The following is a 72,089-nucleotide window of genomic DNA, read 5'->3' as shown; positions in this document are numbered from 1 at the left end:
CAGCACTAAATGAAGGATAGGCAGCAAGAGAGCTGTCAGCATAGTCTGTAAGCTACAAGGGAGCCGTGCTAGTGATGTACGTCGTCAAGGAACAGCAGTGCAGAGACATATGCATGATAAAAAAATTTGTTTCATTTAGATTCGTTTCGGTAATCTAGTTATTTCGTTTCGTTAAATTTGGTTGATTCGTTCAAGTCATATTCGGGATTCGTATTCGGAATTTCTTTGATGGCTTTTTCTAATTTTCTTCGCATTTACCGTTTTTTTTTCTATTCGAAAGATTATTATCGAAATCTCGTTATTTATTGAAAGCGATACATTTTGAAAATACATAATTAAAAAAATAATAATAATAATGATAAAAATTGGTTTTACTAACCTTACTCCTTGCCCCATTACCTATGAAATATATAAAAAAAAAAAAAAAAAAAAACATAACAATAATAATAAATTTAAAAAAATAAATAAATAAAAAGTGGTTTTACTTACCTTGCCTCGTTACCTATGAAATATTTTTTTTTAAAACACATAATAATAAATATAAAAAAAATAATAATAAAAAGTGATTTTACTTACCTTACCCCTTGCCCCATTACCTATGAAATATATTTTTTAAAAGCAAATAATAATACAAAAATAATAATAATAATGATAAAAATTGGTTTTACTTACCTTACCCCTTGCCCCATTACCTATGAAATATATTTAAAAAAAAAAACATAACAATAATAATAAATTTTAAAAAAATAAAAAAATAAAAAGTGGTTTTACTTACCTTGCCTCGTTACCTATGAAATATTTTTTTTTAAAACACATAATAATAAATAGAAAAAAATAATAATAAAAAGTGATTTACTTACCTTACCCCTTGCCCCATTACCTATGAAATATATTTTTTAAAAACAAATAATAATACAAAAATAATAATAATAATGATAAAAAGTGGTTTTACTTACCTTACTCCTTGCTCATCCGACATCTAGTGTTCTCCTCTTCCTTCTAAAGCTCTGGGGTTGTAAGCGGGCCCTCACTTATAATAAGACCGTACAATAATAACTTACAAGACTTACAAGACTCCAGCATTGTCCATGATGATGTCAAAAGGCAACCGGCTGCATGGAAAGAAAGAAGCCTACAGGAGAAAGGGATAATATTAAAGCGGAGTTCCGGTCTCGGGGGTGAAATTTAGATAAAAATACCCCTGGGACAGTCAGGGCTAGTGCATTCCACCATGGATAGCCTCTGATCTGTCCCAGGTTGCACTTACCTTTTAGAAGAAATACTTACCTTGAAAATTTCTTCTCCAGCGCTGCCATCTCAGGTGTGGGCAGCTGAAGCCAGCGCATCCTCTTCTGCTTCCTCTTCCGTGTCCTCTTCTCCCAGAATGCGCCTCCATCGGCCCCGTTCGTCATTTCCGGTGCAGGCGCATCATCCCTCCACAGCTTCTGGGCATGCCCAGAAGCTGTTTAGCAGGGAATGAGGCGCCCGCACCGGAACTGATGAGCAGGTCCGATGCAGGCGCATTGATTCCTGGGAGCGATGACGTTCAGCTCCCAGGAATCAATGCAAAGAGGGAGTGACGCAGAGGGAGGAAGTAGAAGAAAGGTGAGTATATATTTTTCAATATCAAGGTAAGTAAACAAAAAAAAAAATCGTAAATATCCATTTTTTTTTTCAGGTGACCCAGAGCAAGCGGATGGCCCAAAATCGATTTTGTAAATTTTGAGGCCGGAACTCCGCTTTAAGTAAAATTGCATTTAAAGGCACCCTTGACAAAAATGAGCATTTGATTCTTGTAGTGGTAGGGAAGCCTCAATGTAAGGGTACTTTTACATTTTTCCTGGAGTTCATTTTTAAACCCCAATACCCAGAGGGGCTTTAAAAGAAGTCAAGGGAGTAAACCATAGCATCCAATCAGAGCCCACCAGATTAGACCACTACAAGATGGCTTCCATTTGGTTGCCATGAATGCATTTCACTCTTTGCAGTTTATTAGGTTGCTTATTAATGGGTTTATTCATAACCACAGATAAACCAAATCGATTAAAACAACAATCACCCGTGATCTACATCATTAGGGAGAAAGTAACATTGTGTTCCTCTAGGATCTGCGTCATCCTTACAAGCTTTCTGAAATACATCGGATTCTGGAGAACTAGGTCACATAATAATTAATATAGGCCGAGTCATAGGCTCACTGTCATCGATGAAAAATAATGAATATACATGCAGTCAGTCATTTTCTTTTCAAGGCTAAAGCACACCTGCAGACATCTTAAAGAAAAAAAACCCTTTAATGTATACAGAGGAGGTCCTGAGACTAGACAGAGGACCATTCAGTAGGACTGCAGTCTACATTCCAAGAGAAGAACTCATATAATGCTCAGAGCATATACTCTACAACTGCAGGTGACCCCCTCAATGTTCAAGGCCTACATCGCCACCTGCTGGACAAACACCTAACTTCTGACCTCTACCGATGTACTGAGCCTTGTTATATTACACATTTGCACCGGAAAACATATTTTACTATTATCAGCTAAACCTGTCTGTTAGAAAGTCAGGCCATATCAGGGTGTGTTACCTTGGTCCACCCTACCATTAATGACTCATTCCTTTATGTTCTACTCCATTTTATTTATATCTATATAAGCTACAGAAACATTCTGTCTACATATCTGTGCAACACCTATACAACATCTGCTGAGTAATCATTACAGTCACACCACAACCTTTTACATTGTACGTTAAAATGTATAAAATGCAAAGAAAGAGAGAAAGAAAGAAAGAAAGAAAGAAAGAAAGAAAGAAAGAGAGAAAGAAAGAAAGAAAGAAAGAAAGAAAGAAAGAAAGAAAGAAAGAAAGAAAGAAAGAAAGAAAGAAAGAAAGAAAGAAAGAGAGAAAGAGAAAGAAAGAGAGAAAGAGAAAGAAAGAAAGAAAGAAAGAAAGAAAGAAAGAAAGAAAGAAAGAAAGAAAGAAAGAAAGAAAGAAAGAAAGAAAGAAAGAAAGAAAGAAAGAAAGAGAGAAAGAGAAAGAAAGAAAGAAAGAGAGAAAGAGGGAGAGAAAGAGAGAAAGAGAGAAAGAGGGAGAGAAAGAGAGAAAGAGAGAAAGAGAGAAAGAAAGAAAGAAAGAAAGAAAGAAAGAAAGAAAGAAAGAAAGAAAGAAAGAAAGAGGGAGAGAAAGAGAGAAAGAGAGAAAGAAAGAAAGAAAGAAAGAAAGAAAGAAAGAAAGAAAGAAAGAAAGAAAGAAAGAAAGAAAGAAAGAAAGAGGGAGAGAAAGAGAGAAAGAAAGAAAGAAAGAAAGAAAGAAAGAAAGAAAGAAAGAAAGAAAGAAAGAAAGAAAGAAAGAAAGAAAGAAAGAAAGAAAGAAAGAAAGAGGGAAAGAAAGAAAGAGAGAAAGAGAAAGAAAGAAAGAAAGAAAGAAAGAAAGAAAGAAAGAAAGAAAGAAAGAGGGAGAGAAAGAGAGAAAGAGGTAGAGAAAGAGAGAAAGAAAGAAAGAGGGAGAGAAAGAGGGAAAGAAAGAGAGAGAGAGAGAGAAAGAAAGAGAGAAAGAAAGAGAGAAAGAAAGAAAGAAAGAAAGAAAGAAAGAAAGAAAGAAAGAAAGTGTAGCACTGCCCCCTAGGGAGCCGCTGAGAATTTCACTTCTTGGGTTCCCCTGGGTTACCATTAGCAACTGATAGCAGATACACAGCATTAACAGTTCTTGGCTCAGACAATGAACAGTCCAGGGGATTTGTGGGATACTCCAACTGATAACTATGCACAATCCTGAGGACAACTAACTGTAGTGTGCGGCAAGGCCGCTGCTTCACCTTGCCACTGAAGTGAAGATAAGGATATGAACTCTTGTTTAGATTACTCTTCAGGGTCTAACTTTCTTTCTCACTAACTGTGTGCTGATTCCCTGTCCGCTGACACTCTACCGGAGTGGTCCCATTCCAGGGCAGACCCCTGGCAAGCTCCCTGGTACTCAGGGACACTGTTTTTCCCTGGGTTGCTCTGCCTCCAACTCCCTTGTCAGCATCCACTGGACCTCCTGGTTCAGAACCACACATTTGGTCCACAAGGCCGACCGCCTGTGACCACCTTCCTCAGCAACAGGAGAGAGACAGCCATTACCCTCCTCCTGGGACCTGGCTTCCTGCCCAAAGACGCCCTGTCACATGTGCCCTTGGCTTATATAATGTATCCCAGGATGCACTACTGCCTGTGCCAATCCTCTGGGATGGACACAAAGCCTGTGTGTCACTGGCTGGGTTTCCTCCACTGTCCAACAGGCTCTGCTATTGGATACAGTGGGACACTTCCTCAGACCAAGTGAAACACACATGGACACACATAACAACTACCGATCAGGCTCCCTGATAAGCAGATGGAGCAAACTATAGTTTACCTACTAGCACCTACCTAGGAGGGTGGAAAGAAAGGAAGAAAAGGAAGGGAAGGGATATAAAGAGAAGGAAGGATAGAATGAAGGGAAGAAGCAGAAAAGAAAAGAAACACAAAGAAAGAAAATGGAAGGAAGGAAAGGACAGAATGAAAAGAAAGAAAGAAAGAAAGAAAACAAAAAAAGAAAGAAAGGAGGAAGGGAAAGAAAGGAGAAAGGGAAAGAAAGGAGAAGGGGAAAGACAGAAAGAAAGAAAGATGGAATGAAGGAAGGAACAAAGAAAAGGAAGGGAAGGGATATAGAGAAAAGGAAGGATAGAATTAAGAGAAGAAGCAGCAAAGAAAAGAAACACAAAGAAAGAAAGAGATGGAAGAAAGGGAAGGACAAAAGGAATGATGAAAAAGGAAGAGAAAGTAGGGAAAGAAAGAAAGAAAGAAAGAAAGAAAGAAAGAAAGAAAGAAAGAAAGAAAGAAAGAAAGAAAGAAAGAAAGAAAGAAGGGAAAGAAAGAAGGGAAAGAAAGAAAGACAGAAAGAAAGAAAGAAGGAAGGGAAAGAAAGAAAGAAACAAACAAAAGAAAGAAAGAAGGGAAAGAAAGAAAGGAAGAAAGAAGGGAAAGAAAGAAAGAAAGAAAGAAAGAAAGAAAGAAAGAAAGAAAGAAAGAAAGAAAGAAAGAAAGAAAGAAAGAAAGGAGGAAGGGAAAGAAAGATAGAAACAAAAGAAAGAAAGAAAGAAAGAAAGAAGGGAAAGAAAGAAAGAAGGGAAAGAAAGAAAGAAAGAAAGAAAGAAAGAAAGAAAGAAAGAAAGAAAGAAAGAAAGAAAGAAAGAAAGAAAGAAAGAAAGAAAGAAAGAAAGAAAAAAAAGAAAGATGTAGGTTTGTTGCCAGGGACCCGGCACATGCTAGTAATAGGGTCCTCCAAAGTATATGATAATATATGAGAAATCCAAAGATATCAGAGTGATGATGAATTTCCCATGAGCTGAGAATGGAAGGAATGGGAGAGAAAACAGGTGGGACAATGCTCAAGCCCAGAAGAAGAATATTTTCTGTTTAAATATCCAGATCTCATCGTTCTCATGACCTCCCGTTATCCTCCAAACCTCACTGCACACAGTATGGTGCTACATCAGCATTATGTAATATCATCCTATGATTTAATATCTTTCCTATGTAAACCCTAACTGGCAGATAATTATGGTGATACAGTTGGCGAGAGACAATTGGTACTCTCAAACAGGAAGTGCCTGCATAAAGACCTTCATGGCAGGATCACCAAGTATTATTTATTTTTATCAAAGCTGCGGATTTCAAAATAATAAAAATAACTTTTGAAATGACATAACAAATGTAAAAGTGTATTTTGATGTGATGAACCCAGGCAAAGTCACCTGAGTGGAAGTGAAGAACACCTCAGCTCTCACACCTTTATACTTCTAATGAATATTTTTAGTTTTTACATTTCCACTAAGGGTCTGCTTTTCCGAAAATAGCTTTCTCATTACTTCAGATAACAAAGTAATACATATATATATATATATTTTTTTTTTTTTGGGGGGGGGGGGCAAACTACAGGCATATATGTAATCATGTCTGTATGTAATCTACACAAAAATATACACAAAAAAAGCAAATTACGTATTTTTCTATTGTGACCCGTGTTGGACTTTTTTAAAGTTACAATTTATTCTATATATTGCTTTATTTATTTTTTTCCATATTAAAGTAGACTTATATGATGGTTCCGGTACAAAGCATGATAAAAAAGATTTGCAAACAATAAAGCTGTTTTTTGCTTTTTTTTTTTTTCAATTTTGCACAATTTATAATGCAACACTAAAAAAAAACTAACAAAATGAAAAAAATAAATAAATAAATAAATAATGATTTAACATTACAGTTATGGTAAAAAAAAAAAAAAAAAAATTGAAATGAAAAAATAATTTTTTTGCGCTATAAACAAAAAAAGAGCGACAATTCTGAAAAAAAAACCAAAAGCAATATTTTTCACATTCTGCTATACCCCCAAATGTAAAAATATAATTGTTTCATCCTTTTCGGCCAATTTGTATTCTGCTACATATTTTTGGTAAAAAAAAAAAAAAACGCAATAAGCGTATTTTGATTGGTTTGCGCAAAAGGTTATCGCGTCTACAAACTAGGGGAAAGATTTATGTCATTTTTATTTTTTTATTTATTTTTTTTACTAGTAAAGGCGGCGATCTGCGATTTTTAGGGTGACTGCGACATTGCGGCGGACAGCTCAAACCCCTAATTGGTATTTTTGACACTTTTGGGGGGGACCAGTCAGTGGTGTATTTTAGTTTTGTGCTGCCCTAGGCAAGACTAAAATCGGACGCCCCCCTCCCCTTCCTATGTAAATGTGCCCCACTCCTTCCTTTGTAATGGATGTGACTCTCTCCAAAATTAAAGGACTACAAGTCCCAGCATGAACCCCTGAGATCTCATGAGAGGGGGGTGAGAGGGGGGGGGTGAGAGGGGGTGGGAGAGAGGGGGGGGTGAGAAAGAGAGAGGGGGGGATGATAGAGAGAGAGAGGAGGGATGATAGAGAGAGAGAGAAGAGATGATAGAGAGAAAGAGAGGGGGATGAGGGGGGGGGTGAGAGAGAGGATGAGAGAGAGAGGAGGGTGAGAAAGAGTGAGGGTATGAGAGAGAGAGGGGAGATGAGAGAGAGAGGGGGGTGAGAGAGAAAGAGGGGGGGTGAGAGAGAGAGAAAGAGAGGGTACGTGAGAGAGAGAGAGAGAGAGAGAGAGAGAGGGGGGGTGAGAGAGACAGCTCTAGCAACTAGTGGCCAATAGAGTCTAAGGTGGAGGGGGGCTTTTTTGACGCCCCCTGCAAAGTGCCGCCCTAGGCTTGGGCCTTGTCGGCCTAGGCCAAAATACAACACTGGGACCAGTGACATTACCACAGTAATCAGTGCTAAAAATATGCACTGTTAATGTAATAATGACACTGGCAGGAAAGGGGTTAACCTGGGGGTGATCAAAGGGTTAATTGTGAGCCTAGGGGAGTGTTTTCTAACTGTATGGGGGATGGGCTTGTGAAATAACCATAGAGACCTGTGGTCCTATATAGAAGGATCACAGGCACTCTGTGATCATTTCAGGGAGAACGGTCAGCTGTGTTTACAATAGCTGACCATCTTTCTCTCTCATCGGGGAGTGTTCATGGGTGACCGGCAGCAATCACGGCCGCGAGCCCCGTGGATCGGCATCCCCGCTGCCTAGTGGGGGCAGGAGCACCCTGCGCGACCGACGTAGAAGCAGTTAAAAGGTCTTTTGCCTGATTCAGAAAGCCCTGCTGCCTGTTTTGGTAGCTTTACCAGCATTGCGCTTAATAGTGCTTATTTTATAATGTTACATTGTATCAATCTTTTTTTGGAACAGTGTTTATAAACACTGTGTCAGACGGTCTATTTATTGATAGCAGTAGCAACTCCTGGCTTTCATTTTGACAGTCAGGAATTGCCAGAAAATGAGGTAGAAGGACAGGCCATACTACATACGCCATGTGTACTTTGATTGTCAGGGCCACGAAAGAAAAAAATCGAGAAGTGGCCCCATGGGATTGTCACCCCGAACACCCATTTGTTTTATATATACATTTTACTTTTAATAGAGACCTATGATGATTGTTAACACCTTCCTGACCGCCCGCTGCACATTTATTGTGGCAGGCTGGCTCTCTGGAGCAAACCAATGTAGCCCTACGTCGGTTGCGCGCGTGGTGCTGGGGGGCGTGCTCCCACCCCCACTGGGCAGCAGGAAAGTCAATCCACGGGGCCGGCGACCGCAATTGCCGCCGGGCACCCTGCAATCACTCCCCGCTGAGAGAGAAGGACGGGCAGCTATTGTAAACACAGCCGACCGTTCTCCCTGAAATGATCACAGAGCGCCTGTGATCCTTCTATATAGGATCACAGGTCTCTATGATCATTTCACAAGCCCATCCCCCATACAGTTAGAAAACACCCCCTAGGCGTACACTTAACCCTTTGATCACCACTGTGTTAACCCCTTCCCTGCCAGTGTCATTATTACAGTAACAGTGCATATTTTTAGCACTGATTACTGTAGTAAAGTCACTGGTCCCCCCCAAAAATGTCAAAAATGTCAGTTAGGGGTCCGATCTGTCTGCCGCAATGTCGCAGTCACCCTAAAAATCGCAGATCGCCGCCTTTACTAGTAAAAATAAATAAATAAAAATGACATAAATCTTTCCCCTAGCTTATAGACGCGATAACTTTTGCACAAACCAATCAAAATACGCTTATTGGGATTTTTTTACGTAGCAGAATACAAATTGGCCTAAAATAATGAAAAATTTAGATTTTTTATTTTTTTGGTAATGTTATATAGAAGAATGTGAAAATTTTTTTTTTTTTTTTTTTTTTTCAGAATTGTCCCTTTTTTTGTTTATAGCGCAAAAAAAATAAATTGCACAGGTGATCAAACACCACCAAAAGAAAGCTCTATTTATGGGAAAAAAAGGACATCAATTGTATTTGGGTACAGCGTCGCCCGACCGCGCAATTGTCCGTTTAAGTAACGCAGTGCCGAATTGCAAAAAATGGCCTGGTCATTAAGGGGGCAAATCCTTCCGGTCCACAACTGGTTAAAGCGTAACTCCACTTTTGTTGGGAAAAAAACATTCCCCTCTGGGTGATCTCTGTACATTGCAGGAATTTTAACAGACTTTGTTGCATATTCCTTCCTTTTGTTATTCTGAAGAAATCATTGTTTGTTCCTCTGTGCTGAGTGGGTGTAATGGGAGTGGTTTCATATTTATCTATCAGCTGTGGCAGCTGCAGGGCTCTAATGAGGAAATCTGCTGGGCCTGCATCCCTTTAGACGTGTTCCTATTGGGAATATCTCACCAAAAATGAAATTTTTGTTGCAGGGGATGCCAGAAATCTAATTCTGATCACCGCCTCTCTTCCCCGATTGTCGGGGAAAGTGTGAGAAGATCCACTCACTTGTGTAAACAAAGCAGGCGGATCTTCTCTGTGACAGACAGGGACAGATTACAGGATTCAGCATAGTTGAACCTGCGATCTCTGTCTGTGTCGCAGAACCCCCTCCCCCCACACACACGTCAGTAAGCATGAGGCATACATTTAACCCCTTGATCACCAACAGTGTTAACCCCTTCCCTGCCAGTGTCATTATTACAGTAACAGTGCATATTTTTAGCACTGATTACTGTGGTAATGTCACTGGTTCCCCCAAAAAGTGTCAAAAAATGTCAGTTAGGGGTCCGATCTGTCCGCCGCAATGTCACAGTCCCGCTAAAAATCACAGGTCTCCGCCATTACTAGTAAAAAAATAAAAAACAATAAAAATGACAGAAATCTTTCCAGTAGTTAGTAGACGCGATAACTTTTGCGCAAACCAATCAAAATACGCTTATTGTGATTTTTTTTACCAAAAATATCTAGCAGAAAACAAGTTGGCCTAAAATGTTAAAAAATTTTGATTTATAATTTTTTTGGGGGGAATATTATATATCAGAATGTGAAAAATATTGTTTTTTTTTCAAAATTGTCGCTCTTTTTTTCAAAAATTAAAAACTGCAGAGGTGATCAAATACCACCAAAAGAAATCTCTATTTGTGGGAAAAAAAGGACGTAAACTTTGTTTGGGTACAGCGTCGCACGACCGCACAATTGTCCATTAAAATAACGCAGTGCCGAATCGCAAAATATGGCCTGGTCAGGAATGGGGTAAAATCTTCCGGTCTTAAAGTGGATAAAAATACGCTCATTGAGAATTTTTTTGTCAAAGACATGTAGCTAAATAAATTTTGGCCTCAATATATGACAAAAATTGAATATATTGGATATTTTTAACTGTCAATGTAGAAAATGTCAATTTTTCGCAAAATCTTCGCTCTTTTTTTATTAATATCGCAAAAAATTAACAGCGCAGAGGTGATCGATTACCACCAAAAGAAAGCTCTGTTAGTGGGAAAAAGAGGATGTAAATGTAGTTTGGGTACAGCGTTGCATGACTGCGCAATTGTCAGTTAAAGTCGCGGGGCTAAAGTAAAATCTTCCGGGGCTAAAGTGGTTAATAACATTTGATTACAATATGATTTGTGTCGCAATTGTATACGTTATATTGTTTTTTCTTTATTTGCTATTTTTTCCCCCCACGAAAGTGGAGTTATCCTCTAAGTACATTTCTATCTATGGCTGCTTTGCTGGTTCTTTCAGTTTTGTGTTTCAGGTGAGAAGCTGCCTGCTGTTGCTAGGAGGATTTACCTCAGCTGCTGAGCACTGGATTGGTGGCAAATCTTTAGGCGGGAAACATCTAGCCAATGAGTGTAACCTTTTACTTCTATCCTCTCCTGTCATTGGGCGGAGTCAGCATTTACCTCAGGTCTGTCAGCTGGACTCACCACTGGGATTCTCCTCAGACTTCCTTCTGGATATTGTGACCTTCTCTCAGCCCAGAATGGATATTCTACTTCATGAACTATGCCAAAGGACTAATTCCTCTGGAGGAAGGCTTGTCTCTGTCTTTTATTTTATTTTAATTCATTATTAATATATTTTTTTTCTTTTTTTATTGGTGACAGCTCTATCATCACTTATCTCTGTAGGCCCTGGGCCTGTATTGTGCCTCTCATCCCTGAAGTACCAGGGCTGCCCTGTATAGTGATGGTAATAGGTTACCTGAGGTCAGCCAGGGAACTTTTCATCTATCTGTAGGCTGACCAGGACCATTGGAGCATCACATCATCACCGGGACCGGAAGGCCATTGGGACTTGGCAGGGACCAGAAGAGGAGGACGGCTGACTGGAAGTGTCAGCAGAATGAATACGCAGGACGAGGAGGCCCGAGTCTTCTTCTGACACCCACAGAGACATGATCCTGCCACCATGAGACAGGTAGGCAGCGGGTCTGAAGCTTCTACCTAGGCCCGACAGCGTGATCAACACCTCTCCAACAGGACCTTCATCATCATCATCATCATCACAGGCTAGGGATGAGTGAAGGCGCTGAGGGCCGGGAATGTACACAGATTTCACTCTGTTCTGCTTCAGTCTTCTCTGTGTCTTCCCTGTCAGTGTGCTCTGTCTAGTCCCGGGTTCACATTATAGTGATGACAGACTCGGAGCGCACTGCTCTGAAAATCACATGCGATGTCTGTGCAATGGAAATTCAGCCATACAGATTGTAAGGCTTTAAACCACTTAAGCCCCGTAAGATTTTACCCCCTTCCTGACCAGGCCCTATTTTGCGATTCGGCACTGCGTGACTTTAACGGACAATTGCGCGGTTGTGCGACGCTGTACCCAAATGAAATTGACGTCCTTTTTTTCCCACAAACGGAGCTTTCTTTTGGTGGTATTTGATCACCTGTGCAATTTTTTGATCATGCGCTATAAACAAAAAAAGAGCGAAATTTTGCAAAAATAACAATATTTTTCACATTTTTTTATATGAAATTCCCCCAAAAAAATGTAAAAGTCTAATTTTTTTAAAATTTTTGGGCAATTTGTTTTCTGCTACCTATGTTTGGTAAAAAAAAATCACAATAAGCGTATTTTGATTGGTTTGCGTAAAAGTTATTGCGTTTACTAACTAAGGGAAAGATTTTTGTCATTTTTGTTGTTTTTTTTTTTTTTTTTTTAAACAAGTAATGGCGGCGATCTGCGATTTTTTTTGCGACATTGTGGCGGACAGATCGGACCCTTCACTGACATTTATGACACTTTTGGGGGTACCAGTGACATTACTACAGTAATCAGTGCTATAAATATGCACTATTACTGTAAAAATGACACTGGCAGGGAAGGGGTTAACTTTATTGGAGAGGGAGGGGTTAAGTGTGTCCCTAGGGGCGTGCTTCTAACTGTGCAGGGGATGTGTCTGTGTATGTAACAGCAGAGATCAACGGTCCTACATAACAGGACCGTTAGATCTGTGCTTTTACACAGGGGAGAATGACAGACGGCTTTGTTTACACTAGCCGCCTGCCTTTCTCCCTTCACGGCGGACGATCGCGAGTGACCGGCGGACATCGGGTCAGCCGGTCACATGCACGGAGGTATCCGTGAACGAGCCGAGGCGGGAGCGCGCCTCCGCCGGCGCGCGCCCGCCCGCTTTTGGCTCCCAGGCTAGTGACATACCGGTACGTCACTTTGCCTGGCCGGGGCTGACCGCCACAGTATATGTACTTGCAGTGGTCGGCAACCGGTTAAGTAAGTGTCTCTCTATTTTACAATAAAGTATATTTCTCTAGCGCTCATCGACAGACGTAGTCCTCGGTGATACACCACCTTCGGGTTATGTTACCTCCGCAGGAGCAGGACTAGACAGGAAATTAAAAAGCTCTGGCCACACCCTAGGGGCAGTCCCAGAGGGTATATCCTCTCTCTCTCTGCCTCAGCAAATCAGTTATTTTCTGTCTAGTTAGGAGTAAGGACCTAGATACCTTGCTGGGATCTTCGGTCCTGGCAAGATTTTTTTCTTAAAAAGATTTTTTAGACAGCTTTTTTCTCCAGTGTTCCTGTGAGATCTTCAAGCAAGAAAGCTGAACTGGGCGACGGGCTGGATGTTGAGATCCGGTGGTCACCCCAGTTCAGCCTACGAGCGCGTGCAGGCCATAGCTCCGCGCTGGGTCGGCCGCGACAAAGTCCCATTAAGGGACTGACCCCGCGAGTTAAACGTCTCGCTGAAACGCCAAAGACCATGAGTCACGGCGTCCGTATTGGTCGACAGCCCTCCCGCCCCGGTGGAGAGGGGTACTGTCAGGAGTTGGTGCCCGCCTGGTTCCGGTATGGTGAGTAGTATGTTCCCCCTTTTTCCCTGACGGGTTTTGTGGTGAACGCGGGCCCCTCTCTGTATGGTAAGAAAGAGTCTTTTCTATCCTATAACATGTCACAAATCCTCCTACTTTGAGTGTGATTTATGTGTGCAAAAGCCAGGAGGCTTGGCTTGGGAGCTAACAATCTATTGTATACATGTTTTAAAGATGTAATCTGTGGCATTCTGGGAATCTTATGGGTTAAGTATAAGCTACCTACCAGTCAGAAGCCACGGACATGTAGACTGCCTTCCAAATCAGATCTCCAGCTATTTAGCAGGCCTCCCGAACGGCCACGCGGTCCGCCAGGGCCGGTACCGCCAACCACGCCATATCCCCATGCAGAGAGAGTGTTGTGTGCCCTGCAGCACACCGCTATTCAGTTTAGGCCGCCGCCATTTTTTTTTTTTTTGCTGGATCGCACGAGCCGCCATTTTGGCGTAGCCTCGTGTCTCCAGCATGGGGGCGGCCATGTTTGAGGTGATTCTACACCTCGTGGAGCTTGGGGGAGGCGCCGGAAGGCGTGCAGAGGGGCGGAGCCGCCTCCTTTCTTCCTGGGCAGCCAGCCAAAAGACTTCCTGTTTGTCAAGACAGCGCTGTAAGCTGTTGCAGTTTAACTCTGAGCATCAAGTGGTGAGCCTGGGGGTCTATCTCTCTCTCTCTCTCGATCGATAGGGATCCCTAAGCAGGTAACACTAAGGGGCTTTTTTTGTGGCGCTGGGGGTCAGAAAAAAAAAAAAAAAAAAGTTTTTTTTCTTTACTTTTGAATTATATTATCCAGGAAGTAACTGGAGTTATTATGGACCCTGCCACACATATTCCCCCACCTGTTTCCCTCGAGGGGGCCTCGGGACCCGCCGGTGCACAGAGTATAGAGTCATTTACAGCAATTTTGGAGTCTATGGTGGCTCGGGTGGAGGCGGCCTGTCAGGGACGGGGGTCAAGGAAGCGACCCCCGCCTACCCCTATACCATCTGACACCTCTGACTCAGAGTCAGAGATGGTCACGGCAGTTGCAGGTTCCTCTGCAAGGGCTGTTATCCCAGGTAAAGCCCCCTCAGACAGTGAGGAGGACGCTTCTTCTCTTGCTATAATTCAGGAAGAAGCATTGGTGGACGCACTAGTTGTGGCAGTGCAAGAAACCTTAAAACTTGAGGCTTTACCGGCAGAGGCAACTGAAACAGAGAGGCCTTTTGGGACTAATAAGCCCATCAAGACGGCGAAGGCTTTTCCTGTACCTAAATGTTTTGGTAATCAGATTAAAGGAGAATGGGAGCATTCTAAACGTACCTTTACTATTTCCAAGCGTATTGCTAGACGCTATCCGTTTGAGGAATCCATCATTAAGAAATGGACGGTACCACCAGTCGTGGATCCGCCTATTTCCAGGCTGAATAAAGCCACGGTTATTCCAGTGGAGGACACTTCGTCCTTTAAGGACCCGGTGGATCGAAAGATAGAAGCAGAGTCCCGCACTATCTTTTCTCTGATAGGGTCAGCATTTAGACCAGTAATCGTTATTGGTCTAGTTTCCCAGACACTTACGGAATGGGCGAAAATGGTACGCCAAGATCTTAGGGGAAAAGATATTCCCCAGGAGACATCTGATTTGATGGAACAGATCATACAAGGGCTACGGTTTATCTGTGACGCAGCCTTGGACACTACTCCCCTATTAGGGCATGCATCTAAGTTAGCAGTGATCCTCAGACGTGTGCTGTGGTTAAAATGCTGGTCAGCTGACCTAGGTTCCAAAAAGACCTTGACCAATCTCCCCTTTCAGGGGAATCGTCTATTTGGAGCCAACCTAGATGAAATCATTAAGGATGCCACTGGGGGCAAGAGCACTTTTTTGCCACAGGCTACAAAAGCTAAGGGACCTCGCAACAAGCGAGGACCTTTCTTTACCGCCCATAAAGGGCGCCCGGCTGGTACTAGCGGGAAAGGCAATACTCCTCCAGGAGGGTTCAAGAAGGGGACCAACCCAGCCAAACCCGAAGCAAAGGAGTACACAGCCTGAAGGTGCGCCCCCACCCGGTTTCAGGGTGGGGGGACGTTTTCACCGGTATTCAGGACATTAGATCGAGCATCAACCACTACTACCGGTGCGATTCTTCCCTTCCAACATTTAAGTACCACAGGAAGCGGTAGTTACCGTTCCCTGAAAAGATCTTTTCCTTTACCTTTTCCTAAGATTAGTCCCGATACCTCACAGGAATCGGATCTGGTTGACCAGATAGGCCAAGTAGCCTCTAGTCGGGTGACTTCGGTCCCTGAGGTTCAACCAGAAAAGATCACCTTTCCTGATAACTATCAGGTATCTGATAAATGTGTGGGAACAGAAAACGACCAGACTTTCTCGGATGGTCGGGGCCAGATAGCTCTAGGGACGCCTGGTTCAGATCCAATCAGCGCCAGTGGTCCTAGAAATTCTAGGCTGGCCTCCTCAAGCCGGCCTGGCCGACTTGGACATGGTAGTCGCAGACGTTCCGTGGGAACTTCGTCTCAGGGAGTGTCTGTGGTCTCAAGGACCAATTTACCTTCGTGCTTTACAGTCGCTGGTTTTAATGGCCTGGCCATTGAGACCCAAGTACTGAAGGACAGAGGTTTGTCTACTTCAGTCATTCCTACCCTTATTAAAGCAAGGAAAGCGACTTCCAGCAAAGTCTATTATCACACATGGAAGACTTATATTGCGTGGTGCGAATCTTTAGGATTTCCTCCACGTACCTATTCGGTGACTCGAATATTGGCCTTTTTGCAACAAGGGGTTGAGCAGAAGCTAGCCTTGAGCACCATCAAGGGTCAAGTTTCAGCATTAGCAATCTTCTTTCAGAAGCCTTTAGCTACCAAATCCTTGGTGCGGAATTTCATCCAGGGGGTGCAGCACCTGGCTCCTCCAGTCCGCGCGCCCTTACCGCCCTGGGATCTTAATTTGGTTTTGTCGGTTCTACAGAAACCTCCCTTTGAAAACATCAGGGAGATTCCCTTGCTTACTCTATCCCAGAAGGTGGCCTTCTTGGTGGCTATTACTTCTGCTCGCAGGGTGTCAGAACTGGCTGCATTATCATGCCAGTCACCATACCTAGTGATTCATAGGGATAAGGTAGTACTTCATCCTAAGCCATCTTTTCTTCCCAAGGTGGTTTCAGATTTTCATCTGAATGAAGATATTGTACTACCTTCCTTGTGTCCTCAGCCCAAGCATCATCGGGAACATGCGTTGCATTCCTTAGATGTGGTTCGGGCAATCAGGGTATACCTGAAAGCTACGGAATCATTCCGTAAGACGGATTCACTTTTTGTGATCACGGATGGCCCCAGAAAGGGTTTGCCTGCATCTGCCGCGACCATTGCCAAATGGATTAGACAAACGGTGGTACAGGCTTATTCTATTAAGGGTCAGAGTCCTCCGTTCCCTGTTAGGGCGCACTCCACTCGAGCGCTCAGTACTTCCTGGGCCTTTCGCCATCAGGCGTCAGTGGTCCAGGTATGTAAGGCGGCCACCTGGTCGTCGGTACATACCTTTACAAAATTCTATAAAATTGATGTGACGGCATCGGCGGATGCCTCATTTGGCCGCAAGGTTTTGCAGGCCGCAATTTGAGGAGACCGGTGGTCTACCTCGAGGGTTTTTTTCTGTTTGAAAAAAAAAAAAAAAAAATTGTTTTCTCTTTTTTTGGTTGAGTCTCATCATTAAGGATGAGCATTGTAAACTTCTAGTTGGCACCGGTTGGGCCTTCTAGATTGGGATTTGATTTCCATTTTCCCACCCCTCAGTTGTGATACTGCTCTGGGACGTCCCGAAGGTGGTGTATCACCGAGGACTACGTCTGTCGATGAGCGCTAGAGAAAAATGGATTTTTGTAAAATCTTACCGTAAAATCCTTTTCTCTTAGCTCATCGACAGACGTAGTCCCCGCCCCTCTGTTTTGGAGTTGGGTTGGGTTAAATTCTCTAAGCACTGCTTTTTCACATAACTGATTTGCTGAGGCAGAGAGAGAGAGGATATACCCTCTGGGACTGCCCCTAGGGTGTGGCCAGAGCTTTTTAATTTCCTGTCTAGTCCTGCTCCTGCGGAGGTAACATAACCCGAAGGTGGTGTATCACCGAGGACTACGTCTGTCGATGAGCTAAGAGAAAAGGATTTTACGGTAAGATTTTACAAAAATCCATTTATTACGGTTTTACACTATGGAGCCTCTATTGCTTCTTTTTATGATGGCTGCCTACTGATCCATGGACCTTGAATGTGGGATAAGTGCTGCTGCAGAGGTGACACATACGGCCTCTGCTCCCCTCCAGTTGCTGATACCCCTCCAGGTTATTCTCGGCCATTTGAAGTCCTCCTGTCTGTGGACATCCATTTACCTTTGGTGGTTTTGTTGTCTCCATAAGGCCCCTTTCACACAGGCGGACCATTCAGATCCGCCTGTCCGTTTTTTTGGCGGATCTGAACGGTCCCCCCATGCATCCCTATGGGGCATCGGATGGCAGCGGAGACATGTCCGCTGACATCCGATCCGTCAAATCTGGACGGATGGAAACCCTATTTTTCCATCCGTCCAGCGGATCGGATCGGATGAGGACGGTCCGTTCCCATCCGATTTCCCCCATAGAGATGCATGGGGAACTGACAGCTGTGTCTCCGCCCACAGCGCAGAGACACACCTGTCATCCTCCTGCTCAGCCCGGGATCGGCGGATCGATCCCCCGCTGAGAAAAATGGACTCCGTCCGACGGATGGAGTGTGTGAAAGGGGCCTTAAGCCCCGTACACACGCACAGACTGTTGGCCAACCGATCGGCCAACTTTTGTCCAGTGTTGTTTGTTGGTTGAAATGTGCTCTAGACTTGCACTGGACTTTTTTTGGCCAACAAAAACCAACTTCAGAAGTGATGTCATGTGATGGTTGACTTTCAGTGTGTTTTTTCTTCTCTGAGCATGCCCAGTCTTGCTCATCTGATTTTTGTCTGCCGAAATCTGTACTGACTGAGGAACAATCGGCCGTTTTTTGTTGGCCAACAAAAGTTTTAGCCCCGGGTCACACTTATGCGATGCGGGAAGGCTGCGAATTCGCAGCCTGTTCCCGCATCGCAAACGCACCCCTGGCAGTTCACACTGCCATATGCGATACGCTGGGGGTGTCAATGTAATCTTAACAACACCCCCAGTTTGATCGCATATCGCAGTGCGATCTTGCAGTTCGCACAGGATCGGGTCGCACAAGTGTGAACCACTGTGCGATCCGATCCTGATGCGGCTGCAAAAAAGGGTCCTGTGCGTCTTTGCTGCGGGTGCAGTGCGAATTTAGCCATACAAAGTGTATGGCTAAACTCGCACCGCACAGCCGATCGCATGTAATGAAGGAGCAGTGCGCTCCGACATTACATGCGATCGCCGCAGCCGCACATGTGTGAACCGGCACTTATAGCATGCACACCAGATTTTTTTCGGCCGAAAATTCGCAGTTGGTTGTCAGAAGCATCATACTAACAAGCCTACAATCGGCAGATCGGATGTTGGCCAACAATTTACGGCCAACAATCTGTGCGTGTGTACGGGGCTTTACACATGCTTTCTGTTATGCAGACTTGCATGCGGTGGCGGATCAAAGCACTTGCAGTGGAGGACTACACAGCACCTATTCACTATCATTATTTAATTTTACTTTGTCACTATTTTTCATCATTTGGGACTTTTGGACTATCACTGCTGGTATTGATTTATTATTTATTATTAAGTTATTTGCACAGATTTTTGTCATTTACTGTATATGTATTGTGAATTAATTTATTCACTAAGTACTATCTGCACGGACTTTGTCATGTATATTTAATTATTGTGAATTTATTTACTCACTAATCAGAAATCACTTAGCGCGGCTTGTATTTTACATTGTTTTATTGTGTTATCTCACTAGAAGCTGCTGCTCTTTATATATTTTTCACTAGCGCGGTTATATTTTGTGTTTTTATACAGATTGAATGGCTGAATTTGCATCGCATTTGAACAAAACACGCACAGGACCCTTTTTTGGGTCCGCAGCAGAATCAGATTGCATGAGTGTTCACACCTATGCGATCCAATTCATGTCTGAACTGACAGTTAGCACTGCGATATGCTAACTGACCTGGGGGGTGTCGTTGACACCCCCAGCGATTCGCATATGGCAGTGTGAACTGCCTGTGATTTAAATGCGATGTGGGAACCCGCAGTGGATTCGCAGGGTTCCCGCATCTAATAAATGTGAACCCGCACTTAGTCACCCCTATAGTTCACTCCCCTGTCTCTAATGCTTTCATTTATATTTCACTTATCACATTTCTGACCTGTGAAATGTTTTCCTTGTATGTTCATTTGTGGCAGTTATTGCAGGTACTGCACTAGAATGGTTGGTGCTCCTGTCCAGTATACAGCATGTCAGGGTTCAAGGCTGTCATTGGCTCCCAGGCTAGTGACATACCGGTACGTCACTTTTTCAGTGATTGTCAGGGGAGATTGTGTGATTACATGTGTGCCTAGCAGTCTGATCAGTCAGTTTATCCTCATTGGCTTGTCTGAGGGTTTGATTTACTTCCTTTAGGGCTCTTTCACACGGGCGTTCCTTTTTTTTTTTGCCCGATCAGGTCCTTTTTTTTTTTTTTGTAACGGACACGGATGACACTTGTGTCATCCGGTCCGTATGTCCGTTTTTCATCCCATCCGTTTTGCGGATGAAAAACTGACATAATGCATGTCTATGTAAATACGGATGTCTGCGGATGACACCACTGACATCCATTTTTGCTTCAGTTCCGTTTTTTGAAAGGAAGAAAAAATAGGGTTCTCCTCCGTTCAAAAAAACTGAACTGAACTGAACTGAACTGACAAAAAACGGATGTCAGAGGATGATCATCCGATGACATCCGTATTTACATAGAGATACATTATGTCCGTTTTTCATCCGCAAACGGATGGGATGAAAAACGGACATACGGAACGCCCGTGTGAAAGAGCCCTTAGAGGATCCATCCGCCGATCCCCTCTGAGCAGGCAGGTGACAGCTCCCTCTCCGCTCTGTGTGTGGAGAGGGAGGTATAAGAGCCCTGCTGCTCTCTACGGGGGAATCGGAGGAGATCAGACCGCCTGTCTGCTCTCATCCGATCCAATCCCCTGGACGGATGGAAAATAGGGTTTCCATCCATCCGTATTTCACGGACAGGATCGGAATCGGATAGCAGTGGAACATGTCTCCGCTGACATCCGCTGCCCCATAGAGATGCATGGAGGATCCGATCAGATCTGCCTAAAAAAACTGACCGGTGGATCTGATCGGATCGTTCGTGTGAAAGGGGCCTTAATAAGGTGATTGTTGTCTGATTCACGGGAACCACACCTGGAGAGTCCAATTAGGATTTTAAAGACTGAAAGGATTACCATTCCAGGATTATTGGCCACTAGCAGGAGCACTTGTTATTTATTTTTTTAATTATTTTGGAACTTTGATTACATTACATAGTGACTCTGCCCAATTTTAGGCAGTGTGGTCGCTTTGAGCACATTATGAGACTTTACTGTTATGTTCACAGTGTGTATAGTGCAAAAGTATACCTGCGCTGCTAACAAAGCAAATACATAAATAAATCTCAATAAATATGGTGTATAAATAATCTGTGTAAAGTGCTAGTGCTCAACTTCAAACACACATTCCTATATCATAAATCCCAATCAATATATAAAAATATAAAAATACAATAAATACTGGAACAAGGCAAAACAAAGCATTTCTCACCAAATTAGTGCAATAAATCAAATAATATAAGCCAAGTCGCGCAAAATTATTGGTAGATGTAAAAATATGTGAAAAATCAGTAAATCATATAAAATTAATAATCTAGCTGTGCAAAATTCACATATAAACAAACTCAAAATAATGAACACACACTGTGAACATAAGGATTATAGGCTAGCGCTGAGGATTACAATTTTTTTCTGATACCACTGTATAGTGGGCTGCTGCTGGTATAAAAGGTAGTGTACCTTTATAAAGTGTATAGTGCAAAAGTATACCTGCGCTGCTAACAAAGCAAATACATAAATAAATCTCAATAAATATGGTGTATAAATAATCTGTGTAAAGTGCTAGTGCTCAACTTCAAACACACATTCCTATATCATAAATCCCAATCAATATATAAAAATATAAAAATACAATAAATACAAATTTTATCACGTGAAAATAATAAATATCAATAAAGTCTTCCAATAAAAGACGTGCTTAAATAGTGACAGTCTTTGTGCAAAACATAAGTCCAAAATGCTGCGTGCTCGTAAAACAAGTGCCGGTGCTTTCTCTACATGAGTAGGTGCTCCCCTCCTGGACCCCTACTCACCAGAAGCCAAATAATACACCGCTTTCAGAATATCCTTATGTAGGACGAGCCTTAATGGACCATCAACTCAATCAGCTTTCCTGTAGGTCATATCATCCAGGTATTGCTCAAAAAAATGGAAAGAGATGCTGGCATCGTGAAGTATGTAATCACTTTATTCGATGCACACAATACAAGATACACTTACAATATGGCAAAGGTTAAAACGCCTAAAAAATCATCCCACGGGTTGCCAATCCAAACGGCTGTACTCACTCCCCGTGTCCCCGTATGTCGGAAGGTGGATGTAGTCTGGCGTAGTACGTACTCGGACGAACGGCTTAAAGCGTTTCGCTCCGCACACATAGCGTTATCAAAAGCAAGTCCGCTCCGGATACGTACTATATTTATAAGGTAACAAATTACATTATTGCTGACACCTTAGAGGAACCGGAAGTAGAATGCCGCCATTTTGTGATTACTATGGTGATGAACTTCCTATACAACCCTCTCATTCAAATCTGCATAAATTTGTCCTCACACCTTAAGCTCTCATAGACCGCTATAATATGCTATAGTCCAGTTTAATATATTCCTAAAATTGTGGGCTATAAGCTGGTATTATTCCGGTGGCGGAACCGGAAGTGGCTCCACCATATTGGGACTCTCATCCTCCTCAAATGCCGGAACCGGAAGTGATGTCGCCATGTCGGGGTTACCCGATGACGCACTTCCTGTCTCTCGTTCCGATCTAATATAATCATCATATGGCTTGTAGAGTGGGCAGAACTATTTCTATATGCATTAAGCTAGGGGTCCGCGCCACACTTACTACTTTATTGTGACCTAAACCTGCCATGACTTGTTATTAACACTCGGCGGCGGAACCGGAAGTCCCGCCGCCATATTGGAACACTCATTGTAATGAAAAACATCATAGCGGCCGCCCTATTGGGACTCCCAATGCTAATGTACTTCCTGTACACTGCTCAATGTTCCTTACTGCTCATATACAGATTCCTTACTGCTCTTATTAACAATTACCAAATTACTTAAACCACGGAGGCATTCTAAATTACGGCGCCCCTTTACATACAATACCCCTTAAAAATATAAACAAAAAAGAAAGAATAAAAATTAATTAATTAATAACAATAGTAATAACCCTTTCAATACATCCACATATATTGAATCAATTAATGTATGACCACTTTGCAAATAACTTCATAAATTCAAAATAAATATTTATAAGCCTATATCGAGTTAACCCTGAGAACTATAAATATAATATATATATATATAAATATATATATAAAATTATAATAAACCACAATTCCATATCTAGTACATTAAAAAATTATTAAATTATTTTAAATACATAACTCACATCCTTCTATATATCCAATTTAATAAAAGGCTAAAAACTATATAATAATAACTCACTACACGATATCCCAATTATTGACCTATTAAAAAAAACCTTAAAATTAAAAATTATTAATAAAACAATTAATATCCAATTCAACGTTAAGACCTGCAGGGACCATGGTTTTTAACTGTTGAATCCACCAAGTTTCATTCTGAGACACTGCCCTTTTCAAATGTGTCTCTCTCCAATGCGGAATAATCCTATCTATACCACAAAAGGTCATCTTCCGAGGGTCCTTATTATGGTATAGTCTAAAGTGGTTAGAAAGGCTATGTTTGCGGAATCCTTTCTTTATGTTACTTATATGCTCCCTCAACCGTATTCTTAATTCTCTCGTGGTGCGGCCCACATATTGTAGGCCGCACTCACACTGTAATAAATATGTCACATGTGTATTTCTGCAATTGATAAATTGGTTAATCTCGTATTTCTTCTTTGTTGACCAAGATTCAAAGTGCTTAATGCTTCTCCTTTTATCTGCACGACATGTCTTGCAGGCTACATACCTGCCACATTTATAAAAGCCTGTTCTATCCAAAAAGGTTACCAATTTCTTTGGGGGATCTGGAATGCTTTTAACAATACTATCCTTCAAAATGGGAGGCCTTCTATAAATAAACTTTGGTTTGTTCGGCAACATTTGTTTAAAAATAGGGTCTCTTAACAAAATATTCCAATGATTCCTTATACTTTTCTCTATGGATCTATATTGTTGATTGAATTCAGTGCAGAATGCAATATCAAAAGTTTTTTTATTACACTTGGGTTTATCAGCCAATAACTTTTTTCCTATCTAATTTCTCAACTTGTTTTTTTATTCTATCTAGCTGTTTTCTTCTGTATCCCTTTTCCTCAAATCTATTAATTAAAATCTCAGATTGCTCTTTAAAATCACTCTCTTTATTGCAATTCCTTTTTATTCTCAACATTTGGCTCTTTGGAATGGCCGAAATCCATTGCGGGTGGTGACCACTACTAGTTGGAATATAACTATTCCTATCTGTACTTTTAAAATATGTCTTAGTAAAAAGGTCAGAGCCATTCTTAAAAATAGTAAGATCCAAATAATTCACCTCCTTAGTACTAAAATCTTCCGTAAACGTGATACCATAAATATTATCATTGATTTCAGACATAAAATTTAAAAAGGAATCATGTGACCCCTCCCACACAATAAAAATGTCATCGATGTATCTCTTATACATCTTGAGATGGGTATGGGATTTTTTAAAAATAGTTTCTGCTTCCCATTTACTCATGAACAGGTTAGCTTATGTGGGGGCATACTTTGCCCCCATGGCTACTCCTTTTGTCTGATTAAAATACTGTCCATCATGCCAAAAATAGTTATTCTGCATCGCCATATTAAGAATATCCAAAATAAAATCTATTTGCTTATGTGGGAGCTTGTTCTCTTTTAATAATGCCCATTCTACGGCTTTGCTGGCATCCCTCTGTTTAATGTTTGTATATAAGGAATTTACGTCTATACTGGCTAAAATGGTATTTTCTGAGATTTTAATTGTAGATATTTGATTAATCAAGTCTTTGCTATCCCTAAGGTACGCTGGACAGCCCTGTGCAATGGGCTGCAGGTGATAATCCATGTATTCCCCCCACTCTAGAGTAAATGGACTCCACACCATTTATGATGGGACGTCCTGGGGGATTGGTGGTGCTTTTATGTATTTTGGGATTAATATATATAATCGGTTTCCTTGGCTGTTCAGGTATTAAGTATTTGGCTTCTCTTTTGTTTAGGATCCCATCTTTCTGTGCCCTTTTTATTTTCTTTGTTAACATGGCTTTCAGTTTTTTTACTGGATCACCTTTTAATTTTGTGTATGTATCTTTATCCTCTACTAGTCTATTCAGTTCAGCTATATAGTTCTTTTTGTCCATAACCACAATTCCCCCACCTTTGTCCGCAGGTCTTATTATAATATCATTAGCCTTCTCCAGTTTTTTTATACTTTGTTTGATTTCCTTACTACCTTTAATAGGATGTATAGATATATTCTCTATGTCCTGCTCAACCATCATTTTGAATACCTCCAAGCAATGGTTATTAGAGTTCTTGGGATTAAATGTGGATTTATTCCTTAATCCACTATGCACATAACCGTCTTCTTCTAAAGTGCTAATTGCCGATTTATTAAAAAAATGTTTCTTAATATTTAAAACTCTAACAAATTTGTGCAAATCAATAAAAGTCTTGAATTTATTCAACTGTTTGGGTGGTGCATACTTTAAACCTTTATCTAAAATTTTAAGCTCATCTTCATTAAAAACTTTATTACTAAGATTAAAAATTCCTGCGCCTAAGCGTCTCTTTTCCTTTTTCTTCTGTCCTCCCCTACATCCTCTCTTCTTCCTTCTCCTCCTTGGGGTGGTTGGGTATTGTGATTCCTCTGCGGTGCCCCTTGGGAAGGAATAATACCAGCTTATAGCCCACAATTTTAGGAATATATTAAACTGGACTATAGCATATTATAGCGGTCTATGAGAGCTTAAGGTGTGAGGACAAATTTATGCAGATTTGAATGAGAGGGTTGTATAGGAAGTTCATCACCATAGTAATCACAAAATGGCGGCATTCTACTTCCGGTTCCTCTAAGGTGTCAGCAATAATGTAATTTGTTACCTTATAAATATAGTACGTATCCGGAGCGGACTTGCTTTTGATAACGCTCTGTGTGCGGAGCGAAACGCGTCAAGCCGTTCGTCCGAGTACGTACTACGCCAGACTACATCCACCTTCCGACATACGGGGACACGGGGAGTGAGTACAGCCCTTTGGATTGGCAACCCGTGGGATGATTTTTTAGGCGTCTTAACCTTTGCCATATTGTAAGTGTATCTTGTATTGTGTGCATCGAATAAAGTGATTACATACTTCACGATGCCAGCATCTCTTTCCATTTTTTTGAGCAATACCTGGATGATATGACCTACAGGAAAGCTGATTGAGTTGATGGTCCATTAAGGCTCGTCCTACCTAAGGATATTCTGAAAGCGGTGTATTATTTGGCTTCTGGTGAGTAGGGGTCCAGGAGGGGAGCACCTACTTTTTAATTTTAAGGTTTTCTTTAATAGGTCTATAATTGGGATATCGTGTAGTGAGTTATTATTATATAGTTTTTAGCCTTTTATTAAATTGGATATATAGAAGGATGTGAGTTATGTATTTAAAATAATTTAATAATTTTTTAATGTACTAGATATGGAATTGTGGTTTATTATAATTTTATATATATATTTATATATATATATATTATATTTATAGTTCTCAGGGTTAACTCGATATAGGCTTATAAATATTTATTTTGAATTTATGAAGTTATTTGCAAAGTGGTCATACATTAATTGATTCAATATATGTGGATGTATTGAAAGGGTTATTATTATTGTTATTAATTAATTAATTTTTATTCTTTCTTTTTTGTTTATATTTTTAAGGGGTATTGTATGTAAAGGGGCGCCATAATTTAGAATGCCTCCGTGGTTTAAGTAATTTGGTAATTGTTAATAAGAGCAGTAAGGAATCTGTATATGAGCAGTAAGGAACATTGAGCAGTGTACAGGAAGTACATTAGCATTGGGAGTCCCAATAGGGCGGCCGCTATGATGTTTTTCATTACAATGAGTGTTCCAATATGGCGGCGGGACTTCCGGTTCCGCCGCCGAGTGTTAATAACAAGTCATGACAGGTTTAGGTCACAATAAAGTAGTAAGTGTGACGCGGCCCCCTAGCTTATTATATTAGATCGGAACGAGAGACAGGAAGTGCGTCATCGGGTAACCCCGACATGGCGACATCACTTCCGGTTCCGGCATTTGAGGAGGATGAGAGTCCCAATATGGCGGAGCCACTTCCGGTTCCGCCGCCGGAATAATACCAGCTTATAGCCCACAATTTTAGGAATATATTAAACTGGACTATAGCATATTATAGCGGTCTATGAGAGCTTAAGGTGTGAGGACAAATTTATGCAGATTTGAATGAGAGGGTTGTATAGGAAGTTCATCACCATAGTAATCACAAAATGGCGGCATTCTACTTCCGGTTCCTCTAAGGTGTCAGCAATAATGTAATTTGTTACCTTATAAATATAGTACGTATCCGGAGCGGACTTGCTTTTGATAACGCTCTGTGTGCGGAGCGAAACGCTTTAAGCCGTTCGTCCGAGTACGTACTACGCCAGACTACATCCACCTTCCGACATACGGGGACACGGGGAGTGAGTACAGCCGTTTGGATTGGCAACCCGTGGGATGATTTTTTAGGCGTTTTAACCTTTGCCATATTGTAAGTGTATCTTGTATTGTGTGCATCGAATAAAGTGATTACATACTTCACGATGCCAGCATCTTTTTCCATTTTTTTGAGCAATACCTGGATGATATGACCTACAGGAAAGCTGATTGAGTTGATGGTCCATTAAGTGTCGTCCAACCTAATGATATTCTGAAAGCGGTGTATTATTTGGCTTCTGGTGAGTAGGGGTCCAGGAGGGGAGCACCTACTCATGTAGAGAAAGCACCGCCACTTGTTTTACGAGCACGCAGCATTTTGGACTTATGTTTTGCACAAAGACTGTCACTATTTAAGCACGTCTTTTATTGGAAGACTTTATTGATATTTATTATTTTCACGTGATAAAATTTGTATTTATTGTATTTTTATATTTTTATATATTGATTGGGATTTATGATATAGGAATGTGTGTTTGAAGTTGAGCACTAGCACTTTACACAGATTATTTATACACCATATTTATTGAGATTTATTTATGTATTTGCTTTGTTAGCAGCGCAGGTATACTTTTGCACTATACACTTTATAAAGGTACACTACCTTTTATACCAGCAGCAGCCCACTATACAGTGGTATCAGAAAAAAATTGTAATCCTCAGCGCTAGCCTATAATCCTTATGTTCACAGTGTGTGTTCATTATTTTGAGTTTGTTTATATGTGAATTTTGCACAGCTAGATTATTAATTTTATATGATTTACTGATTTTTCACATATTTTTACATCTACCAATAATTTTGCGCGACTTGGCTTATATTATTTGATTTATTGCACTAATTTGGTGAGAAATGCTTTGTTTTGCCTTGTTCCAGTATTTCTGGACACCAGTTACACCAGCAGTGAGCAAAGGCCTTCATATTCCTTAACACCAGTTTGTTTTTTGCTCATTCTCTCTGCCACTGGTTGCATCTCGTTTTAGGACTCTTCAGAACTCTTTTGGCCTTTATATGACATGTATCAAAGTGGTTGTTTCCACACTTCCTTATCAAAACTGTTAGTAGGAGTTTGAGACACAATGACTTTGCATATAATTCTTGCTTTTGGTAAGAAGTTCGGAAACAGACTTTAGAAGTTATGTTTATATGCTGCTATTGGGTCACAAATTGAATACAATATGTCATGTAATTTCTCTACTGCTATGGAATCAATCTGTTCTTCTGCATATAAAACACATGTTCAAATGGTGGAAATGTGCCAAATCCTTTCACCAGAAAATCAGCAACCAACCCTGTGAGCAACAGCCGCTCACCTCCAGCACACATAAAAGTTTGCAGCCAGTAAATAAGTCAGAAGATCCTCCTATGGACTCCTTTAGGGTGCATCAGTGCTTTATGGCTCCATAGTAAATGAAGAAAAGAGGGTGCCTCATAGTGTAATATGTAGGTAAATTTTATTGTATATAAACATGCTCCAATATATTGCACTCACATTTAGTTGATTTATAACAGGCAAATAATGGTCTCTTTCTTTGTGTGCCGAATGCCCGGCTACACGGCCGACTTGCGTTGAGAACGAAGGGGCGATCAGCTGGGGGTGAGGTCACTGGCTCCTCCTACGAGTATCGTCACTGGTCACGTGACTTCATCAGGGATAGAGCCCAGGGACACGGGCCGGAATTAAATAGCCGGTCTGTTGTTATCCATCACTATGGAGACGTCTTGCTCGGCTGATCAATCCAACTTCCTGGTTTTAACAAACGAGCTACTTCTAATAGACATGGCTATCTAACACACAGCCTGTACAATGGATGATAATACATTACGCGATACCCTTACTATTAAAAAGCACTAATAATGAGGTAAAATACTAATAATAAAATACTAATAAAATGAATTATAAATGAATTATATATATCCCTAGCAATCTGATAGTGATAATATATTAAAGGGGGCCTCTATTCACGTGACAACACCTCATCACATATGACAAAAAACTTTTCCACAATCCTTGTTGTGTGTTTATTTTAAATTTTAGGTACAGTATGTTCTTATGGTAGAATGGGTGTTAAGCTGGATACACACTATCCAACTTTTGTGGTTAGATTTCCTTCAGATTTACCTTTTCTATGTAGTGCGAGGGCCTGCCAGATTGCATACAAATTGAAAGTGTTTAGGTTTGACCTCATATTTATGGTTTTAGTAAGTCTAAAGGAAAAAGTCTTCAGAAAATCTTATAGTGTGTATGGCCCTTAAATGGGGTGTACAATCCCAAACGTTTTCTTAGGTAGGTGTAGTAAGCTCCGTGTCCATAAATGAAGAAGTAATCTCCCATTTAGAGTTGGATCTATTCTTCCTGTCCCTATAACCAACTGCTGTGTGCTGTCCTACTCCAGTCGACTGGCCAACCTTGGTATTACAATAACCAGATTGTTAGCAGCTGTTAGTACTGCTGTTAGAGAAACCCCACTTCTGGGTGAAGTGGGTGAAGTGGGTGAAGTTTGGGCCCCTTTATAATCTGGTGTGGGTGGGGCCCTGGGCAGAATGAGAATGAAAACAGGTTAGCCCTGACTTACACTATGTAGGTTTGTAGCCTGGAGAGCAGAAGGCCTTCCGGGCCCAGGCACATAGAGAATTCCATATTAGGACCCACTAGAGGGGGGGCTCATGCAAGAGAATATGGGAAGATGGCTAGACTTTTAGAGTTGTGTTGATGGCACTGATGTGTTCTGCATTACCAATTGGAAAATGTAAAGTTGGGAAGCTGTTGTGTAGAGTGTTAAACATGACATTGATCAGTAAATTGTTAAAAAGCAACTGCCACGCTTACGCCTAACGCAGGTGGCCAAACACCATAGCTGGCTACTGTGTTCTTCACCTATAGCTGCCCCCTTTCCCATAAGGCAAGCAGACCTACCAGTTGCCCCCAGGACTTATACACAATGCTTTAGTGCCCGGCCACCAGGCCAGGACAGGCACGAACTGAACAAGGCAAACAGGTACTTGTGGTTGGCAGAGTTGTTCAAGGACAGTCCAGGTACAACGCAGGCAGAGTTCAGAGAATAGTCGTTATCCGATCTGAGGTCATACACAGGGAAATCCAATCTAGCAGAGCAGGGCAGACAAACTGGCAGCTTTATCAGGTATTACACAATCTATCACACTCTATCAAATGCATGAGACTGCAGGCTTGGCTGCCTTATATCAGATTTGGTCTCCACCCAGAGTCTGGCCACAATCAATCACTTTGCTGGTGAACAGACAGACAAAAGAGAATGCCACAGCCAAAATCAGGATGCTGGATCCAGCAGCTGTGACAGAGCAGGGGTGCATATGCTCCTGACTGCAACCTGGGTGGACATTCCTTTATTGGCAGAGGTGGACCTCAGGTCAAGAGAGTGTGGTTGCTACAGTGGAGATAGGCTTCAGGCCTGGAGTGTGCGAGTAAAAAAATGACAGAGTTTCTTCCCTTAGGGGTGTGTGCATCCCATATCCCAGAGAGAAGGGAGGAGCCCTTGGCTAGCTTGGTGGGAGCTAGCCATGAATTGGGGCTGCCTATTAGATCAGACTTGAAAACCACAGAAGAAAAGCCAGAGGTGGAAAAGGAGAAGGAGGTAGGTTGCCCATGTTACCTCTGAACACCTAGAAACAATGATTAGATTACTAGCTTTGTAGTTCTAGGTGTACAGACCCAAAGATGTTAAATTGTAAGTACACAGCACATTATTCCACCCGCAAACTGCTTAGGAACAGCACCAATGAGGACCATGATGATTCTGGAAGTCTCAGTGAGAGTTCGGATCATTTTATTATACAGGAATGTGTTGCTGGCAGATGGCGATTATGTGGCTGGCAGCACCGCATTGCACCAAATTACTTCTGCCGATCTTCGCAATATCAGAAAAAGCTGGCTAGCAAGTCAGACAAAACTTTCCAGCCCATCAGACCCAAAACTCAAACCCTCCAGATGTGACCATTCGTGCTCTATTAGATGCCCTGCGGGGATTTCTTTGAAGAGGAACTCCAGTCAGAGTGGAAGATGCGGCAGTTGTGAGGATCCAATAAATGTCTAAAAACTGAATCAGTGGACAGACCTTGGAGTGCAGCGTGAGATTCTACAGCAGGGTGTGCCGCTCTTCTGTACTGGACGTTCTCATGCCTGCAGCTTTCTAGACAGTCACACACTATCATCAGTTATAGATCTTTGATTTATTATTATTGCAGTCTTTTTTTTTTTCTTTGCATTCCTACATTTTATTTATTTTTTTAGCTTTGCAGGTTTTTTTTTTTTTTAAAAAAAGGCCTTGAGACAAAAAGTATATCTTGAGATAGATTTAGTTCAGAACTAAGGGTGACCTTAAAGAATAACCACAATAAATAATAAAATAACTGTATCCAACCGAGTCCCCAGTCCCAAGAGGAAGATGCAACTCTATGCAAAATCTATTTTTCTGCTAGTGACAACTGGACTGGTCAAACACTCTTCTTGCTGGGCATCGACTGGTCATGCCCCTGCCCTTCTAGATTGAAGAAGATCTTAAAGATGAACTTTGTGTGCACCAATATCTTTACAAACCCAGTTATTGCTTTGTAAAAGTAGTGGTGATATCACCACTGTGCTGTACATAGCCTGTGCAGACAGTAGAGCTGTGGGAGGGGCCCAACAGGCTCCACCTACTAAAGGCTGGCTGCAGAAAACTACAGGAGGGGCGGAGACAAGATCAGTCACCCTGCACAAGTAGAGAGAGCAGCAGTGAGTGGTCTTTATTACAGGAAACTCCTACACAGAGGTAAAGATTCACACTGGATTACTGCACAGATCTGGAAGAAATACACAAAGCACTCCAAGATTCAAGGAAGAATACACATACCCTTTTATTTCAACAATATTTGTTTAGCCCGCGTTTAATCTTTAATGCAGCCTGCATTGGAACATCCCGTAAGCGAGCATTATATTCTGCATTGGCTGGGGGGCAGCAAATCCGTTTTACAATAAATTTAATGTCCAGAGTTCATAGAATGTGTATAGTGCATAGAAAGCATTAAGGTGAAAAACCTTGAGACTTTACAACTCCTTTAAGGCCGAAGTAATGCAAATTTGCATCCTTCTGCTTTAAGGGGTTGTATCGGGTTGATGCCTGCAGCTGCCCCGTTACCGTTTTTTAGAGCAGCCGATCAGCTTTCTTGTGATAACAACCGATGCGGCTAAGCAGCGGCTTGGCCTTCATCACAAGCAGAGGGAGGGGCCATCCCCCCCGCCGCCGCTCCACCCCAGTGGGACAGGAGACCCAAGCAGCCAGCCGGTACGTCCACCAGCTGGCTAAGTTCCGAACAAAGCTGGAATCGAAAACATTCCCTTTTTCTAAGTCGGAGCGACTTGTGTCGCTTCTATTAGAACCGTTCCTGTACTACACTATGGACCGCGATGGTGCACAACTTGTCAGGCTGACCAACATACCTAATACAAATTTCTTTAAACTCTGCCTTTGTTTTGCAAACTACAAAACTCAGCTGTCTTATCAGGTTTTAGCTAAGGAGACACTCTGGGATATTTAAATGCAAAAGGCATACCGGGGTAATTTCAGAGGGGCTGGGCTGTAGTCAGAGTTTTGCGGGCAATACATTTACAGTGTTTGGACTGCTAAGCTCCTTACTGCTCAGAGACTGATCTGGGACTAGCATTATCCCAGAAGACTTCAGCTTTCCTAGACTGAAGACCTCACAGTTTGATTTGCCTCAACAGCCTCCCTATCAGGGGCCCAATCCCACACCAGGCCCCATACTAGCCACATGGCCTGCTTTAGTTATGCTTCCCACTGGTAGTGGAATAGAGTTCGGTGGGGGAAAGGACAGAATGCAGTGGGGAACCAGGAAAACAACTCTTCCAGAAGTGTTGGATTCTGAAGATTCTACGAACAGAGGTAACTCTGCAATATAATCAGAGATTGGTAGCATGGACAGTGAAGGAGCCTGAACTTTTGTTTTGGTACCCTTTGTTGTTGATATTTATTCTATGGGCTGGGTCACTTTAACCTATATAACCTGTTTGCCGGTATTGCTTTTTATAAATATCATTTTGTATTTTTTCAGCATTAGTACGAGAAAGTCTACAAATTCCCTTTAAAGTGCAATCATTAAAATTTTCTTAAGCTCACAGTGTAGTTTCGATAAACATCCAAAGTCTCCGAAGTTGTCCTTTTTAGGGCTCTTTCACACGGGCGTTCCGTATGTCCATATATCATCCTATTTTTTGTGTGTCTTTAATGAATGTCAATGGCATTGCGGATGTCAGCGGATGACCATCCGCTGACATCCGATTTTCGTCCTTTCAGTTCTGTTCCGTTTTTTGGAACGGAACAGAACCCTCTTTTTTCTTCCGTTTTAAAAAACAGAAAGGACGGTAAATCGGATGTCAGCGGTGTCATCTGCTGACATCCGCAATTGCATTGACACACATTATGTCCATATATCATCCGCAAACGGATGGGATGATATGCGGACATACGGACCGGATGACACAAGTGTCATCCGTGTCCGTAAAAAAAAAAAAAAAGCGAAAGAGCCCTTAGAGAGAGAAAATTTTGTTTTTCGTTCCATTTCGGAATTATTGATTAAGTAAATCATTTTGTTTTGTCATATTCTTTATGTTAAAATGATTAATTTTCAGGATTAATATATTAGGATTTGTTGATTCGATTCATAATTTTTGGAGGTTATTTTTGGGTTCATTCGTTATGTTGAAAAAAAAAAAAAAACAGCCCAGAATATCTGGTTGTTAAGGAATGGGCGGCTGCCGCATCCTTAAAGCGTAACTTTACTTTGTTGAGAAAAAAACATTCCCCTCTGGGTGATCTCTGTACATTACAAGGATTATACCAAACTTTGTTGCAGATTCCTACCTTTTTGTTATTCTGAAGAAATCATTGTTTGTTCCTCTGTGCTGAGTGGGTCTAATGGGAGTGGTTTCATAATTATCTATCAGCTGTGCACCTGCAAAGCATTAATGAGGAAAGCTGCTGGGCCTGCATCCCTTTAGACGTGTTCCTATTGGCAAAATCTCACCAAAAAATGTCATTTTTGTTGCAGGGGATGGCAGGAATCTGACTTGTATCTTAGTGCAGACTTCTGGGAAAATTGGTGAGCCAATCACACAAGCAGGAAATTATGTTTCTGGGGTCATTATACATTCTGTGTACAGAACACCTCCAGGTAGTCATATTGCATTGCATTTTTAGAAAATTACAACAGCTGCAGATTGAAAAGGAAAGATAATTTTTTAATAACATTCAATTACAATATGATTTGTGTAGTAATTGTATACGCTATATTGTTTTTTCTTTATTTGTTTTTTTCCCCCACGAAAAAGGAGTTACCCTTTAACCCTTTGGGCGCCAGGCCCTGTGCTCCACTTTGTTTGTTCCCTGTGCTCCACTTTGTTTGTTCCCTGTGCTCCACTTTATTTGTTCCCTGTGCTCCACTTTGTTAAAGACCCGCCAAACCATATATTTTCTGAAAGCACATTGCCAATAGAATACAAATAAGGTGCTACTGATTTTTAAGGCATAATGATATTTGGGCAAATGTTTATCAAAACAATATTTTTGCTAAAAGTACATTAAAACCATTATTAGCAGATAAGCAAACAGCACATTTTACAAAATTCCTACTAAATATAAAAGCTAACCTGTATTGAGATTATAAATAACCACCAATTGTAAATTTTAGATTGCGCTGTTTTGCAAAATAGTGAATATTCAAACATACGCAAAAATGGAAATATCCAAATCTCTCAAAAAATCATTGTTTCCTTACAGGTTTCCAGAATTTGTTTAAGACCCCCCCAAACCATATATATGACCTGTAGAATAAAAAGAAGGTGCTACTGATTTTAACTCTCTGCGCTATTTGCGCAAATGTCTATCAAAGCTATATATTCGTTAAAAATTCTCTAAATTAATTTTTAGCAGATATAAACACAGCAAACTTCACAAAATTCATGCTAAATTCCTACTAAATAAAAACACTGAAGAAATGACACTTTGCTACAATGTAAAGTAGTGAGTGTACAGCTTGTATAACAGTGTACATTTGCTGTCCCCTCAAAATAACTCAACACACAACCATTAATGTGTAAACCACTGGCAACAAAAGTGAGTACACCCCTAAGTGAAAATGTCAAAATTGGGTCCAAAATGTCAATATTTTGTGCGGCAACCGTTATTTTCCAGCACTGCCTTAACCCTCTTGGGCATGGAGTTCACCAGAGCTTCACAGGTTGCCACTGGAGTCCTCTTCCACTCCTCCATGATGACATCACTGAGCTGGTGGATGTTAGAGATCTTGTGCTCCTCCACCTTCTGTTTGAGGATGTCCCACAGATGCTCAATAGGGTTTAGGTCTGGAGACATGCTTGGCCAGTCCATCACCTTTACCCTCAGCTTCTTTAGCAAAGCAGTGGTCATCTTGGAGGTGCGTTTGGGGTCGTTATGTTGGAATACTGTACTGCGTCCCAGTCACCGAAGTAAGGGGATCATGTTCTGCTTAAGTATGTCACAGTGCATGTTGGCATTCATGGTTCCCTCAATGAACTGTAGCTCCCCAGTTCCGATAGCATTCATGAAGGCCCAGACCATGACACTCCCACCACCATGCTTGACTGTAGGCAAGATACACTTGTCTTTGTCCTCCTCACCTGGTTTTCACCACACACGCTTGACACCAGCGGTTGCATGGGGGGGGGGGGCACATTTTAGGTTAATAAGAGTTCTAGAATTGTTCAGCAGAGTCTGCTTAACAATTCTGTTATAGGTTCATGGTCATTGAAGTGACCATGAGCTTATAGCAGAGGGGGAAAAATGAGGTCCTTACGGCGTACGGTGCCAGCTGCAAGCAGTGCTGTAGGTGTGTACGCCATACAGGCCTGGCAGTGAAAGGGTTAACAACTATGCTTCATCTGCTATGAGCAGGCTTCCCCACTGACAGCAGAATGTAAACAGAACAGCGTGGAATAAGTGGTTGTTAAGGAGTAGGCGGCCGCAGCATCCCAAACAACTTTGACTCATCTGGGGAGGAACCCCGCTAATTTTTTTGGGTGAATAAGTAGAGGAACTATGTTTCCCCCTGCTCTTTCAATTGGTGGGGTCAGGATCTGGTAGCCCCCTTGGTAATGGGTGCTTCCATATTCTGATAAGCTACCCCCCTGCACTCCCAAAACCAACCGTCCAGGGCTGTGGGAAAGAGGCCCTTGTCGTCATCAACATGGGGACAAGGGGTGCTTTGGAGGGATGAGCCCCCCTTCCCCAAAGCACCCCCCCACCCATGTTGAGGGCATGTGGCCTGGTATGGTTCGGGGCCTGACCTACCATGCGGCAGGCTCGGAAAAGGGTCTGGTGTGAATTTTGGGGTGGACCCCCACGTCATTTTTTATCTACATGGAGTTCCTCTTAAAATCAATACCAGACCTAGGGGCCTGTCCACGCATTTTTTTTTTTTTTAGTAAGAGCAGAGGGGAACCAGGAAGCCAACACTTCTGGAAATGTCGGATCCTGAAGATTTTTCAAACAGAAGTATTTCTACAATACGATTGAGATTGTCAGGATGGAGATTGAAAGAGGGAAGTGTGAACTTTCTTCTAGTACCCTTTGTTTTTAAAATATATTCTATGGACTGGGTCACTTTAACTCCTGGTGTTGCATTTTGTATTTTTCCAGCATCGGTACATGGTAGTCTACAAATCCTCTTTATACTGCAATTAGTAAAATTCTCTAAGGCTCACAGTGCAATTTAGATAAACAGCTGAAGCCTTTGAAGTTTTTCCTTCTACAAGTCAGTACATGGAAATCGAATGGAAACAACGGGGCTCTGTTGGCAGAAGGGGTCTGAGGCTCCATAAGAATAAATATTTTTATCCTTTCTTATTAAGCTAATTAATCTCCTTTTAATGTACATGATTTGTTCTGCCCCCCCAAGTAGTGTCTCCATGGACCTGGACCCGGTTCAAAAAAGCTTTTCAGGTCTTTGTGAAATGCCAGCAGTGTTTTCTCTACATTGGGGTGACTCGGTAACCTGTACACATTTATTTGGCTGCTTGCCCGCCGAGCTGCTAGAATCGCCCAATAAACTGCTTTTCAGGGCTCTCATTACTTACATGAACCTGTCTCAGCAGTCACTGTGTAATACAAATATCCACTGAGCAGTAACAAATAACCTGCAGTCAAGTGTCTTTGCGGCGCCATTGTTTGACGGTCATCCAAAGTCTGTCGCCTGGGCAAAACACAGAAAGGGTAAGAATCCAGCAAGTCCCTTGAGGTCTTATTTTTCGAGATTTCAAGCAAAAAGTCAAGTTCCTAATTTCTTATATATATATATATATAACTTTCAAAAAATATATAACTTTTAAACAAAAGGTCAAGTTCCTAATTTTTTTTTATATACCTTTTGCACTTTTATTTTTTTGTTTTCTGTTCCTTATTGCCATGATGGTATTTCAGACACAAGAGATTATTTATTTATACTCATTTTGCTTTTTTTCTTGCAGTTACTGCATTAATATTATTATGCTAAAGTCCACATGTCATCTGGATTGCTCCTTCTGAAACTGTTAGCTGCCTGGCTGAAATGCTAACCCCCTGGCTTTGAAGCCCAACTCCAGCTTAACTACCCCAATGTCAGCATGTTATCTTCATTCCTAAAAAATTGTGGCAAACAAAAAAAAAAGGTGTCCAAACTACAGCCCTCCAGCTGTTCAGGAACTACAATTCCCATGAGGCATTGTAAATCTCTGACATTCACAGACATTATCGGAATTGTAGTTCCTAAACAGCTGGAGGGCCATAGTTTGGAGATAGCCACGGTAATCTCCAAAACAGGAGCATTTTGCGGGTGTGCGTACTGTCCTGGCATTTTTATTTGATATGTTTTATAACAAAGTACGGAAAAAGTTTTTTTATTAAACGGTGGTCTTTTTTTCTTTTTTATAGTAAAATATAAAAAAGGAGTGGTTATTAAATACCACCGTAAGAGACCGTCTCCAAAAATTATATAAAATGTATTTTTTTTTTTTTTAGGTACAGTGTTGCATGACCGAATAATTGTCAGTCCAACAATCACAGTACATAACACTGAAAACTGGCCTGGTAATAAAGGGATATTACAGACTGGTACTCAGGCGTTTAACAAAAAAAAAAAAAATTCCCAGAACAAGGTAAAAAAAAAAAATAAATAAAATAGCTTAAAGCGGAGTTCCGGCTACAAAATTGACATAATCGATTTTGTGGCCATCGGCTTCCTATTTGTCACCTGAAAAAGAAATGGATAGTTATGATTTATTTATTTTTTTTACTTACCTTGTTATTGTAGAAAAATATACTCACCTTTCTTCCACTTCCTCCCTCGGCGGGCCGCGGCCCGCGCCGTCACTTCCGGTTTGCAATGATTCCTGGGAGCTGAACGTCATCGCTCCCAGGAATCAATGCGGCCGCACCGGCCCCGCTCGTCACTTCTGGGGCGGCGCCGCATTCCCTGCTAAACAGCTTCTGGGCATGCCCAGAAGCTGTGGAGGAATGCGGCGCCGCACTGGAAGTGACAAGCAGGGCCGGTGCAGGCGCATTCTGGGAGAAGAGGACACGGAAGAGGACGCAGAAGAGGATCGCGCTGGCTTCAGCTGCCCACATCCGAGATGGCAACGCTGGAGAAGAAATTTTAAAGGTAAGTATTTCTTCTTGCAGGTAAGTGCGACCTGGGACAGTACAGAGGCTATCCATTGTGGAATGTACTAGCCCTGACTGTCCCGGGGGTATTTTTATTGAAAACATTTTTTCTTGGCCGGAACTCCACTTTAAGCTGCAATACTATCATTGTAGCTGTCTAACCAAAACGGCATGTCAGTGTTGAATGAATTTGTCAAGGATGCGCCCCCTTGGGGTCAAAAGGGAATGCTGCAAATGGCTGAACCATGTCTTTTCACCACTGGAAAAACTTTTTTAAAAAAATAAATGATGGGGGTGTGTTAACTCAATCTCGTCAGGAGGCAATTACAAGATGATATACGGCCCTTCAGTCCTCACCCCCCCTAGATAATGAATTCTCTCTCCTCTGGCCAGGAGACATAACGACACACAGCACTCAAGCTTAGCGTAGAAACATCTGATTTTATTGCAAGTTTCGCTCATATTTAAGGGAAGTTTTGAGCGGCAAAAACTGCTTGAAACTGGTTACAGTTCATGAGTCAGTTTAACAATAGAACATATCTCACAGAAACAAGACATGAAAGGCTTTTGTTTTCCTTATGCATCTGTGTCAATATGAGGTGTCTTGTATCTGAATCTGTGTTTTGTGGGAGAGTCGATCCGTCTGTGTTCAGCTTGTCTGATGTGTTAATGTAAGCAATTGTCAATTGTTTATGGGTGGTGTCAGTAATCTCTATGCAAAATATCCAACTGTCAAGTGTTCAAATGAATGAATGGAAAGGTGTTTAACATGTCAACGTCTTGCCATCTATATGCAAAATACAGCTGTCTGATGTCCAGGGTGTATGAATGAGTGTTAGTCTGGCTCGTTAATGACATTAGCAAGGGCCCACATTCCATCGTAGAATGAGCCCTAGCTGAAATGTAATATGAAATATAATATTTTAATAAGGCACGTTGATACACTCTTTCAACCCAACCTTTGATCCCAAATTTATTCATAAAGGTGGGATCACTTAGAGTCTGTGAATAGCACTATGTGCCCTCCTGGGATGTATGTCCAGCTATGAATGAGCTGGACATTCTTGACATACCTGGGTTGTGTTATTGTATGAGTGCATGTCATATTATTGGTAACTGACTTGCACAAAACAGGTGACATTATATTCTAAAGTGTATGTAGGCTGGTGACTTGGTTGTGTGCACATAGGGATATAACTTCTTAGAAGTCTATCAAATCAAAACTGACATGTTCAATGGGGAGGGTCATAGCTTGCAAGAATCTATGGCCTGAAAAATCCACACTCCGTATTATGGCAATAAAGTCACTACAAATAGACCCTGGCAGCACATACCACCTGTTGACTATAGCATGTGAATTTTCAACATCTCCTAAAGACTTTGCCAGGAAAGGGCAAAAATAAAAACCCCCACATTCAATGGGAGGAAAAAATTCCCTTTCGACCCTCGTATCATCAGAGCGGTCAGACTAAATCCCTGGGGGCTACAACGTAAAACAATGTCCTTTGTGTCCAATAGGCTTGACTTCGACTGTAAAGTGGAGACATGAATGTCTCGTGTCTCTCTCTTTTCCTGGGGTGAGCAAGGGCAAAATGAGGAGAGGTTCTCGGGGTGGTGAGCACATGTTGCAAGTAACCACACAGTGACTACTAGTGCTAAGCTTGCTACAAGGCGTACCACTGTTGCATGAATGCGAAGTCTTCCAGGAGTAGGGGTGTCCGATGGCATTGTACCAATGCGTCTGTCTGGATCCAGCTGGAATTTGTCTGGTGCTCGTCACAATCTCCGGTAATTCGTCTGGTGCTCGTCACAATCTCCATTCCGCAGTCGTGGGGTCTCCGCAGTCGTGGGGTCCAGGGGTGGGGCTGGTGCTCGTCACAATCTCCAGTCCGCAGTCGTGGGGTCCAGGGGTGGGGCTGGTGCTCCTCACAATCTCCAGTCCGCAGTCGTGGGGTCCAGGGGTGGGGCTTCCGTCTGTCTCCAGGCTTGAATGGGTGGGTTGGTGCACCCGTTGGCAAACGAAACGAGAGCGAAACATCACCATAATCACTGTTTATTTTTTTCAATTAATTCTGCCACATATTCCTCTTGCAAAATCTCTAGATATGAGAATAAATGGACTAATGGGGTTGGGACGGGTCTCCCCATCAAAATTTCAAAGGGAGATCGCTTGGTACTTGGTCTGGAGTCATTCTGACTTCAGCAAGAATAGCAGGTACCGTATATACTCGAGTATAAGCCGAGTTTTTCAGCACATTTTTTTGTGCTGAAAACGTCCCCCTCGGCTTATACTCGAGTCAAGGAAAAAAATGTCCTCTCCGACGGGTTTAAGGTTTAAAAATGGCGCCGCCCGTCGCATACATGTTACCGCGCACGCGCCGCCGCCGCTCGTGTAATTTCGGCTATTCCCGGCGCCGCTCGGGAGAGGCCGGGAATAGCCGAAAGTATACGAGCGGCGGCGGCGCGTGCGCAATGACGTGTCGGCCCCGGGCAGCGCCATTTTTAAAATGAAGGCGCCTCTGGAACAGGTAAGTGAAACAGCTTCACTACCTGCCATGGGCTGCGGGCACACTACGAGGGATGCAGTGCTGCGGGCATGGTCCACATGTACCATGCCCACAGCACTGCATCTCCTGTAGTATGCCCACAACCCCGGATCCTCTAGTACCATGCCAGTACCCTGCAATCTCCTGCACCATGCCAGTACCCTGCAATCTCCTGCACCATGCCAGTACCCTGCAATCTCCTGCACCATGCCAGTACCCTGCAATCTCCTGCACCATGCCAGTACCCTGCATTCTCCTGCACCATGCCAGTACCCTGCAATCTCCTGCACCATGCCAGTACCCTGCATTTTCCTGCACCATGCCAGTACCCTGCATTCTCCTGCACCATGCCAGTACCCTGCATTCTCCTGCACCATGCCAGTACCCTGCAATCTCCTGCACCATGCCAGTACCCTGCATTCTCCTGCACCATGCCAGTACCCTGCATTCTCCTGCACCATGCCAGTACCCTGCATTCTCCTGTACCATGCCAGTACCCTGCATTCTCCTGCACCATGCCAGTGCCCTGCATTCTCCTGCACCATGCCAGTACCCTGCATTCTCCTGTACCATGCCAGTACCCTGCATTCTCCTGTACCATGCCAGTACCCTGCATTCTCCTGCACCATGCCAGTACCCTGCATTCTCCTGCACCATGCCAGTACCCTGCATTCTCCTGTACCATGCCAGTACCCTGCATTCTCCTGCACCATGCCAGTACCCTGCATTCTCCTGTACCATGCCAGTACCCTGCATTCTCCTGTACCATGCCAGTACCCTGCATTCTCCTGCACCATGCCAGTCACCCTGCATTCTCCTGCACCATGCCCGCCGCCCTGCATTCTCACCCTAGGCTTATACTCGAGTCAATGATATTTCCCATCTTTTTGTGGTAAAAGTAGGGGTCTCGGCTTATACTCGGGTCGGCTTATACTCGATTATATACGGTAAGTACAGAGACAAGAATACAAGTTTTACAAGAATGGCAGGAGTATATTGCGGCACTGGGCTTCTGGCCTTACAGGCAGGCAGCAAAATAAATGCTAGTAAGAACTACTCGCAGCACTGGGGTTTAGGGCCTACAGGAAGGCAGGTAATTTTAAGACAGAAGGATACCTAATGGCACTATTTTGTGAGAACACAGCATGTCCACACATGCAACAATGGTGAGGGCCCTTGGAGGGGTTGAACTGCCTTGTATTTCTCCAAAGGTGGAGATGGGTTAGCTTGCAGTCCTCTGACTCACCCAAGCAGGCAGCTACCTAGAACTGAGAATGCCTTGCATGGCTAAGATGCTGTGATCACTGAACAGCAGGGAGTAAAATTCAAGCTGTCTTGTGTACATGGACACATAGAGACACACAAAACAGCTAGAAGTAAGTACTCATGCAAACATAAATTTATACGGGTTTGCACAATTGCTCGGTGACACCGAACAGGAAATTGAAACCAAATAGCCTTGGAGACACAGGGTCTGACTTCAAAGACCATTTATATGCAAAGCCTGGGCAATGAGTCACCTTAGAATGAAAAGAGATGGCTTAGCTGGCCGTGCAACTAATTGAATTCACCACAGGAGGTTACCTTGCCTTAAAGTTTAAATCTTACAATATCAAAGTAGTAACGCTGGCATAAATTCATTATAATTCTTAGCACACTATCAACACGTTATCCAATTCCATCCTATTTTTTTTTTCTCACAATATAATAAAGGAAAATTTTTATAAGACAAGAGATGCTTAATTATCTAAGGCATAGCACCTCATTTATGCCAGAGCTCATATATGTCAAATTAGAACACATCAAATATCTGACACCCAATAAATAAGAACTTTCTAACACCCATAAAACAATAATCAATCAGAAAAAAACAATTTGTAAACAATACTCCCATAAGGTTGCCGTTGCGGGCTGTGATTGTCCTTCGTTCTGAAAGTCTCAAATTAAATTTATCTGAGAAATGAGCATCAAGAAAGGTTTAGTAACAAAACATTTTACTTTTCCTCCTCAAAATAAACCAACGGTTAGAGGAATTTAGCATACAGTAAGTATGTCAAACATTTCCCTTCCTAACAGTGCACTTCTCTAATACCAAAAATTGTTGACGTCAAATTATTACTACGTGGATTTCTATATATTTTTTGTTATGCTATGGTATACCATAAACTTAAAGAAAAAATTATTATTGTTCACCATGGTTAAGAAATGAGCAGCTCAAAAATAAACAGTAATTTCCCATTTATACGTCACCATTCTTTTCACCCATTTGGAACATCCTTCAAAACTGTTTTTTTTTTTCTACAAAAGCAAAACTGATAGTTAATATACATTTGCATAAACAATTAACAGATTCTTTAGTACTTCCTCTTCAAGTTCACCCAGCTCAGTCAATTTGTATGACAATGCAACTCTTTACACTCCCTTTTGCAATTCCCTGTGTCACAGACAGGAGAAGGGGGGGGGGGTTTGTGTGCAAAAAAAAAGGCACCAACAATGACAAAGTTCAAAATTGCTCACGATTGTAAGGATAGAAATACAATTTTAGTCCTTAAGGGCACACTTTACACACCAAATATATTTTCTTGCTTCTAAAAGCTGCCATGACCAGCATAGTACGGATTTGTTACCTTTTTTGTTGTACCTGTGGCAAAATAACATCACTTTAAAACATAAGTAATAAACACAAAACAAATCATTATGCAACCAGTATTCATTCAGTGTTATGAAATGCTTTGCTGATACAGCACCTTTAGGAACAGTGTTAAAACGAACACAACATAACGATTCATGGATCTAAGGTTGCCCATACACAATACAATTTTCATACTATTTTCCTAAACGTAAATTTCATTATTTTCATTATTTTCTCGGGATTCTCCTAACCTTGAGAATTTCCCATTATCTTAAGCTCAGAACACAAAGTGAGATCAGCTGAGTTTGAAGGTTCATATATATATATATATAGGGATGGTGAGGTCAGTATTTACACTTTATTGGAAAACCTAGTTTCCCAACTTATGTGGTTTCCTGCGTCTTTCTAATCAGATTTATATACACCCAATTTATGGTTTTCTGTTAACTATCCTTTGGTGGGCAAGTTTATACCTTCAAGCTCATCTTAATATCACATACAATCTCCACATACATCTATACATTGGCATGCAATCTTATATATCGACTAAAAATACTGTACACTTAAATGTCTATACAAATATACAATGTTTAGAGGGAGAATTCACTATCACACACAGTACTGCTTTGTATTAGACCCCATCTTTAGGAATATCAGATTCCTGGGAGGCGCTAAAAATAGCGGTTAACTGGGTACCATTTATCTGCTCTGACAGTATAGGGTGGTAATAAATAAAAAATAGAATTACTTACCCCATACTGTGTTATGGCAGATCCCACTTTTCTGACACCAAACTGTTAACTCAATCTCGTCAGGAGGCAATTACAAGATGATATACGGCCCTTCAGTCCTCACCCCCCCTAGATAGTGAATTCTCTCTCCTCTGGCCAGGAGACATAACGACACACAGCACTCAAGCTTAGCGTAGAAACATCTGATTTTATTGCAAGTTTCGCTCATATTTAAGGGAAGTTTTGAGCGGCAAAAACGGCTTGAAACTGGTTACAGTTCATGAGTCAATTTAACAATAGAACATATCTCACAGAAACAAGACATGAAAGGCTTTTGTTTTCCCTATGCATCTGTGTCAATATGAGGTGTCTTGTATCTGAATCTGTGTTTTTTGGGAGAGTCGATCCATCTGTGTTCAGCTTGTCTGATGTGTTAATGTAAGCAATTGTCAATTGTTTATGGGTGGTGTCAGTAATCTCTATGCAAAATATCCAACTGTCAAGTGTTCAAATGAATGAATGGAAAGGTGTTTAACATGTCAACGTCTTGCCATCTATATGCAAAATACAGCTGTCTGATGTCCAGGGTGTATGAATGAGTGTTAGTCTGGCTCGTTAATGACATTAGCAAGGGCCCACATTCCATCGTAGAATGAGCCCTAGCTGAAATGTAATATGAAATATAATATTTTAGTAAGGCAGGTTGATACACTCTTTCAGGGTGTTTCAAGAGGAGTGATGGGGGTGGCTGGGTTGTGCTGCTGGATTTTGGTTGTAAAGTGACTTTAAACTTTTTTTTTTTAAGAAAACAAACATGTTCTATTTAACTGACTGATTTTTCACAGAGCAGCCCCAGTCCTCTTCTCGGTTCCCCTGCCAGCACTCCTGGCTCCTCCTGCCTTCTGAGTAGCCCCCTAGGAAGTTGCTTTCTGAGGGGTTCTCGTGTGGAGTCTCACTCCCAAGCCCCACTGCCTGTGTCCACAGACCCACACAGCAGGACTTCGCCCTGCCCCCCATTATATGATATGATTGACAGCAGAAAGAGACAATGTCCCCCACTGCTATCAATCTGTCTATGAGGAGAGCGAGGAGAGAGCCATTGCTCTTGTGCACAGCGCTGGATCAAGATCAGGCTCAGGTAAGTATAAGAGTGGACTGGGGGTGATCCTGGACACAGAAGGTTTTTTTTACCTTTTACCTTTATTAGACATGTGCAATTTGTTTCAGTCTAAAGATGTATCTGAATCTGTGAATGAAATAGTAACAGATTTAGTTTAAATTCGTTTAATTTCATTTAGCTTTAGTTTTCCAACTAATTCCAAATTTTCGGAACGATTTGAATTCAGATCGGTCGAAAAATGATCGACCGATTCGAATACTGTGTGAAGAATAGCTGGTTGTTAAGGAGCGGGCTGGGAAGCCGGCAGCCGCGTCCCTAACAACCGATGACTCATTAGCTGTCAGATGGCTTCCTTAGTAAAGGAATTGTCAAAAACCTATGTTGTCTTTACTCACTTTTTACAATTTTTTGGGTGAATGGGTAGGATTAAAATTTACCCCATACTCACTTCACAAAAGGGGAGGGGCGGGATCTGGGGGTTAAAGGGGACTTCCAGATTCCGATAAGCCCCTCACCCGCAGACCCCCAAAACCACTGCCCAGGGTCGTGGTGAAGAGGCCCTTATACCCATCAACATGGGAAAAAGGTACTTTGGGGGCTGGTATGGTTATCGTTTTTTTTTTTTTTCATTTTGACGTGAACTTCACCTTAAAACTCATACCAGACCCGAAGGGCCTGATATGGATTGGAGGGACGCTGTTTTTTCAGAATTTTCTATTGCGGCATTCTTTTATTTACATTTCAGCTCTCAGTGGGGAAGCCCCGCTCTTTAACAACCAGCTATTCTTCACACAGAATTGGAATTGATCGATTATTTTTGACCGATCCGAATTGTTTTGAAAATTTGGAATTCATTGGAAAGTTAATAAACGAAAGAAAATTAAACTAAAATTCTGAAACAAAGCAATGAAACAAAATTAGTAACAAAACGAATCTATCCAAAACTAAACAAAACTAATTTTTCAGTTTTGCACGTGTCTAACCTTTTATGCAAAGAATGCATTAAGGTAAAAAAAAAAAATTCAGGATTTAGAACCACTTTAATATTTTAATGCGACCACAGATTTGAAAAAAAAAAAAAAAATGTAGTTTGAAGTTCAGGAGTCAGGTAAAAAATCAGATGTTTTAATCTGCACTTGTACCAGGTCGTCAACTCAAAATATAAAATCCAGGAGGTCTGTATGCCAGTCAAGCAAACATTATTTTGTGAAGATTTCAGACGTGTATGTGTCTTTAATGACAGATTTAATTTACCTAGGCACAGACCTATGGTGGCCAATATAAAGAAATAGTACTGCTGATTAAAAAAAATAAAAAATAAAACGCAGAAGGGAACGCATACGTAAGTCAGGTCCACATATGTAAACGACGTTCAAACTAGTGATCGCCCGATATCTGTTTTTCGTTACCGATACCAATATTTTGGCCATTGCATATCGGTATAAGCCGATATGAGCCGATATTTTCGTACATTTAAAAACTTTTTTTTTTATCACTTGACAGGTACTCTTGTGGAGGGATCTGGGGGTCTAAAAGACCCCAAACCCCTCCTCTGCACTTAAAAGCATTCAAAACGCCAAGTTTGGCTGTTTTGAATGCTGTCATTTTTTGGAATCTGGCGCCAGTACCCAGAAGTGATGTAATTTCATTATTATACAGGATTTATATATCGCCAACAGTTTGCGCAGCGCTTTACAATGTGAGGGAAGACATTACAATTAAGTACAGGAGGAATTAGAGGGCCCTGCTTGTTAGAGCTTACAATCCAGAAGGGAGGGTCAAGTGAAACAAAAGACAATTTCATTGCTTATATCTTTAATTTGTACATATGTGAGTGCCATATTCAAACACATTTGTAAACGGAATTATGCTATGTGACATCATTTTACCCTCAAATGAGCAATATTTGAAATATCGGCAATATCGGCCAGTTCCGGGGCCGATACAAATATATCGGCAAAAGTCAATATCGCCTTGCCGATAATTGGTCGATCCATAGTTCAAACCACATATAGTGGTCAGTGGAAAGAATGTCCCTTACATTAGTGGTCAGTGGGAAGAAGGAGGAGGACACACCCAAAGAGCTCTCTGTGAGAACCAGCCCTTTTCAAGCCTGGGCCTTGCTTGCTAGCTTGGCCCAGGAACAATGCCTGATCCTGGGGGAGGCCCTGGGAGGGATCCCCCTGATGACACGGGGCCTAGTGAGGAGGAGGTGGAGGACCTGTCTGTGGGTCCAGGCCCTGGTGAGAATGCGGATGTCTTCAGCCAGAAGATTATCAATCGTTTTAGGGCGATTGGGAGAGCGGAAGAAAAACTTAAAGTTTTGAAGGCTGAACACAAATCCTTCAAAACCAAGTATTTCCAGGCCTGGAGTAAAAATCGCACAGCCATGAAGCCTGAGTTACAGGAATTGGAAGAAAGGGTAAAGGAACAAACTTTATTATTGGAAAGGCTGAAAGACAGAAGTGGAGCATTTAAAGAAAAATTTGACAATGAGAGGCGATTTACCAGCCAAGCATCAGCAAGTTCTGTGGATCAGCAGCCTCAGTTAATGGATGACCAGGCTCCATCTGCCTCTGCACCTCTCCCCCCATGCCAGAACTGGGAATCACCAGCGGCAACCAGCCAGGGGGTTGAGAGTGGACATGGATCCCTGACATTCATCCAGCAGATGGAGTCACCCCTGAAAGCAGACAGGTTTGTATTTTCTGATGATCCATCAGAAATCCCTGAGGATGGGCAGAGGAGATACAGGCCAGCAAAGCCAGTAATGGTGGAGAAATCCCAGTACACCATGCTGCCATCCAACATGTCTGCCCCATCTGCTGTAGTGGATGGTGTCCCAGGTGAGAAAGAGCTCTGCATACAGCTACCTATTGGAGTTACCGCTGTGGAGAAACCGAGTGCAGACATGCAAGCCCCGGACCATCAGACGAATGTGGATGGACCTGCATTAAACACCCCAGGCATGGATTTTGCTGGTCTGGCTGAGACCAGTAGTCCCACGGCAAGCAAAATGGCTGCCAGCTCCAAAGAGCCTGCTTCATGTTCACCTGAGCCTCCCAGTCTTCCAGTGCTGATTGCTGATGGGGGAGGGGATCAACATAGTTCTGGAAGTGGAATGGAAGTAGCAATGGAAATATCCTGCAATGCTTTACCTGCTGCTGTGTTAAAACAGAATGCTATTTCCACAGCTGAAAACCCTGTCCTAGTGGAAGAGAAGATGACAGCTGGAGTTCTTACCAGTGCAGCACCAACTATGGATTCTGCTGTGAAGACAACAGCAATAATAAATATCCCAGCAAGTATAAAAAATGACATTAATGTTAAAGCAATGAATGTGGTGGGTGGTGGTGAAGGGGTTAGTAATGCTGGGAAAAATAAAAATGACATTTCTCCTCCTGCTCAGCAGAGGAAAGATTCGATTGCACAGATCAATCCCGAATCTGTGCAATCGTTATCTGCTAAGTGTGTGTCAGATAATTTAAAAAAAACTGATGGATTTTCTGCTGGGAGGAATGTTGGAAGCTATGCTTCAGCTTTGGGGAGTCACACCAGGGTGGGTGGTGGGAATTCTGTTATTAGTCAAAATTCAGGGAGGTTTGGTGGGTATAGGAGGAGGAATGTGGTACAGTTGAGATGGGTGGGGGATGGAACTCCGCCAGTAAGGGGGAGGGTGGCTGAGTTGATTTTGGAAATGGGGTTTAAAGCTTGTGATATTTTTGCTTTAATTTGCCCGGTGGGGAGTTATGAATTTGATTTGTCGTTTGTAAAACCTGAAAGTTTGGATCTCTTCTGGGAGAGATTTAGGAGGTGCAAGGGCCTTCAGCAGTGGAGTGGTTTGGTGCCAAAAGTGATTTCAAGGCAGCCTCTGATAAAATCAGTGACCATTTTGGTGCGTAACGAATCCATACCAGAGGCTGATTTATTAGTATGGCTACGCCGATATGGCGAGGTCCTCACTCCACTGCGGAAGGTCCTTGATGAGCATGGGATATGGACAGGGGCCTGGACAGTGTCACTAAAATTGGGGGTGCTGGGCGATGTAGTTCAGCACCTTCCCTGCTCAGCCTTTCTGGGTAGGGATAGGCTGACCATTTTCTACCAAGGTCAGCCTAAGGTGTGCAATAAATGTGGTGATAAAGGCCACTTTGCATCGTCCTGCACCCACAAGAAGTGCTCACTGTGCCAGGATTTAGGCCATTTGGCCAGAGAATGCACCCAGATTCGGTGCAATTTGTGCCAGCAGCTGGGTCATCCATATAGCCAGTGCCCAGAGGCACTGCATAACTTGCCAGGATTGGAGACTGAGCTGCAGAGGCTTGATAAAGAAGATGAAGCAGCTGAAGTTAGAGAGGAAATTGTTGTTGCCCCTCCTGTGTCTGTTGTGTCAGATTCTGTTTCCCCTAGTGATGTGGTCCCTGAGTCTGTGTCTGTTGTGTCAGATTCTGTTTCCCCTAGTGATGTGGTCCCTGAGTCTGTCCCTCCTGTTGTTCCTACATCTACTGTGCGTAGATCCTCCAGACTAGCGGAAGCTGCTGGGGGGGCGGGTATAGTGGATCTTCCCCCTCGGCCTACTCCACCTCCAGTCCCTGTCTCTCGACACCGCAAACGCGGCCAAGAGGGTGCAGGGGTGCTGGATGGTGGTGGGGTCGATGGGGTTGAGGGAGGGGTGTCCATGTCCCATGTCTCACCCTCTGTTGTGGAGGATTCGGATGATGAGGGGTGGGAGAGGACAAAGAGGAAGAAAAAGAAGAAGAGGAAGACCAGTAAAGCGGTCACTTCTTCCTTACAGTTAGAGCCAGGAGGGGTTCCTCTTGGCAACACATTTTCGGTTTTATCAGGGGAGGAGTTAGTATCCGATTTATCTACTTTATCATCTATGGATGAGGGGGAGTCACATAGTGTAAAGAGAGCTGTTTCGGGTGATGAGAGTGTGGTGGAGGTTAAGAAACGACTACCCCAATCATCCTGATGGCAGTGCCCGCTCTGATAAAGGTGGCGACCATTAATGTCGCCAGCGTGAAATCTGCAAGAGCTCGTGATATTGCCTTATTTTTGCTCAGTGAGTTTGATGCTGAGATTTTATTTTTGCAAGAGACCTGGCTCAATACTTTGGCCGATGTCCATCTAGCAAAAAGGGAGTGGAGATGCGGTCCCTCCTTTTGGTCTCTTGCGGCTGAGCCTTGCAGCGGAGTTGCGGTTCTTTTTAAAACCGATATGGTAACGTGCCGGCGGATAATTGAGGTAGAAATGGGGAGATGCATGGTCTTAGACGTCTCTGTTAGGGGGCAGGACCTGCGCCTGATCAATATCTATGGACCGCAGTCAAAATGGGACAGGAAATGCCTCTTCACAAAGATCAAGCCCTTCCTTTTTACATCCCAGCAGGTTGTCTTTGGAGGTGACTTTAACACCATAATTAGGCCTGAAGACAGGAGGGTCTCCATAGACAGGCTGGGTTATGATAGCGTTTTTCTTAGAGATATGGTTAGACAAGCAGGCCTGGTAGATGTGCACATTAAGCACTGCCCTGGCAGCACGGGATTCACGTTTCAGAGAGGGAATAGTCAGAGTAGGATAGATAGGTTTTTTTTAAAGGAGAACTCTGCTTTCTCGGCTCCTGAGTTGAGGGCGGTGGAGTTCTCTGACCACTGTATGCTGTCTGTGACTCTGAATGCCTCGGACACTCCACCCAGGGGAAGGGGTACCTGGAAACTGAATTCGGCTCTCCTGGAAGATGAAGAGGTAAGACAATCCTTTGAGGATTTTTTTCAGGCACAGGTTTCTATTCTGGACTTTTGCAGCAGTAAGTCAGAGTGGTGGGAGCTTGTGAAACAAAGGGCCATTGGACTTTTCAAGGCCATAAGTAAGAAGAAGCAGCTTGGTATGTATATTGCCTACCAGCATTTGCGGAGGAAGCTTGATCGTCTTGTCTCGTATGGAGGAGATCCAGGGGAGATCTCGGAGGTAAAGCTTCTTCTTAGGAAGTGTCAATACGACCGGCATGCCTCCTTGGTTCTGGAGAGAGATTATGGGAAATATCACTCGCCTGATCCTTACCAGAACTGTAAGCAAGGCATAGCAGTTAAGACGGTCATAGGTCTGAGGGATAGTACGGGTTCCCTGGTGAAGTCCAGATCAGGGATCCTGGAGATCTTCAGGTCATATTACGCAGACCTTCTGGGAAGAAAGGACCTTAGTCGGGACAGGATGGAAAGCTTTCTGGATTCTACTCCAGGATTGGGAAATGATACATTGCCTTTGATGGATTTGACAGAACCAATTTCAGCGGATGAGGTAGTTCGTGCTATAGAGAAGCTGGCTACCAAAAAGTCGCCTGGGCCAGATGGGTTGACAGCTGAATTTTACAAGTGTTTTAAGTCCATTCTGGCTCCCTTTTTAACGGAGGTTTATAACAGCTGTTTAGATGAGGGTTCTCTCCCTCCCTCCATGAGGCAATCCGCTGTGATTCTTCTGTCAAAAGGTAAAGACCCCTCAATAATTGAGAACTGGCGCCCCATCAGTCTTCTCAATGTTGATAGAAAGATCTTGGCGAAGATTCTTTTTTGGCGCTTGTCGTCAGTAGCAGGCGATTTGTTGTCCAATCATCAGCACTGCTCGGTCCAGGGCAGAAGTACCTTTTCAGCAATTTTAGCTGTCCGGGAGGCTTTGGAGCGATGCAGGGCTGCTGGATGGAGAAAGTACTTGCTGGCATTGGATCAGGCGAAGGCTTTTGATCGAGTCAATCATGAGTACCTGTATTTGCTACTTGGTAGATACGGCCTGCAGGGGAGGTTTATTGATTGGCTGAAAACATTATATAAAGGGGCTGAGAGCTTCCCACTTGTTAATGGTTGGGTTGGACGGCCTTTTGAGGTTGGCTCTGGGGTGCGCCAGGGGTGTCCTTTGAGCCCCCTGCTATATGTATTCGCAATCGATCCCTTCATAAGAAGGTTAGAGAGTGGATCGTTGTGTGGGGTGCCTTTGGGCATTGCTGGTGTGCCGCCTTTGAAGGTCGTGGCCTATGCCGATGATGTGTCTGTTATTATCTCTGGGATGGAGGAGGCGCAGGAGGTGGTCTCTGTGATAGAGCAGTACACTGAGGCTTCTGGCTCTAAAATCAATCATGAAAAGAGTGAAGTTTTCTGGATGGGTGAGGAGGGTGAAAGCTTCGAACTTCCGGATGCCTTCCCAGAGCCCCAGCAGGAAATTAAAGTGTTGGGCATCAAATTTGGTCCTGGTGACTATGGTCATCGAAATTGGGAAAGCAGGTTGTTGAATGCCAATGCCAAGGTGGCAAGCTGGAAGAAATGGAAACTTTCCTTGAGGGAAAGGGTTGACTTGATTAAAACTTACCTGATCCCAATCTTTTTATATGTCAGCTTTGTCTGTATCTTGCCGGAATCTCTCTATGCAAGGGTGTACAGCTGCTTTTTCCAACTGTTATGGGGAAATAGGCTGAACCTGATCAAACGCAATGTAACTTACCTGTCCAGGCGGGAGGGTGGTCTAGGAATGGTCAACCCTATAGTTTTCTTTTCTCTGCTTTTTTTAAAGTATAATCTTGGTAATATGTTAGCAGAGACCCCGCCGGGATGGGTGGGTATTTTTCAATCTTGGTTTAGGCCTTTTCTGCGATGCTGGGAAGATGGCGGGCCAGTGAAAAGTCTGAGAGTCCGACATGGCAAGCTTCCGGCTTATGTTGCCCCGTGTCTGAAAATACTTAGGCAGTGGCAGGTGACAGTGGGGGATATCAAGTCCCTCCCCAGAAAGCTTCTGGAGAAGAGGATTTTGGGCTCTGCTTTCAGTGTGTCGCTGACCTTAAGGGATTGCCCAGGCCCCGTAATGAGGGAGGGGTTGCGTTTAATTAACTTAGGAAGAATCCCTTTGAAGTTTAGGGATCAAGCCTGGCTTGCTTTCCATGGAAGGCTCTATGTGAGAGGGAACCTGAAGCATCACCCTGTGGATGATCGGGATTGTCCTAGAGCGGAGTGTGTTGGTAAAGTGGAGTCTATGGACCACTTTTTGCTCCAGTGTCCCTTTAACATAGAGGTGTATAAAAGGGTGGGGAGGGCTCTAGGCATCCCCTTTCTCTATCGCATGAGTTATGCGGAGTGGGTGTACGGGGCATTCCCGACTCTCTGGGATTTTGATTTGGATACACTTTTTCTAGTTAGTATAGTTGTCCGTTACTTCACGTGGAATGCACGGTGCCAGATTACCCTGCGGAAGAAAGTCCTCCCTGTCGAGGTGGTGGTGTACGATATTCTGGGTGAGGTTGGGAAGATTCGGGGTCTTGAGAAGGGTAGGGAGCCTCGAGCGGTCTGGATAAGGGCGTGGAGGAATATCAGACCTGCTTTTGGTGAACTGTCCATCTCTGGGTGAAAAGCTTTTTTCCTATGCTATTTCTTTCACGCCCTTAGCTTTTGTTAGTTAATATCTTCATTTTTGAAGAAGGGCTGCATGCATAATGGGAGTGGTTTTTGTTTCTTGACCTCGCAGGTTTGATGTCTGGTGTGGTGGTGTGAGTCTTATTAAGATTATTTTTCCCGGTAATGATGTGTTTCATGATGTGAGTTTTGTTTTTGCTGTAAAGCCATTCTTTATTTGAGAGCAGAACTTGCTATGTATTTTTTTTCCCTTTTCATGTAAATATGTATATATTTATTTATGTATATTGATTTTATGATTATTGATTGCAAGACTTTTAATAAACAAAAATTGGGAAGAATATTCCTTGCATTGGTGGTCAGTGGGCAGAATGCTCCTTATATTGGTGGTCAGGGGAAGGAAGGATGCTCCTTATATTGGTGGTCAGGGGAAGGAAGGATGCTCCTTATATTGGTGGTCAGGGGAAGGAAGGATGCTTCTTATATTGGTGGTCAGGGGAAGGAAGGATGCTTCTTATATTGGTGGTCAGGGGAAGGAAGGATGCTCCTTATATTGGTGGTCAGTGGGAAGGAAGGATGCTTCTTATATTGGTGGTCAGGGGAAGGAAGGATGCTTCTTATATTGGTGGTCAGGGGAAGGAAGGATGCTCCTTATATTGGTGGTCAGGGGAAGGAAGGATGCTTCTTATATTGGTGGTCAGGGGAAGGAAGGATGCTTCTTATATTGGTGGTCAGGGGAAGGAAGGATGCTCCTTATATTGGTGGTCAGGGGAAGGAAGGATGCTCCTTATATTGGTGGTCAGTGGGAAGGAAGGATGCTTCTTATATTGGTGGTCAGGGGAAGGAAGGATGCTTCTTATATTGGTGGTCAGGGGAAGGAAGGATGCTTCTTATATTGGTGGTCAAGGGAAGGAAGGATGCTTCTTATATTGGTGGTCAGGGGAAGGAAGGATGCTCCGTATATTGGTGGTCAGGGGAAGGAGGGATGCTCCTTATATTGGTTGTCAGGGGAAGGAAGGATGCTCCTTATATTGGTGGTCAGGGGAAGGAAGGATGCTCCTTATATTGGTGGTCAGTGGGAAGGAAGGATGCTTCTTATATTGGTGGTCAGGGGAAGGAAGGATGCTCCTTATATTGGTGGTCAGTGGGAAGGAAGGATGCTTCTTATATTGGTGGTCAGGGGAAGGAAGGATGCTCCTTATATTGGTGGTCAGGGGAAGGAAGGATGCTCCTTATATTGGTGGTCAGTGGGAAGGAAGGATGCTCCTTATATTGGTGGTCAGGGGAAGGAAGGATGCTCCTTATATTGGTGGTCAGTGGGAAGGAAGGATGCTTCTTATATTGGTGGTCAGGGGAATGAAGGATGCTTCTTATATTGGTGGTCAGGGGAAGGAAGGATGCTTCTTATATTGGTGGTCAGGGGAAGGAAGGATGCTTCTTATATTGGTGGTCAGGGGAAGGAAGGATGCTCCTTATATTGGTGGTCAGTGGGAAGGAAGGATGCTTCTTATATTGGTGGTCAGGGGAAGGAAGGATGCTTCTTATATTGGTGGTCAGGGGAAGGAAGGATGCTCCTTATATTGGTGGTCAGGGGAAGGAAGGATGCTCCTTATATTGGTGGTCAGGGGAAGGAAGGATGCTCCTTATATTGGTGGTCAGGGGAAGGAAGGATGCTCCTTATATTGGTGGTCAGGGGAAGGAAGGATGCTTCTTATATTGGTGGTCAGGGGAAGGAAGGATGCTCCTTATATTGGTGGTCAGGGGAAGGAAGGATGCTCCTTATATTGGTGGTCAGGGGAAGGAAGGATGCTCCTTATATTGGTGGTCAGGGGAAGGAAGGATGATCCTTATATTGGTGGTCAGTGGGAAGGAAGGATGATCCTTATATTGGTGGTCAGGGGAAGGAAGGATGCTCCTTATATTGGTGGTCAGGGGAATGAAGGATGTTCCTTATATTGGTGGTCAGGGGAAGGAAGGATGCTCCTTATATTGGTGGTCAGGGGAATGAAGGATGCTCCTTATATTGGTGGTCAGGGGAAGGAAGGATGCTCCTTATATTGGTGGTCAGGGGAAGGAAGGATGCTCCTTATATTGGTGGTCAGGGGAAGGAAGGATGCTCCTTATATTGGTGGTCAGGGGAATGAAGGATGCTCCTTATATTGGTGGTCAGTGGGAAGGAAGGATGCTCCTTATATTGGTGGTCAGGGGAAGGAAGGATGCTTCTTATATTGGTGATTAGGGGAAGGAAGGATGCTCCTTATATTGGTGGTGAGGGGAAGGAAGGATGCTCCTTATATTGGTGGTCAGTGGGAAGAATGCTCCCTTTATTGGAGGTCAGTGAGAAAAATGCAAACCTTACAGTAATGGTCAAAATGTTGCCCTTGCAGACAGCTAAAAAGATCATTGGTGTCATGTGGCTGGCTCTGCCAAGTGGCATTGGCCCCAGAAATACTGTATGCAGATACCACTGAAATGGGACTTCAGCTAGTCGAAACTCAAGAAACTCCTTGCAAATTCTAAAGGAACCCAAGGATTCCATATAAGCCTGATTAAAAAATGGTTGCACCAACCCCTTTCCCACATGCTATGCATTTTGTTAATGGATTTGAGTAATCATTCTCAGTTCTGCATTCTAGAACATTTTAAAATAAACTGAACCTCCTATTTGTTTTTGCAGATGATGAAATAAATGATGGACTTAACAGTAATAATACAGGAAATTGCTTTCTCCCATAGAAATCAAAGAGCACTCAGGTTAATAATGGCAGTTAAGCAAGAAGTGTATAAATCAACACAAGAATGTTGCAACTTTAAATTATATTATTTAAAAGAAAAGTGTAATGATTTTTTGAAAATGTAATTTTTAATATAATGGGTGTAGCATCCAAATTTGGCCATTCTGTTTTTTATCAGATAAAATTTTCCAAGTTTTAGGAAAACAGCACTGCCTGTATGCACACAGGGAAATGTCTAATGTCCAATTGCCCTTCTTGCTTCAAATTCAGCAGTGTGTGTAATCTCCTCTCCCCTGCTAATCGGGTCTATTCACAACTCCACTCAACCAACAAATTAAATTCAAGATACTAACCATACCTTACAAAACCATTCTTAACTTGGTACCAAGCTACATCACTAACCTGGTCTCAAAATACCAACCAAATCATTCTCTTCATTCATCCCTGGACCCCCTGCTCTCTAGCTCCCTTGTCATCTCTTCCCATGCTCACCTCCAGGACTTCTCCCGAGCCTCTCCCATCCTCTGGAATGCTGTACCCCAATCTTTACGACTATCTCCTACTTCATCCACTTTCAGATGATTCCTGAAACTCATCTCTTCAGAGAAGCCTATCTGGCCCCCACCTAAAAACTGTACTTTTATGTTCTCCCTCAGCAAATTCTCCCACAGTAATTACAGTATCTCACAAAAGTGAGTACACCCCTTACATTTTTGTAAATATTTTATTATATCTTTTCATGTGACAACACTGAAGAAATTACACTTTGCTTTAATGTAAAGTAGTGAGTATGCAGCTTGTATAACAGTGTACATTTGCTGTCCCCTCAAAATAACTCAACACACAGCCATTAATGTCTAAACTGCTGGCAACAAAAGTGAGTACACCCCTAAGTTAAAATGTCCAAATTGGGCCCAATTAGCAATTTTCCCTCCCCGGTGTCATGTGACTCGTTAGTGTTACAAGGTCTCAGGTGTGAATGGGGAGCAGGTGTGTTAAGTTTGGTTGCATGTTTGTCATCTTCTAAAGAGGATGCACAAGAAAGTCCACAAACAGTTTGCTGAAGACAAGCAGACTAAGGACATGGATTACTGGAACCATGTCCCATTGTCTGATGAGACCAAGATAAACTTATTTGGTTCAGATGGTGTCAAGCGTGTGTGGCAAAAACCAGGTGAGGAGTACAAAGACAAGTGTGTCTTGCCTACAGTCAAGTATGGTGGTGGGCAGTGGCGGCCGGTTGGTTAGGGGCGCAGGGGCGCGGCCCTCCTATCCATGAGCCTCGCCCCCTAATCTACCTGCAGGGGCGCCGGATGCATGGAGTTCAATGGGGTTTTTTTTTCCTCAAGCACGTGATTAGAGCCAGAGGCTGTAATAGGCTTCAGAAAAGGGTGGCCACGGGGCGCAGAGCAGTGCGCCCCGAGCCCACCCATTGTGTGACAATAGCGAATGAAAATTCGCTATTGTCACACGGATCCTCCTCCTGGCCAATCAGGAAGCGGGTCTGAGACGCGTTTCCTGATTGGCCGAAAGGCGAACGTTTGCCATTGGCCGAGGAGGAGGGAGACGCGCAGGACTGAGGAGAAGCCGCCACACCGGATCAGGTAAGTGCTGGTCTCTCTGCACACTGTGGCACTGTGCATTGATTGGGGGCACACTGTGGCACTGTGCATTGATGGGGGGCACACTGTGGCACTGTGCATTGATGGGGGGCACACTGTGGCACTGTGCATTGATGGGAGCACACTGTGGCACTGTGCATTGATAGGGGCACACTGTGGCACTGTGCATTGATTGGGGGCACACTGTGGCACTGTGCATTGATAGGGGGCACACTGTGGCACTGTGCATTGATGGGGGCACACTGTGGCACTGTGCATTGATGGGGGGCACACTGTGGCACTGTGCATTGATGGGGGGCACACTGTGGCACTGTGCATTGATTGGGGGGCACACTGTGGCACTGTGCATTGATGGGGGGCACACTGTGGCACTGTGCATTGATGGGGCATACTGTGGCACTGTGCATTGATTGGGGGCATACTGTGGCACTGTGCATTGATGGGGGCACACTGTTGCACTGTGCATTGATTGGGGGGGCACACTGTGGCACTGTGCATTGATTGGCGGGCACACTGTGGCACTGTGCATTGATTGGGGGGCACACTGTGGCACTGTGCATTGATGGGGGGCACACTGTGGCACTGTGCATTTATGGGGGGCACACTGTAGCACTGTGCATTGATGGGGGGCACACTGTAGCGCTGTGCATTGATGGGGGGCACACCTCCAAGACGACCACTGCCTTGCTAAAGAAGCTGAGGGTAAAGGTGATGGACTGGCCAAGCATGTCTCCAGACCTAAATCCTATTGAGCATCTGTGGGGCATCCTCAAACGGAAGGTCTCTAACATCCACCAGCTCCGTGATGTCGTCATGAAGGAGTGGAAGAGGACTCCAGTGGCAACCTGTGAGGCTCTGGTAAACTCCATGCCCAAGAGGGTTAAGGCAGTGCTGTAAAATAATGGTGGCAACACAAAATATTGACACTTAGGGCACAATTTGGACAAATTATCGCTTAGGGGTGTACTCACTTTTGTTGCCAGCGATTTAGACATTGAGGCTGCATTCACATGTCAGCTTATAGTCGCGGGCAGAACCGCCGCGGTTCCGCCCGCGATTCGGAGATTTATTGCAAATCGCGGGACGCCTAGCGTTGCCCGTTGATTTGCAATAGCCCCCCAAACGCCGAGCGATGTTGCCGCGATTTACGCCCGCCGAATCGCGGCAACATCGCGCAAACAAAATCGCGGGACGCAATATGCTCCAAAGAAGCTCTTGTACTTTTTTGGAGCGTATTGCGTCCCGCGATTTTGTTTGCGCGATGTTGCCGCGATTCGGCGGGCGTAAATCGCGGCAACATCGCTCGGCGTTTGGGGGGCTATTGCAAATCAACGGGCAAAGCTAGGCGTCCCGCGATTTGCAATAAATCTCCGAATCGCGGGCAGAACCGCCGCGGTTCCGCCCGCGATTCGGAGATTTATTGCAAATCGCGGGACGCCTAGCAATAATAAATCTCCGAATCGCGGGCGGAACCGTGGCGGTTCTGCCCGCGATTATAAGCTGACATGTGAATGCAGCCTAATGGCTGTGTGTTCAGTTATTTTGAGGGGACAGAAAATTTACACTGTTATACAAGCTGTACACTCACTACTTTACATTGTAGCAAAGTATCATTTCTTCAGTGTTACATGAAAGTTATAATAAAATATTTACAAAAAAGTGAGGGGTGTACTCACTTTTGTGAGATACTGTACCTTTTGTATCTCTTGACCCTCCCTCTTAAATTGTAAGCTCTAACGAGCAGGACCCTCTGATTCCTACTGTATTAAAGTGTATTGTATTTGTACTGTCTAATTTCAAGTTGTAAAGCGCTGTGTAAACTGTTGGCGCTATATAAATCCTGTATTATAATAATATTAACAATAATAATAATAATAAATTCTTGCTATTTTCAAAGCCAATGACATCCGGGGACATTTGTCAACACACTTATGAAGCATATCCAATTATCCATTAACACCCAAAAGTAATTTAGTGATAGTGGTAACCTGTCACCCCATACCCCTGGTTTGGGAAAACCACTCTTTAAACCAAGCATTTACTAGAAAGCAGTTTGATAGGAAGTTATTTATATTGAACTCTCATAGTTCTGTTTTGATTCTACATGTGGTTCTCATAGAGCTCATCTGAGAGCTTTTTATCCCTTTCCCCATTCTCATCTTCTAACCACACACAGCCGGGGAATAAAATGAAAGCGGAGGCCAACACCATAGTAATCCCAACATGAAAGCACCAGCCATCGTTACACGGCACAGACACAGATGGAAGATGTTATGGGAGATGCCAACATATAAAGATGTTTCCCCTCCATCCAGATGTTTTGTGGAAGAGTTACTAACACGCAGTGATGATAAGGAGTCAGTGGCTGGTAGGATGTTATCTAACTGAAATTAAATAATAGGGAGGAAGACAGAGGTATAGCCACATACTGAAAGACAGATGGAGATACAACCGCAGCCACAAAATTATTTTTAAAGAATGAGGCTGAAGTTCTTCTAAAAATGCTAGTTTCCTGGCTGCAATACTTCATGAATCACTAACCGTTAACAAGTATGCAGATCAGGAAATCCAAAATGAGATCAGAATTCTTGATCTTCATACTTTCTTTAGATAAGTGACTCAGAAAGTAGTGAGGCCTACTGTGCAGATTTTCCATACAGTATAACACTCCCAACTAGCAGCAGCGTTGTCAACCTACTGTGCTAATTCCTGCAGCTAATTAAGTCTGCCATAGATAAATCTCCGGTGGATTCAGCAGGAAGTGGCCGAGATTCGAACCATGTATGGGCAGGCTGAATGTACCCAAGTTAATCGATCGTCAACTTGGGTACAACCACCCTGCCGGATTTTGCCGCTAGTGTTGAACAAATGCTGAAAGTATTGGTCAACATCTTTAATGTGCGAAGGGAGCGGGCCAGGTGAAACCATCAGTGTTTTTATTGAAAAATTTCTGCAGTGACATAAAGCAGGACCTTCCGTCTGATCGACAGGATACCAACTGCTATTCTTTTCCCACCAGAAACCAAGGTCTGTCTTTTTGGTTCCCCCTGCTATATTAGCAGTGTTCCATAAAATGTACACTCTGTCATTCAGGCTTTTAGCTCAATGCTGCCCTCATTTGGTGCTTTGCTAGAAATGCCATGAGTTTTAATTTCCCTATGAGCAGAACTATAATCCTGGACTGCTGAAGCTGGAAATGTGATACTTATTAGTTTTTTTTTTTTTTTATGGGGTACCTGATTTTTGGCATCCCTTATACTAGCAATAATCACTGTGTTCTTCTGGTGGAAATGGCTTAAAACACTATTAGCAGCACTCAGTCACTAAAAATCTGATTCCATATGCATGCATATAATAACCACCATACATATAATGTCCACCATGTGTAAGTAGAAGGCTGGTGCAGGGATTTCTGACACCCTAGACAAAACTTAATTTTGCCGCCCTCTTGGCTCCGCCCCTAACTCCACCCTCCTTGCTGTTCCCTGCATGCGGTGTATGTAGGTGCCCATCAGTGCCGCCTCATCAGTGCCATCTTATCAGTGCAGCCTATCAGTGCCCATCAGCCCCACCTCATCAGTGCAGCCTATCAGTGCCGCCTCATCAGTGTCCATCAGTGCAGCCTATCAATTCCGCCTCATCAGTACCCCTTAGTGCCGCCTATCAGTGCTGCTTCATCAGTGCCCCCTATCAGAGACCATCAGTGCAACCTATCAGTGCCACCTCATCAGTGTCCATCAGTGCAGCTTTATCAGTGCACATCAGTGCAGCCTATCAGTGCTGCTACATCAGTGCAGCCTATCAATGCCGCTCCATCAGTACCCATCAGTGCTGCTTCATCAGTGCCGCCTATCAGAGACCATCAGTGCAGCCTATCAGTGCCCATCAGTACAGTCTCATCGAGCACATCAGTGAGGGCGAAAAACTACTTATTTGCAAACTTTTATAGCAGTAACTTACCTCCTCCTTATGGCAATTACAATCTGTAGCTCCATTCAGGGCAATCCCGCTCCTGCGGAACTACATTACCCCTATATCTTTGCAGTACATCGTCCAGGAGTGAGGAACACTGTGCTCTGTTCTCTCCCCTATGTACTGTCACTGCCGGGAGAGAGATGGGAAGAGGAAGCAGACATACTTGCTGCCCTCTGTGTTCCTTATGCAGCAGTAGGAGCAAGAGAAAGCCAGAACCTGAACTCAGCCTGCTCTCTAACACAACCGTGGGGAGAGACATAGGAGGGGCACAACACGTGTCACAGCCTGCCCAGGTACAACCCGCCCTGTCACAGCCTGCAGTGCAACAGCCCGCCCAACCGCAACCCACAATAGCCCATCTGTAGAGCAGTGGCTCCAGTGGCAGTGTGGGAGGACAGACCGCAGCTCGCCTTTCCCGTGTCACAGCGTCTCCATTCTTTAGGGGACCGAGCTTGGGAAAAGAGCCCGCCAAACTGTCACTTCACTCGCGGGGCATGGGGGGGGGTGCCAGCGCCCCACCCCGCCCCCAACTAATGTGCACATCAGTCTGGCGGCTACCTTGCCTATAACTGGTGTTATGGGACCAAAATGAGGTTGGTAATTTTTGCTGAGAAAATTTTTAGCCTAAAAAATTGTAAATGCAGCCACCACATCTAAAGACAGGTGTAATGATGACCCCCCTAAAGGGCTGCTGGAGATGTTGGGCCCTCTTAGCCTTCCAATTGATATTTTTCCCTGTGGGTGCACCTAAATCCTCACTGACCCACCAACAGCAACCAACAGAGGGACTTCCACTCCATCAATCTTATTTTTACAGATTTTTTTGGCTCAAACATTTAGGTGATAGACGTTTGAGGATACAAGATACCCAAAAAAACAGAACAGGACCAAAAATTCCCTCCACTCTGTAGTAGCTACTTGTGGAATCTCAGTAACTTCATGCCTCTGCCACAGGCCAATGCACATTGGGTAGGCTAGATGGGTAGCAACCTTTCGGTATCTTAAGCCCCTCTCACAGGCAAAGAGTGGACTCTTAAAGGGGTTGTAAACCCTTACATACAGTGGGTACGGAAAGTATTCAGACCCCCTTAAATTTTTCACTCTTTGTTATATTGCAGCCATTTGCTAAAATCGTTTAGGTTCATTCTTCTTCCTCATGAATGTACACATAGCACCCCATACTGACAGAAAAACACAGAATTGTTGACATTGTTGCAGATTTATTAAAAAAGAAAAACTGAAATATCACATGGTCCTAAGTATTCAGACCCTTTGCTCAGTATTTAGTAGAAGCCCCCTTTTGATCTAATACAGCCAGGAGTCTTTTTGGGAAAGATGCAACAAGTCTTTCACACCTGGATTTGGGGATCCTCTGCCATTCCTCCTTGCAGATCCTCTCCAGTTCTGTCAGGTTGGATGGCAAACGTTGCGTTGGTGGACAGCCATTTTTAGGTCTCTCCAGAGATGCTCAATTGGGTTTAAGTCAGGGCTCTGGCTGGGCCATTCAAGAACAGTCACGGAGTTGTTGTGAAGCCACTCCTTCGTTATTTTAGCTGTGTGCTTAGGGTCATTGTCTTGTTGGAAGGTAAACCTTCGGCCCAGTCTGAGGTCCAGAGCACTCTGGAGAAGGTTTTTGTCCAGGATATCCCTGTACTTGGCCGCATTCATCTTTCCCTCGATTGCAACCAGTCGTCATGTCCCTGCAGCTGAAAAACCCCCCCACAGCATGATGCTGCCACCACCATGCTTCACTGTTGGGACTGTATTGGACCGGTGATGAGCAGTGCCTGGTTTTCTCCACACATACCGCTTAGAATTAAGGCCAAAAAGTTATATTTTGGTCTCATCAGACCAGAGAATCTTATTTCTCACCATCTTGGAGTCCTTCAGGTGTTTTTTTAGCAAACTCCATGCAGGCTTTCATGTGTCTTACACTGAGGAGAGGCTTCCGTCGGGCCACTCTGCCATAAAGCCCAGACTGGTGGAGGGCTGCAGTGATGGTTGACTTTCTACAACTTTCTCCCATCTCCTGACTGCATCTCTGGAGCTCAGCCACAGTGATCTTTGGGTTCTTCTTTACCTCTCTCACCAAGGCTCTTCTCCACCGATAGCTCAGTTTGACCGGACGGCCAGCTCTAGGAAGGGTTCTGGTCGTCCCAAACGTTTTCCATTTGAGGATTATGGAGGCCACTGTGCTCTTAGGAACCTTAAGCACAGCAGAAATCTTTTTGTAACCTTGACCAGATCTGTGCCTTGCCACAATTCTGTCTCTGAGCTCTTCAGGCAGTTCCTTTGACCTCATGATTCTCATTTGCTCTGACATGCATTGTGATCTGGAAGGTCTTATATAGACAGGTGTGTGGCTTTCCTAATCAAGTCCAATCAGTATAATCAAACACAGCTGGACTCAAATGAAGGTGTAGAACCATCTCAAGTATGATCAGAAGAAATGGAAAGCACCTGAGTTAAATATATGAGTGTCACAGCAAAGGGTCTGAATACTTAGGACCATGTGATATTTCAGTTTTTCTTTTTTAATAAATCTGCAACAATGTCAACAATTCTGTGTTTTTCTGTCAGTATGGGGTGCTATGTGTACAGTCATGAGGAAGAAGAATGAACTTAAATGATTTTAGCAAATGGCTGCAATATAACAAAGAGTGAAAAATTTAAGGGGGTCTGAATACTTTCCGTACCCACTGTATACCCAGTGAAGTGACTGACCTCATGTGATACACAGATATGAAACAAATACTCTCACATAAGTTGTACCTGTTTATCTATCTTCCCCCTACATCCATTCAAACTGCAGAATTTACACAGGATCTCTCAGTGCTGAAGTTATATCGGTGAGGAGAGCTCTGGGAGCTGATTGGAGGGAAGGGACACACCCCCTTTCACACAGCACAGATAAACAGAGCTGAGGCTGTCAATCAGCTGGAGGTGCCTCCTCTGTCACATTTTTTTCTCTTGGTGTCAGGAAAACTCATCTGCTTATAGCAGAGAAACAAAGCAGCAGACAGAAATTTTACTTAGTGCTCTGAATTGCACACACCATAGAGCAGTGGTTCTCAACCCCTGCCCACGGGACCCACTAACAGGCCAGATTTTAATTATTACCTTGGGGAGATGCAGACTAGAATACTGCAATCACTGAGCAGCAAATGATATCACCTGTGATGTATTTCAGTTAGTGGGTCCTAAGGACAGGAGTTGAGAACCACTGCCATAGAGGGATATGCTTTGTTCATATTTCATGTCTGAGGTTTACGACCACTTCAAGCTAAGACTGGCAGTTGACGAAACTTCTTCCTAAGCACAACTTCCTTCTCTGGGTATCAGGCCTAAAAGCATAAACTGGACATACAGGATTTCTGGAGATATAACTGACCTAGGCAGTAGGCCTTGGAGGCAAGGACATGACCCTCAAACACATATCCTCTCTAGGTAAAGCCTGGGAAGGAAGGACCTTTGTAGAATATCTTTCTGAATATTTTTTTACCTTCCTCAACCTACATCACTAGTATAAAACTACTAGCGATTGGCCAGGGTAAAATAAATATTCATAACCTACATTGTATCTTCTCACTCTACCCACTGGAGAACACTCCCAAATAACAGGCAGAAGCAAACAACGTCCTGGACATAAGGAAAACCCAACAAACCCAGATACCATGCTGGCTATAACCTAGCTGTATCACAATAGCTGTAACACAATATTTCAACTAGGGACCCTCCAGCTTGAGGCAGGGTCCCTATACAGGTACTGCAATATTTTACATTTTCTTGAGTTTAGATATCCTTAAAAAAGCAATGTAGGTTATATACTAGTAGGACGTCTTTTTGACACAGTCAACACAGGCTTATCATGACCCAGGACTAGCCCATGATAAGTGTTGCAGTGGCAGCCATAAAGTTCCACCGAAGGTTAGATCTAATGCAGTTTACAGAACTTATATTAAAAAGGTACAATCAGCGCAACCCTATAAAGACTACTAATAGGTCATATGCAAGTTTAGCACCAAGGGTAAATTTCACAAAACCCAAAAAAGAAAATAAATCATGTATACAGTAAAATTAAATAATTTCCTATACACGCATCCTAATACATAAATGCATCCCTTTTTAAAATTATCACCAAGGTCCATTGAACTTTAAGATATAATCACAAAGCAAGAAAGAAAAAAACCTATGCCGCCAGTGTAAGCGCCTGAAAAGTATTTATTTCAAGGGCCAGAAATAAGGATGTCACACTGATATTAACTATTTATCCGAAATAAAGCAATTCAGATCGAACTCCATGTTCAATCCGGATGGCATAAGCAGGGCTGCTGTTAGAAATAGCGGGGCCCCGTACAGACTACCAGGCAGGGCCCCCTCAAGAAAATATTAAAGATATATTTAGCTAAAATTACAACACAATCACTATTATCAGACACAAATATAACATAACTCGCATAATTCCTGCTAAATCTAAAAAAAAAAAAAAACTGTTAAATAAAAATGAAGATGAGATGAGAAAAATATACAGGCTGGGCAGTTGGAGCTCAGTGATCAGAGAGACAGAGAGAGAAACAAAGTTACAATTTACAAATAAACTCCTGAGCAAAGATAAGTGCTGGGAGGGGGCCCACACAAGGGAGGGGGATTAGTGAGGGACGACTGTCTCTTTCTCAACAGATAAAAGCTGATAGCAGGGAGAGGGACAGATCAGATTCAGGTGCTGGAGGAAAATTTCTGTAATTGTTGTCCATCACTAATCCCCCCTCTCTGTGTGGGCCCCCCTGTGTGCTAGGGCCCCCTACAAGAGGGCTGGTGGTCCCCCCCCTATCAGCGGCCCTGGGCATAAGTACCTTAGTCTCAAAGATCCAAAAAGATTCTCTTTGACTAAGACGCTTAACAAAATTCCCCTCTCTCCAATGCCTGTTGACGTTTTTCCAATTCCCCCAAATCTCAGACCCCTAGGGTCTCCATCATGACACATCCGGAAGTGTTTAGAGACACTATGTGATCTGAGGCCTTTTATAATACTCTTAACATGCTCCCCTATACGTACACTTAGTGCCATGGAGATCCTCCCTATGTATTGAAGGCCACAGTCACATTCAAGCATACAGACTACCCCCTGCGTACTACAAGTGATAAGATCCTTAATTTTATAACTCTTGTTGTTGACAGAAGAAAATAATTCTTTACGCCTTTTATTATGTTTGGAGTGCCTACATGCTGAACACCGTCCACAGGCATAGAAACCCGACAAAAAAAAAAAAAGCCGATTTCTCTCATTCTCTCAGTCTACAGAGCTTCCTCGATGTACAAGGGGGCCGTCAGCAGGGTGGTGTTGCAGTAGCTTAAATGTTGTACTGTATGTAATTTTGGGCTGTATTCCAAGCATTATCAAAGTGCCAATCTAAAAACACAACTTCTGGCTGTATGATCTAAAGAAAAACCCAGAACAGTAAAGCAGAGATGCAAGAAGCCCCTGACTCCAGCGCAGACCTCTCTCAGTTTAGTGTCTTCATCTTGACATTTCAGCTCATTTTCACAGGATGAGGTCATTCTTCCATCAATAGTTCATTAAATTTTATTTCACTTTTTCCTTCAGGCTCTTCTTGCACATTGCATAACCTTTCCTAGGACTTTTCCGGTGACAGCTGTAAACAAATGTTAGTTATCTTATCTTGGTTTAAATACTACAACCTAATTTTGAAGGTCAAGCCAGCAGGTTCATTGGCTGAATGAATCAGATTCAGTAGGTATGTTTTTTTTCCAGAAACAGACCCAGTTATCTGCTTGTGTGCAATACCTTCCGATTATCTCATTAACCATGAACTTCTGTGTCGGAAAGATGATTCTAAACTTTTGAATGATAACGTTACATGTCAGGAGGCACCAATAAGCCCATGGATTGGTGGGCTTGTGTCCAGCTCACAAGAGAAGGGGACCAGAAATCGGGCAGTGGACTAGTGGGTCTATGTCTGGGCAGTCATCATCCTTTATCTGGTTTATTTCCTAAAAAACTGTTTCTTTAACTGATGTCATATACAGATCAAATGTCACAACTTTGATCTACATATGAATAAAATAGTAAATACAATGAAACAATACATCTGTTAAACTGTATTACTTATTGACACTTGCAGACTATCTGCAAGTGTCATTTTACAAAGTAGCAGCTGCTTTTTGACAGCTGCTCCAACTTTGTGATACAAAGCAATTTCCTGCTGCCATTTTGGCAGCCAGTAATTGCCAGTGTCCAACAAATAATGCAGATAATTGGATAATGCCTTCGATGATCTGCGCATGCGCAGTACGTAAGGTCACTGCGGCAGTTGGCGTGACATCAACACTGTGAATGCGCAGATCGTCAGAGACATTATCCGACAATCAGCAGAGCACCGAAGGAAGAATGTACTCGTCAGATTCTGGCTGCTTCTCTGCTCATGCGCGATAATTGACCGATCACGTGACAGGCAGATTTGGGTATGTTGCAGGACAGATCCTGTAACACAGTGGTCCTCAACCCTGGCCTACAGGGCCCACTAACAGGCCAGATTTTAGGTATTACCTTGGGGAGATGCAGACTAGAGTACTGCAATCACTGAGCAGCAAATGATATCACCTGTGATGTATTTCAGTTATCTTGCAAATCTGGCCTGTTAGTGGGCCCTGTAGGCCTGGGTTGAGGACCACTGCTGTAATGCCCCATACACACGTGCAGATTATCTGCAGACTTTTGTCTGCAGACTTACCTTTTCTATGTAGTGCAAGGGCCTGCCGGATTGCATACAAATTGAAAGTGTTTAGGTTTGACCTCATATTATATGGTTTTGGTAAGTCTGCAGACAAAAGTCTGCAGATAATCTGCACGTGTGTATGGGGCATAACACACCCAAATCCGCACTGCAAGATCTGCCCTGCAACACACCCAAATCCACCCAACAACAATAGTATTCCACCTGTGACTCTGAGTATGACGTCGCGCATGCGCTGAGAAAGTGAGGCAGAATGTGACGATCTGCGCATGCACAGTGTTAATGTCACACCAGCTGATCAGCTGTAGTGACGTTACGTACTGCAGAAGCATTATCCGACGATCTTCACTATTCGATAGAACACCGGTAATACAACCCCAAATCCAAAAACGATTAGTTAACTTCTACCCATATTTACTTTTGAGACACCCTGATTCTCCAAAATGCTCCTTTTATACCCAATCAAATTACAAAATGTTCTTCCAGCTATTCCTTGTTAGTACCACTTATTTAGCCAGCTTTATGTTGCCCCTGTTCTGCCGAAAAAACTCCAACTTGCCGAAAACTCCAACCACGTCACTTCCAGTGACTGTACATCATGAATAATTGGAGATTTGGACAACTTGGTGTTTTCAAAGAACAGGCGGCAGCATATACACTCCGGTTCATGCTATAATAAGTGGACATTGTTAATCCACCTGCTAGTAACCAAAAACATGGCCGCCTCCAAGGCGGCGACAACTGGCAGGCGGACTAACAATGTCCACTCATTAGAGCGTGTACTGGAATGTAAAGGCTGCCGGTGTTCTGTAAAAACGCCAAGTGGTCAAAATCTCCAATTATTCCTGGTGTACACTGACCGGAAGTAATGCCGTTGGAGTTCTCAGCAAGTTGGAGGTTTTGGCAGAACACTCTGTCCCAACTTTTTTGAGACGTGTTGCTGCCATCAATTTTAAAATTACCTATTTTTTTTCTTCTTAGTTTAAACATTTGATAGGTTTTCTATTGTCACAAAAACATGGGTTTATGGGATTTGCAAATCAGTGCATTCTGTCTTTTTGTAGACTTTACACAGCGTCCTAACACCTTTTGAAATGGGGGTTGTAGTAGCACTGGTAGGGGGGCCTTTTTAGGGTGGCACATGTAACCTGTTCCCAATGCTACAATGCTGCTGATCCCTCTCCCTGTGGCAGCAGAATGGGGAGAAGTTCCCCGTACTAGCTGTCAATTTTTGAAATCTGCGAGGCCGTGCAGGGATCTGCCTACACAGCTGTGTCATGAATTCAGGCAGCGCTGTGTATGAATGGACTACAAGCCCCAACATCCTTTTCAGTTGTCAGCTTGTAGTTTTTAATGAATTACCACAGTGCTGTGGTAGTTTATTGATTCTTCCTTTCAGTGTATTTGCTTACCCATACGGGATGTACAGGCACAGATACACTGACAGATCTGCAGGAGACCTGCATGGCACCATTGATCGGTTGATCGAGGGGGCAATGCTTTACAGGCTCCAAAAAATATATACATGCAAAAAAGTGCATTTATTATTATTTTTTAAGTGAACTTATCCTTTAGTTTTAAAACTTACAGAATAATAGATATGGTGTGCTGGAGCTTAGGGTGTGGTGAGTTGCACTTTAGCTGGGCTGGTTTACCTAATGCCGCATTACTGCATGACACATGCATGCAGTAATACTTATCAAAAGTGTAGCTCTGACCTGAACATCCTGGCAGTTGCTTCTATGTCCAGGGGTCTGCATATTATCATGAGGGACTTTCACCATCCCTGCTGTTTTTTTATTTTATTTATTAATGGAAAATGTAACAGGATGAGCTGGAACACACAAAGGTAGGCAGGAACACCCCCAAACTTCCAGGTGGCCAGGAACAGAGATGGGGATTGTGGTAGGGAGGTCCCACTGATGGAGTTTTTTTTTAAGTGGTTCTAAACCTCAGGCCTGACATATGAACAAAGCATATCCCTCTATAGTGTGTACTTGTCTCAAGCCAGAGCACGAAGTGTCATTTCTGTCTGCTGCTTCCTTCCTCTGCTATCAACAGGAGTCATTACAGACAGGTTTTGCTGACACCAAGATGAAAAAATGTGACAGGGGAGGGACCTCCAGCTGATTTACAGTCTCAGCTCTGTTCCTGTGTGCTGTGTGGAGGGGGATGTGTCCCTTCTCTCCAATGAGCTCTCAGAGCTCTCCTCACTGAGCTCTGTAGTGTGTAATTTCAGCTCTCCTCCCCCTTTTTTCCTCAGACAAGCTATATCCATTCAGCACTTTGGACGGATGTAGAGAAGAAAAGACTGCAGGTAAACAGGTACAACCTGAAGGAAAGAGAGGCGCCTCTAAATGCAGTATCACAACACAATTTATTAAGCTGTTAAAAGCACACTTACAAGATTGATGTAAAAGAAAGGCTCATCGATTGGAATAAATCCAGCAGAAGCTTGTCACAAAGTAATCCAGTGAGGAGGATCCTGATCCGACCAGCAGAGGAAAATCATTGGTGGAGATTGTGACAGGACAGCCACACTGCCAGGGCCAGCTGTCACAGATCAGCTGTGGAGCTCATCTGTGTCTTACTGTTTTTTATGTTTTTTACCTTTTCCTGC

The sequence above is a fragment of the Pelophylax lessonae genome (genome assembly GCF_965119305.1).
Source record: "Pelophylax lessonae genome assembly, chromosome: 1".
Classification (NCBI taxonomy): Eukaryota; Metazoa; Chordata; class Amphibia; order Anura; family Ranidae; genus Pelophylax; species Pelophylax lessonae.
Note: the sequence above shows the minus strand (reverse complement) of the source record.